General features: G+C 47.8%; 1 protein-coding gene across 1 annotated transcript; it reads right to left on the bottom strand.

The window, feature by feature from the left end:
* Nucleotides 1-20,187: 20,187 nt before the first annotated feature.
* FAM174B (family with sequence similarity 174 member B) lies at nt 20,188-55,903 on the bottom strand. Its single transcript, XM_047796794.1, has 3 exons — nt 55,434-55,903; nt 35,731-35,862; nt 20,188-22,038 (listed from the first exon to the last, which is right to left on the bottom strand). Exons 1-3 carry the CDS (start codon nt 55,772-55,774, stop codon nt 22,035-22,037), a joined length of 477 nt encoding a protein of 158 aa, XP_047652750.1. The 5' UTR covers nt 55,775-55,903; the 3' UTR covers nt 20,188-22,034.
* Nucleotides 55,904-72,089: the final 16,186 nt, after the last annotated feature.

Genomic DNA, 72,089 nt, shown 5'->3' with positions numbered 1-72,089 from the left:
ATCACTGCCCAAGACCTACTAAATGATTTCACAACTCACCATTGGGTGGCAGCTGGCAGTTTTAAGAAGCACTGCCCTAAGCGACAGGTGTTATCCCTTGGGTAGCCACGCACCCTAGCAGCCTCATCCTAGGTGCTAGAAATGACCAGAATTAGCGGGGATGGGTGATGGGCCTCCCCTCCTTCCCTGTTGCATCAGAGGGAACACCTGGGGCCCTGGCAGAGCTGCCAGGGAAGGGTGACAAGACATTAGAAATCCCACTACTGGAATCTAGACCATAGAAAAGGCACATGAGGAGTTGTCGCAGCAGAGAGTCTGTCTAATGGATGTCACTCCAGAATCTAGTGTTTCTCCAACACTCACCCCAGCATACTTTCTGTCACTTTTTAGGTTGAGGACGCAAGTTCTCATGCCCCCCACCCCGAGGTGGGGATCGGGGGGAGACATGGAGGGCCAGGGCCTGTGGGAAGGACCCTGGGAGGAGAGGGAATTTCCCATTTCCCAGGGAGGTAGGGCTCTCATCCAGGCCACAGGCCAGTTTACACATAGAATTTTGTCTTCCTGGCTGAAGAAACACTATTCACCCCACGAGGCAATTGCTCCGGGAATCCTTGGCTTCCAGATCCCGGGTCTCAAATAGAGCTGAGCTTGTTCCCACTTCCTAAATGACTGGAATTTGGGGCCACCTGGGACTCTATTACATTCCAGCTTGAAGAGTGCAAGACTGAACTCATCTGACACCCTTCCAGTTTACAGACACAAAAAAATAAATGATTACCCACCTTTTGCTCTCTCTGGGCAAGAAGTACTGTCTGAAAAGTCCCTGGAGCAATGAAGCAGGAAAGGTGGGTGAAGCCCCCTCTCCACAAGCCCAGATTTTCTGGCTCCAGCCCATTCTCATCACCTTGCTTTTGTCTCACCTCCCCATTTCTGGGAAGCTGTTGTCTTATCCATTGAGCTGAGTGTTTTCAGTAATATCCCTCAGACTGCAAGGGTGCTGCACACTAGGGTCTGATTCTGCCAGAGCTGAGTTCGCCTAGTGAAGTGGGGGCCCTTCCTTTTTGTCCTCTCTCTTGCTGACCCTCCTTTTTGGCTCCTGGCCACCAGGAGCCAGCCCCATAGAAGGATTTTATCAATCTCTGCCATCCAAGAACTGAGCTCATTTAAGTCTCCAACTCAAGTCACCACAGACTCTTCCCAAGTGCTTGCAGACCACCATCAACGACAAGGGTTTGCAGAATGCTCACTACACCATGCTCAAGCCCAAGGAAGCCACAAAAGACAAACTCCAAACAATCAAGGACCTTACAATATCACTTGGAAGACACGATTAACATTGAAAAAATATTCAAGCAACGTATAACTGCCCACAAGCAGCCAAGACAGGAGTCGAGGGTGTGAACGTTGAGCAGGACGACCAGGATGTTCTGCACAGGGAGCTGCAACGTGAGCTCAAGGACAGCGGTAGGAAAGTGCAAGTTCAAGAACGATCAAAGACATCCCAAGGCCAGAACTGGAGGATTTGTATAAGAAAGTCAATGGGATGACAGGAGTAGAGGGTGTGGAGAGAAGGAACATGAGGAAGTGAGGGCAGCCATGCTAAAAAAAAAAAAAAAAAAAAGGGCTATTCATGAAGTAGGAAATCAGAATGCAAGAAAGCTTTCTAAAGTCATCTAGGGTTGGTGTGGCCTTTCCACCAAAATGACACACACACACACACAAAGTTATCCTTCTAAAAGTGGCAATCACAGCCATCCAGAAGCAGCAATTACAATACAAGTCACTACAGTTTCCAGGGATCCTGTGACATCATCATCAACATGGAGCCTCATGGAGTCCTGAGATAACTAAAGCCTGTGGTCTCAGTCTCCTGGGACCACAAAAAATGGGCTCTGCCATACAAGTGGCTTCTGTGGATTTATTTTCTCCCTCGTCCATGTCATTATGTTTGCGGAGTGACAAAGAATGTGTTTGAAAGAAGAGAACCCTTCTGTTTTCTTACCATGGTCTGATGCTTGTGGTCTACAGAGCCCAAGATCAGATTAGGCAAGATGAGGGAATAGAGCACTCCCAGTACTGGGCTGGCCTTTGGACAGGGAGCCACCCAAGATCTCTTCCAAATCCAAAAATCTGTATGTGTCTCTACTTCCACCCAAATTCACCCCATTTCCAAGGTTACTGCCTATATGGCTGCCCAGCTCTTATACCCCATTTCCCAGTCATGATGTACGGTAAGGCCAGGTGGCTCTGTTCTCTCCAAAGTGAGCAGAAGGGGTGTGTGTCCCTCGTGTGCAGCCCGTGAAACTTCCCAGGTGTCATCATCCATGTTTTCCCACATCACATACCTGGAATGATACTGACAGTGATGGCAACTTCGGAAGCCACTTATCAAGAATGGCAGAGCCACTATATACCTGGGTCCCACAGGGAAACTATACAGCAGAACTCCCCCCCACCCCCAATGCCTATAATGTGGAACACCTGCCTTGGACTGTTATGTGAGAAAGAAATAAACCTCTAGAGTGTTTGAGCCATTATATTTTGGGTCTATTTGTTATAGCAGTTTGGCCTACCCTAACACAATCTCCAAGGCCTTGATCATTGACAAGATACCCGATTACTTAAATATACATATGGGTGTTGACACCCTAAGGAAAGAGGCAACTAAGTGGTGATTTAAATAAAACAGTTACACATTCATAAACTTCTTAGCATTTTTGGGGGGTGGGGGTATCAACTTTGAATTTGAAGGCAGGTTTGGAAATTCGGAGGCATAGTACTGGGGATAGTTTTCAATTCCACGAGCCTATCCTGAGAGCCTCCCAGGTAGATCAGCTCCCAGAAGGGAACTGGACACAGAATGGAGGAAGCAGCCAGTCCTCACCCCAGCGCAGTTGCCATGTAATGGATAAGTATCAACAGTCTATTGTAGGACTCTGCCCTTTCTTCCTGCCTGACCAGCTCAGGGCACACCTTGTTTGATTCTGAATGAAGCCGTTAACAGGAATCTGCTGAGTCTGGGACACAGAGCTAAGGTTCAAGATGCGCAGCCTCATTCTGGTCTTGACTTTGTGGTTACCAGGGAGCCATAGGTGTATTCCAAGTGTCCTCCTAGAAGCAATGTTACCCTTCAGTGGCCTCCAAAAAAGCAACCAGATACAGTTACCCAACTAATTGCTGCCTACCAAACTACTTCTCCAGGCCCTGGAGAATACTGACATGGCACTAATGCACCATATAAAAGAGAAAAACCAAGAAGTTTCTGGAAGGATACCATTGGGAGGAGGGAATGGTGCTTTTCCTCCTCCCTTAGAATTCCCCTTTGGAGAAGAATTGTGTCTTAGGAAGAAAACTACTATTGTCAGCGCAGCACCATCCATCGCCAGTAGGAATACAAGGGGCCCCTGGGCTAGGGAGAAACACTTTCCCTCGGCCAGCTGCTATGACGCGCCCATGACCCACTAGGATGCTTCTAGAGCTGCCATTTTTAAGACACACATTAAGCATATGTTAGCATGTTGCTCACTATAGAACCTGAGATATACCCTGTCCCGGGACCCAGAAAAATATCCCCAAATATACCCACACCCGAGGGGGAGGACTCCCTAACTGCTTTATTAATCCTGGTGGCAGATGGAGAAAATGTACCAGCTGCCCTCTTGTCAAGGAAGGCACAAAATCACCCTCTCCTCACCCTAACTCTGGGACACAGGAGCTTCACCAGACCTGAGATGGCACCCCTGCCCCATCCTCCCAGAAGAACCTTCTTCTGAGGGGGGAGAGGATGGAGGCCCAGCCCTGCCCCCATCAGAGTCATGTCTCCATGTCTAGTCAGAAGGGCCGCTAGAGGGCTCCCAGCCAGATTTAGCAGGTCAGGCATAGGTGGGTTGCATCCTCCAAAAGATATTCTGGTGTGAACACCCTGGCTGTCTTCTCCCTTCCCACAGCCCAGAGTTCTCATCATCACCTCCGTGACCTCCTGATGGGGCGCAGCTCAGTGAATGGACAGCCCTTTACCTCGCTGAGCCCATCAGGGGTTTAAACATGCAAGCTTAGCACTACAGAGAAGGACTTCCCCTCCTCACAGGACAGGACTGGGGGAGGACAAGTAGTAATGGGGCGGGGGGGGGGGTCCCTGGTGACCTTTCTGAGGACCGTATATAGCTCAGCCCCCCTCCCCACCCCTACCCCACTTGTTGAAGCAGCCAAGTCTACAGAAGAGACCAAGAAATGTCTGGTGGGATTGGTTTGTCTGGGGAAAACAGTGAAGGGGCTGTGCTTCACATTTGCTACCTCAAGCAGAAGCCTGAAGTTAGGGAACAATGAGAAGCCCCATTCCGCAAAGTAGCGGGAAAACACAGGTGTGCTTTGGCCTTCTGTTGACCTACGGCCTGGAGCACTGATGCATGGGATCCCACAGGCTGCAGATGATACAGCCACCCCCTCCCAGGGCCCATCCAGCAGACCACCCTATTCTGCACGGCAGCCCTACTGGTGACAGGCAGGTCTCCATGGAGCTCAGTCACTTTTTGTGCTAAATTGCAATCATGCAAATACATGTTACATCCCATTTCTTAACCCAGGTAATGGAAAGAAAATGCAAATGAATGCATCCAGAAAAAAATAGTATGACTGGTTCAAGTCTTTTTTTTTTTTTTTCCAATCACCACAGCCTTCTGAAAATAGACATCTAAACCCCAGCAATGTCACAACCCCAGGTCCTAACATTTGGCTGTATGAACTTCTGCTAAAGCTCTTAGCAGACATCTCGGCGGCCTGGGCAATATGCCATATGCTGCGTCTTACCGGCCCCCAGCCAACCTCCTCACCCCCCAGTCCCACACTCTTCTTGGATGAAAGGCAGCTGGTGTCAACACTGAGCTCTGGCTTCCCTGCATCTTACCCCACCCAGAGGGTATAAACTTGACAAAGGGATCTGCTCAGCCCCCAAAGGTTAGTGAAACTCCAGGCACCCTAGGCTGCTGGCAAATAGAGGCCCTGGAGGCAACCCCCTCGTTCAGGAGCAAGTAACCTTAGGGAGAGAGGGAAATCCTACTCTGAGAGCTTAAAAGAGTGAAAGATTCCTAACTTCCTCCTCATGCAGGAAAACACTCCTGAGAATGCTTGTCTAGATGGGCAGGGCTTTTTTTTTGGGGGGGGGGTCCTGTTTTCCTGTTTTATAGGCTGGTGTGTCCCCAGTGCTCAAAATAGAGCTTGACACATTGTAGGTGATCAGTAAATATTTGTGAAATGAATGAATGTATGAAGATCTGTGCAACTATGAAGATGAGGAGGGTCCCTTGCCAGCCAAGGTGCCGATGGTCGTTACCGGAAAGGCCAACTGGCTCACTACCAAAAGGCATTCTTCTCCCTAGAGGCAATGGGAAGACTGGAGAAGACATAAGGACCTCCACCCTGGCTTTGCAAGCTCAGAAGACTGGTCTTCCTTGGTATCCTAACCCGATTACCTCCAAGTCCAAAATAATTGGTAAAAAAAAAAAAAGAGGGAGAGAGAGAGAAAGAAAGACTCTATCCCAGAGGCCATCAGCATGAGCTGCAGGCATACCTGCCTGGTTTCTGCACCCTCCTCTCTGATCCTCTGAGGTCTGCAGACCTCTCCCCATCAACAACCCTGACTCCTCTCTCCTCGTGGGCTGTCTCCAGGACACATCCGAAGCTGACAGTAGGGTTAGGAATATGGAATCAGGACAAGGCATGTTAATGGGAGTACATGGGTGAGACTCCCATTATCATCTATAGCTTCTTGGATGACAAGCTGATACCAACTCTGCAGAAAAAAAACAAAAGCAATGACTTTAGAAACCAAAAATGTTTGCCCTGAGATCCCATTTGCAGGAGTCTAGCCTTCGAAACAAGTGAAGGCAATCATAAAAAAAATAAATAAATAAAAAGAAGACAATCATAAGATGCTCATAAAAGGATGTTTTTCAAAGCATTAATTATAACAAGGAAAACTTGGAAGCCACATAAAGGTCTCAGGAGAGGAGACTGGTCAGAGATATGATCATAAGTTCCTTGGGAAACCCATCCATGACCTCAGCCATGCGGTAGGACTAAAGGATGGAAGGAACCTCAAATTCAACCCAACGGAGCCTACAAAGAACTTTGTAAATTTGCAGGAGGTGTAGGGTTTTGTGGCAATGACTTAATGCTGCAGAATGTGTAGCATTTGACTCAACCCAGGAAAAAAAAATGTGGTACTTGGCTTTTGTGCCAGTGTCTCCCCGGACTCACATCCAGCCTACTTGGAGTCTAGGTTTTCATCTACTCCCCCTGGACTCAGCATCTTACTCCTTGTTAGATATTGACAAAAAGAGACCTAAATACAAAGGTATCTGTGCTAAATAAGGGATCCCATGAGACATGTGACAGGTGCCCATGAGACATGGCAGAGGAGTGTCTCAGGTCAAGAGGAAAAGTTGGCCGCAGTAACATAGATAGATAGATAGATAGATAGATAGATAGATAGATAGATAGATAGATAGATATGGAAATATGTGAGAAAATAATTAGAGTGCATATGAAGAAATGTAATTCGATTTCTACTTGGGCCTCTCTTTTTATGACTTTGCCCAAGTTCAGGAAAAAAACAAAAAACAAGGAGTTCCTGTCGTGGCGCAGTGGTTAACAAATCCGACTAGGAACCATGAGGTTTCGGGTTCGGTCCCTGCCCTTGCTCAGTGGGTTAACGATCCGGCGTTGCCGTGAGCTGTGGTGTAGGTTGCAGATGCAGCTCGGATCCCGCGTTGCTGTGGCTCTGGTGTAGGCCGGTGGCTACAGCTCTGACTCGACCCCTAGCCTGGGAACCTCCATATGCCGTGGGAGTGGCCCAAGAAATAGCAAAAAGCCAAAACAAAAAAACAAAAAACAAAAACAAAAACAAAAAAAACAAGAATACCTTTCCTAAAGGCTTAGGTGAGAGTCCCCCTAGAAATATGTGGGGTTTTTATATCTGCAGGCAATCTGATCCCTCCTCTCTGACCCTCTGAGATCCGCAGCCCCCCTCCAGCACTCCTGACTCCTCTTCTTTCCTTCTGGGCTGTTCCCATCCCCAAAGCCCCTGAGAGAAATATGGACTCAACAGCTAATGATGAAGATATCAATTCTGAAGGCCACCTTGGGCAGCCCAGATGCCGGACCCTCCAACCCCCACCCCTGGGAAACTAGGTGGGTCTGACTTGAGGCTGTCTGAGCTCTTCCTGCCCCAAAGGCCCAGCAGTGCCAGCCTCCACACCCCCAACCCCAGGTTCCCAGCCTGCCTCCCTCTGCCCTCACCCGCCCCTGCCCCCAAACTCTGCTGGATGCTGTCTTCCCAGGGTGGGCAACTCCAAAGCTGGTACGAAGCCCCATGGCAAGCAGGTACCAAGAGAAGTAATGGAGATTTCCCCTCCTGCAAATGGCCCACTAGACCATGGAAACCATCCCCTGAAGACAGTTATATTTTTTTAAGGTAGAATATTATAAATGAAAAAACCTTCTTAAAGTCATCAAAGAGACAACAAGATGGTGTGAAATTACTGGGGCAGAGTCATAGAGAAGAGAACCCAGAACCGTAAACCTGGCTCTCAAGGCTGCTTTGCCTTGAGGGTACTGGTACATCCAGATACAAATCTCCTTAGAAACCCCAAGCTGTGTTTCCATCGGGCCACGGCTCAGGACCCACCAAAGTTGGGAACCCCAGGGAGCCTCCTTCATCCTGACCTTGAAGGGTTACGCTCTCAGAGTAAAGGTGAACCAGAATTGAGCCAGCCCTCCATGGACTTGCAGCTCAGCTTTATGTCATCAGATTGATTTGGGGGACCTCAAGCAGTGAAGCTGCATTACAACGTCCCTGTCTGGAACTGCCAGCAGGCATGTGTCAGAGGCAGAGAAAATCTTCTCGGAGAGAAGAGAACATCATCCTAGACCTCTTAACTATTCTTACAAAGAAAGAGCCATCTTGTCTTTCCTCACCAGGAACTACTGGCGGATCACCTTCCCTAAAAAGATTTCTGGGAATCATCTGGCAAGGATGCCGCAATGCCTGAGCCCAAACCTGACCCCCCCACACACACTGCAACGAGCCCTCACTGTGCCCTTTTCTGGGATGAACCTGGATCCAGATGTAGGTTCTCTACAAAAGCAATGATGTTATTACTGGAGGCCACTTCTTGCTAAGTGAAATCTAAAACTCCTGCTTAGAATCACTAAAACCCATCACCCTCTTTTTCCCACACCATTCTTTGCAAGGGGCCATGAGGCTCTCTTCTCTTAGGGATCAGATAGCCCTGCCCCAGAGAGGGTGTCTGATGCTGGGAAATCAGCTCCAGCCTCTTTGATAGAAAAGTAGCCCCTATAATGGTCTCCGGACACACCCCATGTCGTAGCCATTTCTCCTGAGCCTCATTCCAGGTCCCCCCTCATCCATCCCCAGTCCCTTCCTGCCCCTTCAGACTGGATTCAGGGCTGACCACCACCAGCTCTATCATCCCTTAGGGCTCCCGGCAGGATGGCAGGGTTTTTATTTGCTTGATGTACTTCTTTTGCTTAGTATAAATTCCATGTGCTTCGGGGCACACACAGCGTCCACAGACAAAAAAAAGAAAAAGAAAAAGAAAAGAAAAAAAAATTTCCAGACACCAAAGCTAAGTCTGTTTTGGCCACTAGGGTGTTCCCAGTTCCTAGAACAGCACCTGACACAGAGTAGGGTTCAGCTGCTTTTTTGTTTGTTTGTTTGTTTTTTGTTTTTTTTTTTGTTGTTGTTGTTGTTGTTTTGTTTTGTTTCCTGAGTGAACCAATGAAATCACAGCCTATCCTATGAAGCCCAGAGGCTCAGCACCGACAGCTTTGCAGCTTTGGGGATTCACCCCTGCTTTTGCTGTAGTGATGGACTCCTCCTTCCTTTACAAATACTGGGAGCCCCTCTGCTCTTCTCCCCTCATTTTCCTCTTCTTGTGTCTCCTCCTTTTGTACGAGACTTTTCAGGTGTCTGGATCAGCAGCTGCCTTCAAATCATGCGAAATGGTAAAATCGACTCATTTTCACTCTAAAAACACTTCCAAAGTCACTTACCACCAGGCCCTCATACTACCGTCATTGTCACTATCAAAAGTGATCGCTGCCCCTCTGCCCAAGTTCAAGACCCCATACCTGGCTTTAGAAGGATGAAGAACCCAGGAAGCTGGAGCATCACGGGGAAGGCTGGACCAGTGAGTGCTCTGATGACCTTGCAGTGACGTAAGCAAGGGCCGATTAGACCAATGGCACCTTCTGAGAGAAAGAGTTCTGTTTGCGTGGGGAGGCAGGGCAGGGTAGGAGAGTGATGCTCACGGCAGGAGGTGAGGTGCCAGAGCCTTGGAACAGATCATTCCAAGGCTCAGAGAAGACGAACTAACTGCAAGCAAGGAGCAGGGGGGTTGGGGGATTTTTATGGCTGGGGAGAAGGGATGGGAGGAGTACACAGAGGCAAGAGAGGGCAGGCAAAGAGTAGGGGTCAGCAAGATTAAGAGGCTGAACACTGACCTGGGGGCCAAGGGAATGTTCTAGTGGGAAGGGGGTGAAAGAATGTTAAAAGCAGGACCACCCAGAGCCTCCCTGTCAAAGTGTGTGCCACTGTGTCTGTGCACATAGCCCTCCTCAGAACACCCCTGGCTGCTCCAAAGAGTCAAAACCTTCAAACAGGTGATTTTACACGACTGAGTTTGGATCGCATCTTACACTCAGGGTGCCCCAGGAAACAGAGAGCAGAGGTACAGAAGGCAGAAACCAGAGGAAGCCATAATGACCCCATGGTCCCAGCCCTCAGGCCTCTGAAGGAAGCAGGCAAAGGGGGCTTGCACTTGAGCTCCCTAGATCTTAAATCTCAACGGGGCCCCAGCCACCTCGGAGAACAAATACCTCTGGAGTGCATCACCACGGCCCTGGTGGGCGATGTCCCCACATAAACGTGGCGCTTGAACTGCATCTGGACTGGAAAGGGAGGGTGTGTGGTGTGTCCAGGAACAATTGAGGAGGCTGGCAGGGCACAAGGAAAACAGCTGTGCAGGCAACTGGAGGGAAAGGCAGGAGGAGCCAGGAGCAGGCTGCGGAGAGCCTCCTAAGCTAAGTTAAAGAGTTTGGACTTTTAATCTGTTGGCAATGGGAAGCCACTGAAGGTTTATTGACTAAAGGAGCAGCTGTGTCAAACCATGCTTGAGACAACCCCCTCCGCCCCCCAAAGGTGGGCAGAGCAGAGGGTGCCTGGGGACCAAGAGACCGGTTAGGAAACTAGGCCAGAGTTCAGGCTCCGGACAGGAGATCAGGGACAGGGGCAGGGGCAGGGGCTGTGGCGGGTGGGAGGAGGGACCAGGACTTGCAATGGCCGGAGGAGAAGTGACAAGGACTGGTGAGTAACTGGTTGGGGGCAAGGAGGGAGGAGGAGGACAGATATTGAATCGAAGATGACCTGGATGATGTGGGTGCCTGGGACGAGAGTGGGGAAGCCCAAGGGACCTGGGCGCGAGATGGGGGTGGGCTTGGGGCAACTGGGAGATGCGGCAGATGAGCTCACTTGCGGGGGCGGGGGGAGAGATCCTGAACATTCACGCTGATTTTCTCGTGTGCGAACTTGCTGTCAGCCTCCACCTCTGCCTTCTCAAGTGCATAGAGGCGGTGTGCCACCTTGCCCTTCGCAAAGAGAGCTACCTGTTCTCACTGGATGGAGACCCCAGCCACCCCAAAGTGCCCACTTAGTCTCATTCAGCCCCCTGGTTCACAGCACTCACACGGAGCCTGAGCCAGGCAGCTCCCCCCTGCCGCGGCTCCTCCCTGCCCACTTCTCCTGGGAGGCAAGCTAAGGGATCAGCACCCTGCTGTCCGCCTGACGCCACTCAGAATCTACACAGCCACCCATGTACAGTTCATTTTTTTTTCTCTTACACCATTTAACCCCCCACATACTATAATTACATCGGGAGTATCCCATGGGCAAATGTCTTAAGTTCTCCAAGGCATTTAAATTGCTCCGCCCACGTGCTTAGCATCCTCTTGGTCTAGGTTCTTGATTCTTCACCCTTACTTGCAAAATTTGAACCTGTAGCCTTTTATATATAATGTCACTGAGGGTTCCGGAGCACTTTCTGTTTGTTCTCTGTGTCTATTTCTTCCTTCAGCTAATTGGCATCACTGCTTGGCTGGTTTCCAAATACTTTCCTGTATTCATCCTCTCCGTGGTCATCATTCCCCTGGACAGCCAGTGATCACATTGGGCCTAAATCCCTAGAATTACACCATATCCCATCTTTCTCTCATCCAAAGCCGTACTCTCTCACTGGGAATCCTGGAGACTTGCAACATCTTCTTTTATTTTAACTCTCAGCACCAGCACCCCAAGCTCTGGCCCGTCCATGCCACACCAATTATCGGCGACCCCACCCGTGGTTCCTGATGCCTGGCACCAGACCTCGTCTTACTTGAAGGGTATTTGGGCTCCTGCTAGGACAGATGGCACTGCAGGATTCCCTCTTCGACAACCTGGCCTGCAGTACCAGGAGGGTCCCGCAGGGGGCGTCGGGTTTCCTCCTGGGCTAGACCCTCCCTGAATTGCAGGTTGCTGAGGGGGAAAGGGAACTCTGTAGTACTTTTTGCAGTTTTTTCTTTCTGCTCACCAGGAAGAGCCAAATATCCATGTGGGCTGACAACCAACCCTCCTCTCAGGCCAGATGACCCTTCCTCAGACATCAGGGCCATCTTCCCAGTACCCACCATCCTAGAAACCCTCATCCTCCAAACAGGGGGGTTCTCCTGGGCACGAGGAGGAAACGGCCATGGCATCAAATCCCCGCTCTCCTCCAGGGCACAAGCGATGTCCTCATCTGGGCTTTCTGGCCTCCAGTATCTGGGATGCATCAGCACACATGACCCTCAGGCCAGGACATCCAGAGGCATCATGGTAACTGAGGGCTGTTGAAGAAGAGAGGGCAGGTCCGGGCGATGGCAGGCCTGTGACCTAAACCTCCACAGCCAGGATTCAGAAAGCCACAGGGTGGTGGCAAAGCACGGTGCAGGGGAAAGGCGGGCCAAACTCTTGTTCTTCAAAAGGTGGCCTCTCCTGGGAGCTTGTTAGAAATGCAGAGTCTCAGGCCACCAGCCAGCTGAGTCTTTCTGGGCTCCTGTGGTGAGCTCTCATGCGTGTTCCCATGGTCTTGACCTCTCTACATCTCACAGTGGGACCTGCCGGGCTGGGCAGCTGCCTCCTGGCATCTCCTCCCGCCCCTGCCTCACGTGCCCTAACAGGGCCTTCAGACTAAGAAACGTGCAGCTGAAGCCTTAGCAACAGACGTCGCAGTTGGCCATGGCCAGCCTGCTGGAGTCACCACTCTCCACGGTGCTCTCTGGTCCCCCCTTGGTGAAGTTCAAGTCTTTCAGATTCCTGGGCACTTCAGTCACTGAGCCTCCTGCTTTGGGAAACATCTGGCAGCCACCACCCTCACTGGCACTGCGTTGTGAATCCAAGGGGTTTTTTAAGTGGGTCCAAATCCACTCCCTGCCCCACATGCAGTCGCCTTGCCCACTGCAGTCTGGAGGCGAGTGGGGGGTGCCCCAACACACCCTCTCCCCTAGGCGGGCAGGAAAGCCATGAGGCACAGGTGCAAAAGGAAGAAATGGAGGAAGAGGAAGCCCGCAGCCTCCAGCTGAGTCTTGCTTAGGGTTCTGAGTACAGATGCTCCAGGCTCAAAAGGAATTTACCCTCCTGTGCAGGACTAGCTGGCGTTCCCGTAAACTCCAGGAGCCTGAACTTCCTCAAGTGTAGAATGACGATGCTGGACTCCATGCTCCCCAAGCCCCCCCCCCCCCCCCGCCAGCACCAGCACCCACACTACAAATCCCAACGTGCCCCCTGCTTGGCAGTGCTCAGTCCTGCTTGATACTGCAGAGACGAGACCCAGGAGCTCCCAACATAAAACTCTGATACAGAACTTAGTGTGCGTCCGAGACGGCACACCCCCCACACACCCCCCGCCCCGACCCCTGGCAGTGGTGCTGGACAATTGGATAGACATCTGAGAACAAGTAAACCTGAACCTGCATCTCACATGATGGCCACTTCAGGGCCAGGGCTCAGGGAGCCTAGTGCTTCTGAACGCTCTCCCCATGTGAGGAATACTGGGGGCCCCTGGTGGGGTGATGCATGCAGAGGCTGGAGGAAGGCTGCTGAGGCTCTGACGGGTCTGCCGAGGGTGGGAGGCTGAGCTCGCTCTGCCCACGGAGCCCTCCCTAGATGGGCTCCACGTAGGAAGGAGCTGCCTTTATGAGCTCCACTCAGTGACACGAGGACGGTCACTGAGCCGCTTGGCCAGGGTGGGGACAGCTGAGGGTCAGAACTGCACACAGCTGGGTGGTAACAGCTGGGCCTGACCACCTGCAGAGGTGATGGATTGTGGCAAGCCCAGTTCTGCGCTCAGGCAGACCTCAGCCTTCATCCTTCCCAGGTTTGTTTTCTGGTGGGTTTTTTGTTGTTGTTTTTTTTTTCTTCACTTTTTTAGGGCCACACCTGAGGCATTTGGAAGTTCCCAGGCTAGGGGTCAAATTAGAGCTAAAGCTGCCAGTCTACACCACAGCCACAGCAATGCGGGATCCAAGCCACATCTGCGACCTACACTACAGCTCACGGCAACGCCAGATCCTTAACCCACTGAGCGAGGCCAGAGATCGAACCCCAAACTTCATGGTTCCTACTCAGATTCGTTTCCGCTGTGCCACAACAGGAACTCCCTTCCCCAGGTTTCAGGGTGAAATAGCAAAAGGGGCAAAGGAGAGCAAAGAGAAGGAGGAAAGAAAACTAGCCATTCTGAGCTCTTCTTGGGGGCCATTCCATGCCTTGCACTTGGCCATGGGGCCCCTCCTGTCCTCCGCTTTGACCAGCGTATGTCAGAGACAAGGCCACTCAGTGGTGCAAGCCTAAAAAGCACAATGCTAAGGCTCTTTTTAAAGCCTGTTTTAAATATTCATGGACACAAGGGAATGCTCTAACAGTAAGTGGAAAAAAATCAGGTTATATGACCCAAATGTGTAGAGAAGAACCTGGAAAGGCACCCATGCCGAAGTCCGGGGGTCACCCGTTGTGCAGGCAGAGGTGGCCCCTCCTTCATCAGGGTTTCTGAGGCCCCTGCATCCCTGTCTTCACAGCCCTCTGTCCTCTGTAATCCCTCTAGGTCATGTGTCTAGTCTTCCCCTAGACTCAACTTCTTGAGCTGTCTGGGTGATACAGAGCCCAGCTTAAGTGGGCATTCAATACAGGTGTGCAAGTGATAGGCAGATAAATGATGGAAAGAAGGGAGGGAGGGAGAAAGGAAGGAAGAGAGGAAGGTAGGGAGTGAGTTTGAGTTAAAGGGAAAACACACCAAAATGCTGTGAAGGGTTATTATCTGGCTGACTTGTTTTATCTTCTTTATAATTATCTGTCTTTCAAAATGTCACCCATGAAAACATTGTTTTGATAATAAACCCACTTTTAATCAAAATTCTACTTCAACCAGTCTGAAATGTTTTCTCCTCACTCTAGTCCTGCCTTTCAGTGGCTCCAGAAGACACGGGACCAGATCATCTCTCTAGAGGTCACAGCTGCTTGAGCCGATACTGGACAGGTGAGCTGACAAGTCCCCAACTGCTCGTAGAAGAGTGGGCCATTTGGAGTCTGGGTGCCCCCAGTTGAGGAACATCTAATCCTCCACTTGGGGAGGAAAGCAGTAATGCTTGGGATGTGGGATCCCCAACGTTGGCCCCTGAAGTGTCCAGAATACGAACAAAAAGAGGGGGGCATCAGAGGAGGAAGATGTCAACTCAGTTCCATATTCTTTCCAGCCCAGCTTTGCTTCCCCAAGACCCAACCCACTCTGTAAGAAATGGGTCTTCCTGGAGGAAGAACTGGAATATCCAGGTAAGAGGGGGGCCTCTGCAGCCTCCTTTCCCACCCCTCCCCTCTCCTCCCTCTGCCCAGGGCCCCACTCTCCCCAGCACCGGTTACCACAAACGCCTTGCCCCAAGGCAAGAACCACAGCAGGAGACCCCTGTTCTCCCCCCACCTCAGCACTCTCCACACCCCTAGAATCCCACAGAACTTTGCACTCTGGGCTCCTGAGCTTGATCCCAGCCCCAGCACTGGGTGGCAACAGCACCCAGGGCTTCAGACCTGGAGAGAAGCCCTTGACCAAAGCCTCGGTCTCCTCGCTGGAAAAGCAGAAGAGGTAACAGAAGCTAAAGAACTGCCATCCGCATTCACATGTCAGTGCTGAGTGGTGGTGGCACAAGCACGTAAAGATACTAAGGCATTTAGGATCTCTGTTGCCTTATTGATTTTCTGGCAGGTTGCTGAGATAGGGAGGGAGAGGTGGACTGGGAGTTCGGGGTTAATAGATGCAAAGTGTTACATTTAGAATGGATAGGCAATGAGGTCCTGCTGTATAGCACGGGGCACTATGTCCAATCACTTGTGATGAAACATGATAGAAGGAAATATGAGAAAGAGAGTCTGTACAGATGTATGACTGGGTCACTTGGCTGCACAGCAGAAGTTGACAGAACAAGATAAATCAACTCTAATAAAAATTTTTTTAAAAAAAGATACTAGCGCATTCACTTCACAATGCCCAGATGGAGGTGGGTGCTATTACAGGTAAGTGGCGGCGGCGGGGGGAGTGCCGCGTAGAGGTTAAGGGCCGGGTCCAAGGTCCCATGGAGGCAAATAGTAGAAACCAGGACTCCAATCGAGCTTCAGAGCCTGAGCTTGTAAGACGGCACCTGGAACCTATCAAAAGCACAACCACAGCAGCGGATGCTGTGCAGTCGCAGACACTGTAGTCAGACAGAGGCCGCCCAAGATGGGGTTCTGCCTGCAAGCCTCTGTCCCTCGTACTCACACAGCCTTAGAAGACAGAAGCGTGCCTGGCCCATTCACCTCTACAACCCCACAGGCCCCACATCATGCCTTGTGGCTCCCTGAACTCCAGCTGGAAGTGCCATACAGCACCCACCATGGTCACACACACACACACACACACACACACACACACACACACACCTCACCTTGTGGACAGCTAGGAATTTCAGTGTCTCGGCCAAAAGGGCTCAGCCAGGAGGTGGCCCAGCTGGAAGACTCCAGGCTGGCCTGCCAGCCACACCTGGCCACCTCTCCACCGGCAAGGGGTGAGCAGTGGACAAGGGGGACTGATTGATGAGGCAGTGTGCCATGCCCCTGGGGGAGCTGGCAAGTGAAAAGCAGATTATTCCATTTCATTACCTTATGTGATACTTCTACTACTCTGCCATTCTTCACTTGGTCTTCCAGAACACTTCCAGCCCTTATTTTCCATGGAGAGCGATGCCAAGTACAGTTGAGAGAGAGAAGAGGGCACTGGTGCCCATCCAATCTCTAGGGAATTGGGAAGGAGCTCGAGAGGGTCGGGAAATGGGGGTGGATGCCAAGCCTGGTGGAATCAACCATGGTCTCAAAATCTTATCATGTGAAGGACAGAATCACCACGGAGAAAACTGACGTGCTCTCAGAACAGCAGCAATCTCAAAGTGCATCCCTACCGTCTCTTGGATAAGAAAAAAAAAAGAAACATGGAAAAATCAACTTGGGGAACAGTCTGGGCTAACCTCATAGGCCACCAGACAGGCTCTTCACTGAGGGTATGTGTCTGCTTCAGCCCCCCGCCCCGGGTTCTAACGTTGTACAATGATGCAGATGCCGTCAGAGCTGACACGCAGACCGTGTGCCTCCTTTTCCCCAGTGCGCGGCCAGAGCCCAGTCCCCACGGAGCCCACCTGCCCTCGATGTGTGCTGGGCCCAGGGCAGCATCTCAGCCTACAGCCCGTTCCCCTTCTCCTGTCATTCCTTGTGGCCTCCCCCTTGCCTGTGCACACCCCCGCCTGCACATCTCCATCCTGGTCACAGCTGGCCACTCTTTGACTGAGGTGTAGGCGCACAAACGGCCCCAGGCAGGATGGCCTGAAAGCCAGCTCAGGGATCTTCAGGCAGAAAATTCTAGGGCAAGCTCTGGAAAAGGGGGTGGGGGGGAGCGTGGGCCCCAGACGGCATCTCCCCTCTACCAGCTGATTGTTTTCCCCATCAAGAGGCCACAGTCACAGGGGGGCCTTCTAGAGCATGGGGTGCCGGTTGGGACATGGGACCTCAGGGTCCTGGGCCCAGAACTCAGACATCTTATGAGGGAGCTGCTGTGGTCTCAGAAGGGGAGCCCCCCGCGGGGCAGGAGACTCATGGTCCATGTCCACGGCAACCAGTTGACCCAACACAGCGACAAGACCTTCCCAGTCCAGTCCCGACGTACAAAATGAAGACAGTCACTAGCCTCACCGCATTGGTGGCTGGACTCGGAGGGTGTTGAAGGGCTGGGCCAACGTGAGATATATGGGTCTTATGGGAGTGAGGTTCTCACAGCCTGAGGCCCCTGGAAATGATGGCAGAAAACTCCAGGTCGGCTCCAGAAATGACACCCACCTAAAGGGACTCTCCCAAGGCCTGAATAAGAAAGGGGAGGCAGAAAAGTACCTGTCCCACAGGAGGGACTCTGACAGTGCTCACAGTGGAAGCAACCATTTCCTAAGTGGCCCAGTGCCAGGCGCACGCAGCTGCACTTGGCTGGACTATTCCTGTTAATGATCCTAATAAGGAAAGAAGGAAGCCTGCTCCCATATTACAGATGAGAAAGAAAAGTGAGGCCAAGCTCGCACGGCGCATGAGCAGCCAGGCCAGGGACGGGCTGTCTGCATCCAGATTCTCAGCATAGCCAGGCTGGCTTTCCTGCCAAGAGTAACCCACAACATTACCTGCTTGCAGCACCCCACGTGAGTAGGCTAATTCAACGTATAAGCCAGAGACTGTGGGCCTCCTGCTTTGCCGACAGACACACACAGCTCACCAGGCTCCACATCAACCTGACTCATCACAAACCCATCCCCCAGGGAAACAGAGTTGAGAAGCCAGCCAGCCTGGCAAAGGTCCAGCCTGAAATCACAGCCCAAGGATTTGCAAGGAGGGTCACACCAGGTGCTTCGTGGACCAAAGGCTCAGGTGGCTCAGGTGCGTAGTGACAACCACTAGGATTGTTTGCTTCTATTGGGCTCCCCAGGAGTCATGCAAAATAAACCCTGGTTTCACAAACTGCGTGCTGGGCACACTGGGTCCACATCAAGTGTTCTCAAAGCCTCTGATTGATATAAACCACTAGTGTTTCCAAACACAAAGCACTGGATCCCACCTGTCTCAGAGGGAGCAGCCTGGGGGTCTTGTGGGGCAGACCCTGTCTGCATGGTGGGCTGGTGGAGACACCTCCCAGCCCCTAGAGATCACTTGCTCCTTGCCCTCAAAGGAAGTCACCATTTAATTAAGACCTAACCCCAATGTCTTCAGAAGTCCCAGGAAGGTGTCAGTGGTGAGAAATGTCAGCAGTATTGGGACCTGCAAATTCATGATGCTGCTCTGGGAAGAGGGGTGAGGGGAAGGGTGAGATGCTGAGGAAGGTGCCCCTCCCCTCCCCTCCCCCCTTCCTTCTCCAGGAAATGACAATACAAACACCTCAACCTCTTGAAATGATCCAGTCACCCACTTCCCACTGGCAAGTTTAGGGCACTGGGGCACCCCACCCCCCGATCCTGTTCTTCTAGATCATTTCCCTGACTCCACTGAAATGGTACCCAAACCTAGGAATGCCACTACAGGGGACAGGCAGGGGACACAAATACAAGACTTCATAGGGGCCTTTTGGGGATAATGTGCCAAGGTTCACCCAGTCTCTCCCCAACCCCACACAGTATGAGAAGAGCCATATTGTGACTACTTTGTGAAAGAAAACACAGGCAACAGCCATGCCAGCTCCGAGCCACGTCTGCAACCTACACCACAGCTCGAGGCAACACTGAATCCTTAACCCACTGAGCGAGGCCAGGGATCGAACCCACAACCTCATGGTTCCTAGTCGGATTCATTTCCACTGCGCCACGACGGGAACTCCTAGATTATCTTTAATTACAGGCTTTCTGTAGGTCCTACAGGGCACACTGGGGAAGACTGGTTTTTGTGTGCAGAAGGCCCCATGGTGGGGTTGATCCCCAACTGAATCCTCAAAAACAAAAGGCAAGAAAAGGCAAGGTGCACCATCAGCCAACGGGGGTAGAGGGGGAGCGTTGACCCCAGACCACACAGGCTCTCCCTCAGGCCAACCCCTCCTCCCCTGGGAGCCTTCAAAGGAACCCACCCACCTGACAGGACCAACCCTCACCTGGGGGGTTCGCAGCCTGGCAGCACCCCCCCCGCCCCACCCCGGGAGAAAAAGCCACACGAGACACCTCAGGCTGCAGCTCCGGCTGAAGGGAAGACAGAGCCCAGGAGTAGCCCCTCTGGGAAGAGTCAGGCAGACCATCAACAGCATCTCCATAACTCCCAAGGAGTCCGCATTAGAACGGGAGCAAACAGGAGCTCCCACTGTGGCTCAGTAGATTATGAACCCAACTAGTATCCATGAGGATGCAGGTTCGATCCCCGGCCTCTCTCAGCGGGTTAAGGATCCAGCATTGCCGTGAGCTGTGGTGTAGGTCACAGACGTGGCTTGAATCCCACATTGTTGTGGCTGTGGCATAGGCTGGCAGCTGCAGCTCCAATTTGACCCCTAGCCTGGGAACTTCCATATGCCACTGGTGCAGCCCTAAAAAGCAAAAAAACAAACAAAACGGGAGCAAACAGGCTTTTTTTTCCTGCATTTTCTCGCCTGTGCGCTAAGCCAGCCTGGACTTCTCTGCCTGTTCCTTGGCCCCTAAGCCAAGCCAGGGCAGAGGCAAGAGTCAGCAAGCAGCTTCTGACACAGGTGGTTCTCTACTCTTTGGAGATACCCCAAGATTCTCCAAAAACAATGAGGGTTCAATATGTCCTCACCAGAGAGGCAGCCTCCAGGAAATGATGTGCTGTACCCATAAGTGCATATGGAAAAACAGGACGGCCCTCTCCGCACCCCCCACCCTACACCATTTCATTTCTAAGCTTTCCTTCCAAAGCCCCAGGACCAGGGAATGGCCCAAGGGCCCCACTTCTCCTCCAAGCCTCGGGCCCACAGCCCTGATCACAAAAAGGCACCTCGCTGGCTTCCATCTCAAAAAACATCCAAAAAAACAACCAAACCGATGCATAGAGGGTTCATGCCAGAAGGGTGCTTTATTGAAGAGTCTGTAGTGCTGAAGCTCTGCCATCTGGAAGGTCATCTCAGAGGCTGCCTCTACCAGGCCAGGTGGTGAGCACATGGCAGATAGAAGCCAGCGCTTACGCATAAGGCAGTAGAATCCAGCTTTTCCACTGATGGTTTGGCCGCAGTTGTCGGAAAGGCAAGTGTGAGCCGCAGTTCCAGTTCAAAGGTTCCAAGGGCGCACAGCTGCTAGGTGGCCCATCCTGTTTAGTCACCACCCTGGCCCACGAGGACATGGTGGAGGGAGGAGATAGAGCAGTCCCACCCCTCTGGCAAACAAGGTGGAGAAAAGGAGAAAGTCAACATAAGAGTGAAATCACAGGAGCTGAAGGGCAGCAGGCCACTCTTTTCATGATCGCCCCCAAGCATCCCCTCTTTCCCGCAGAGGCCGAAGTGCCAGCCTAAACTGCCAGGGCCATAGAGCATGCATGCCCAGCCAGCTTCAGGAACCAGGGGACCCCAAAGTACTAGCAGCCCTGTCTCAGGAAACTGAAAATAGGGACGAGTGGGAGAAAGGCCAGAGTTTTCATCCCAAGCAGTGGAACAGACAACCAACCGGGAGATACGCAGACCTGCACCACACCAGAAAAGAAAAGAAACTTAAGGCTACAAAACACCTTCCAGAAGGAACAAAGTCCCCAGGCCCCAAAGGCACTGCTAGGAGACATTAGCAGAAGCACATTCATTGCAGCGAATACCCCTGGGGAAACAGTGAACCAAGAGGCCTCACCATCCTGAGAAGTCAGCCAAGGCCCTGCTCCCAGAAGCCAAAAAAAGGTCAGGCACTTGAGCTCTGAGATAAGCCACTACCTGAAGCCCTGCCCGCCCCCCCACAGAAGGGGCCTTCCCGGGCCTTCCTGGGTCCAAGTGGGTTCTTAGGCCAACCCAACCCAGACCAACTGCAAACAGCATCCCTGGCAGTGGGCTTTTTTCAGCCAACCAGACCATCACTCGTTTAAATTACCACAGTGATTTTTTTTAAAAAAATTCCATTTCTGAGACCAACAACATAGACTCATGATAGGGCAGACATACACACAAGGGATATTACTAACTGAAGGTTGCCAAAGCGCTTTCTTTTCTCTTCAGAGAGAGAAAAATTATTTCACCTGTACATACACACACATACACACAATACCCACACATGCACACACATACACAGGTAGAGGTTTTTCCCTGATACTCAGAATTCTTTGTGAGCTAGGCATGCCTAATTCTGCTGAACCCTTTGAAAAAGGAAGGAAAAGGAGCCAGAAGGACGTGTTTGCATCTGCTGGGAGCTGGGGCAGCTCTGAGACCTTTCACTTTGAACTTTCACGCAGCCATCACCAGCGTAAGGCCAGAACTTCACCAAGCCCAGGAAAGACCGTGAAGGGGCAGATACCTAGGAGGTCACAGATCCAGGGCAGCAGACAGTCAGAAACCCTGCTATAGAGATAGATATCCTTTAGGCTTTTTTTAGGTTCTTGATAACTTCTGATCTCTTTTGCTTTTGTTGGCGATCGCTTTAAAATGATTATTTTTAAAACCAGCATGTTTCTGTGCCTTGCCCCTTAGCAAGGCAAAAGCCCCGCTGAGGAGGGAACAACGGGTGACATTTTAAAGGGGCATCCGGAGGGTGGTGTCTCCTGCAGTGACGTTCAGAGTTGACATTCCACACACACACAACTGTGCCAGAGTTTCATAAATAATGTTTCTTTTGGTTTCAACACCTCAGATGGGACAGCTTCCAGATTCTTCACGCCCCGGGCTTTGGCTGACCAACCTTCCACAGGATGCCAACCTACTGGAGAACAGGTTTTACCTAAAAGAAAAGGAAGGACAGGGGTCAGTGGCCTCTGCCAGAGCTGTGCACCTATCGTGACCCTTCCTTCACCATGTCCACCCTCCAAGATGCACTGCTGTCCTGTCAAGGCAGCTGACATCCCTCTCCACGCCTCTCCAGAAGCGCCACCCCCCCATCCATTGCTCCCTCACCCCCATCTCTATTCCTGCCATAAAAGCCATCTTTTCAGTCCTTGAAAACCCACCCTCCTCAACCTCAGGGCCTTTGAACATGCTGTCTGGAAGGTCTCATTCCTCCAGGGACCCCCTTCCCTTCCCTCCTCTCCCAGCAAGGGACTGTTTCCCAGCTCCTCACACAGATCCCCTAGTACACAACCTCCTTCCTCCTTGTGACCCCCTCCCTAGCACATCTAAGGCTGTTCATGCCAGGGCTCAGCACACTTTCCCTGCAGAAGTACTTTTGACTTTGCAGGTCCTATCGTTTTTGTGGCAACCACTCAGCCCTGCTGCTAGAAATGTTTGGCATGGCTGTGTTCCAATAAAACATTATCTGTGGACACTGAGGTTTGAATCGCATTTAATTTTTACAGGTCATGAAATGCTATTCTTCTTTTGATTCTTTCGTCAAACATCAAAAATTGTTTAAAAAAATCATTCTTGGCTCGAGAGCCATATAAAAACATGCAGTGGGTCAAATCTGGCCCACAGGCCGTAGCCTGCTGGCCCCTGGTTTATGTTTTATGACCCCTGGCTTATATTATTATCTGATTCGTGTCTGTCTCTTGCTTAGCCTGGGAGCTCCTTGCAGGCAAGACCGTCGTCTGACGTTGCTCACCTTTAAACCCCAGTGTCAGACAATGCAAAGGGTGTGAGAAATATTTGTGTAGTGAGTGAAAGAAAGTTGAAAGACTAAATCTACTCAAGACACCATCCAAAGGGACTTAGAAAAGGAGGAAAAATATAAGAGATTAATCATCTATAAACATTTGAACATGAGTATCATAAATCACACGTGGAAAGACAAGGGGAACTTAATAAAATTTACAAAATAATAAACTGCATTTCATGATGTTACACGATCCCAAATATAAATATCGGTCTGTGATGATCTATGTGGGAAAAGAATCAGAGAGCGTGGATAGGTGTATATGTGTGACCGGGTCACTTTGCTGCACAGCAGAAATTATCACAGCCTTGTCAATTAACTATACTTCAAGAAAACTTAAAAAAATAAATAAATATCAGGTACCTATTTACTTAAAGATATCGATATCCTATTCTTAAAAAATGTACACTTAAGCAGGAAAGGGACATAAGATATGTAACTTACCCTCAAATCGCTCAGAAAAAAAAAAAAAAATAAGTACACACTCACAGCCATCAGAAGGCAAATGAGGCAAAATAATAAAAGAGGAAAATCTGGGAGTTCCCATCATGGCAAAGCAGAAACAAATCTGACTAGTATCCATGAGGAGGCAGGTTCAATCCCTGGCCTCGTTCATTATGTTAAGGATCCAGTGTTGCCGTGAGCTGTGGTGTAGGCTGCAGACTCGGCTCAGACCTGGCCTTGCTGTGGCTGTGGTGTAGGCTGGCAGCTGTAGCTCTGATTTGACCCCCTAGCCTAGGAACTTTCATATGCCACAGGTATGGCCCTAAAAAGCAAAATAATAATAATAATAATAATAATAAATTTTAAAAATAAAAATAAAGTAGGAAAATCTGGGTAAAAAGTATACGAGTGTTCCCTGTACTGTTTTTCCTTTACAACCCTTTTTAAGTTAGAAAAAATTTCCAAATTAAAAAAAAAAATCGATACGGGTACCCTCGTATCAACCATTAGGGTCCCCTACTCAACAGATCAGAGGGAGAAAAAAAATAAATCCCCATGGCTGTGCCCACACTGGGAAGGCTGGCTTGTGTAGAGCTCTCACATGCCCCCTACTCTCTGCTGGGTGTGGGGGGGCTCACCCACTGACTGACACCCTCAGACCCCACTCCACAGATGCAGCCTGAGGACCCCTCAAACATTAAGACCCCCAGCAGCCTTGACCCCACAGTCGGGCCTTCCACTACATCTTACTACAAGTTCAACCTTGAGAATGAGGTGTAGGTGCCAGGCAAGGCTTCCAAAAACCAAGAATATATTACTCAGCCATAAAAAAGGAATGAAATAATGCCCTTTGCAGCAACATGGAGGGACCTAGAAACTGTCATACTAAGCGAAGTTAGTCAGACAGTAAAAGACAAACATCATATGATATCACTTATATGTGGAATCTTTAAAAAAAAAAAAGGATATAAGTAAACTTACTCGAAGAACAGAACAGACTCTGAAAAACTTACAGTTACCAAAGGGGACAGAGAAGGAGGAGGGAGGGATGGATTGGGGGTTTGGGACTGGCATACGCACACTGAGGTATACGGAATGCTTGGCCAACAGAGACCTGCTGTATAGCACAGGAAACTCTACCCAGTATTCTGCGATAATCTATGTGGGAAAAGGGTCTGAGAGAGAATGGATATGTGTGCACATATGCCTGGGTCACGTTGTTGTATAGAAGAAACGATCACAAGCTTGTAAATTAACTAACTTCAATGAACCAACAACAACCAAAAAAACACAAGAATCAGACCAGTGTAGAGACCTGATTCCCCAAAGCTAGCCCAGAGCCGGCATGCATGTGAACAAAAGCAGACCACAGGGGGCCTTATGGATGTAGAAAGTGTGGACGGTCAGGATGCAGAGACGTGAATTTGACATTCCTCCAACACACTGAGAATTCACCTTCACGGGTGTCCCGGGATTGCCACTCCGCTGAACTGCATCTTCTGGATGCCCCAAGGGCACACCCTGGGATGCTCTGCTAGGTTCCCTGCCTGCGCCCCAACCCCCACAGGCAGCTGTTGACATCCTTTGTGCTTAGAGGAATAAACACCCACACGTACACAAACACATGGAGAGAAGCAGAGCCCATCACAAATCATCAAGCACATGGCGATTCCTCAGGCTCCCTCCTCAGCAGCACTAAACCTCGGGGGCTGCTCCTGGAAAAAGGAAACAGATCCCCTTGCACATCCCATGGGGAGCTGGTGACCTCTGCGGTGCTGGCTGCTCTGGGCACATGCTGGCACCGCAGAGGTCACCAGCTCTGAATCTTAGGTCTGAGCAGTGTGGCTGCCTGCCCTTCAGACTCTGGTGAGACTGTGACTCAGGAAGCTCTTGGGGAAAATCAATCTGGGGACCAGGGTGAGGAGGTTGGCTGTAAAGTCCCGACTGTCTTCATTTCATCCTGTTGTTTCCCTGAGGCCATGAAGCTTTGGGGTTCACCCTTGAGGAGGGCTGGAGGGCAGGGGGTCGGGGGAGACAGGCTGACAGCTGCAGCTGACCTGGCTAGCCCAACACTCACTCGAACTTGCACCTGTCAGCGGCATGCTATTACTTCTTCCTCGAGTGCCCTCACTGCTCCCTGCCCATCAATCCACTCTTGGCTCTCTCCCTGGTCCTTCCAGACCCACTGTAAGCTTCATCTCCTCCGGGAAGAGATGCCAGGGAGAGGTGCCCATCCCAGCTGCCCACAGCACTCTGCTCGCCTCCCTGGGGTGCTTCCCAGGTCATCTTCTAAGAGTCCACACTCTTGGCTGTCTCCCCATCTCAGCAAGAGCTCCTGAAGGAAAGGGCCAGGCTTACCCATCGGGCACTCACAGGGAATGGAATTAGGGGGCTCATGAGCTGAGTTCACATAGCCGGTGACAAGCAGAGATTTCTAGGACTCTCTAGGCCCTTTCCCTCCTCCAGAGCAGCCAAAATGCTACTGACATCCCTGCTTCATCCTTAAGATCAACCAGAAAGGGGGTCCATGCAGAGGCCAGCCTTGCCCTCCCTGGAAACTCCCGGCATAGTGAAGGCACGTTTAAATGCCATGATCCATGCTTATTCCTTTCAGATTTTGAACTGTCCTGTATGAAGACACTGGGTTACAGCCATCCTAGAGAAGGAGAGTGACATGCCCCAGCCCGTCCCTGTCCCACGTTTTACAAGAAGCTTGTCGGTGGGCACAAAGAACCCTCCACACAGAGCTCCTGTCTCGGCACCTGTCCAGCACCCTGACCGCTGACCCCTCGGTGCAACAGACAAGGACGCTTTGGGAAGACGGCCCAGCAGCATGGGGATAAAGGATGGAGAAGTCAAAGGAAGAAGCTGGGCACCGAATGTGAGTGTTTCTGAGATGGACAGCTACGAAGACCACACACCATGTGCTGAGGGGCCCTTGGCAGTACTACTGCTTTCATCCCAGGACACAGAACACGGAAAAGAACAACTGAATTATGGTACTAGCTTTTACAAAAGCATTGCTAGTCAGGTTTATTTGTGCTGTTTTCCTTTCCCCCCCACCCCCTTTCTTTGCTTAATCCTTACACAGCACTATAAATGCGTGTGCATATAGGCAGGAAACTAAGTTAGATTCACTTAGCAGTAAATTTTCATTGCCCCACAAATTCCTGTTCGTATAGGCTCCCTCCTCATAGACATAAAACTCAAATAGTTTCTTAGCTGAGAACTACCCCCAGAATGCCAATATTGCTTTTCAAAGAAACCAAAACGCCTCATGAGATGCCCATTTATATGTAACACCTAAGCTCGGCATTCTGCAAGCAAGCAGGCTGGCACAGTGTTATTCAGACTGCTTTGGAGATAGCCTATGATGCTGTTTCAAGTCCAGGTAGAATGCTCCGGCACCCTTGGGGAGGCTGTGTAGGTCGCTAGATCCCCTCTGATTCCCTACAGGCCCCAGAAGCTCAGGGTACCCATTGCCTGCGCAGCTGTCCCCAAGCTAACACTCCTAACAGTTTCACCCCTTGCCCTCAGGAGATGAGGATGCGTGGGGCAGGCAGAAATGCCTTCCAAGCCCGATGGTTCTAGAAGCCACCACCCTAAGTGTTGCCCTGCAGAGACTTAGCTTTGTCACTGCCGCAGGGTGTCCATGGGGACCCTGACACAAGACTTCAGTCCAGGATAAGCAAGTTGTCTGTTTTCTCCCACTCCCAGTCTAGCCTCCAGGAGCCTCTGGCTGCAAACATCCACCAAATGTCTTTTACTCCAAAGACAAGATGTCAGGCACAGCCCCCAGAGGTGCAGCACCCATTACATCTGTTTCTAATAATATTCCCTTGGAAAGCTCTCTCCACAAGAGGGTGGGAGGCAGGCATTTCTAGAAGGCACATCTGCCTCATGGGCCACATCTTTTCCAAACCTAAGAAGCAAGAGAACAGAGCCCTCCCTCAGGGTGGGGACCAGGGTTGGCAGGAGCAGCGTGTTCTCCCAGCAATGCGTCTTTGGACTAAGCTGGTCACAGCTTCCGGTGCAACCTACCAGACCAAACTGGGAGAAGCACAGCATCCGCTGCTCAGGAGTGGGGGTGGGGGGAGGGGGGATGCCTAGAGGGTGTCACGAAAGTCTCCAGTAATGAACAGGGGAGGCACAGAGGCCCATAACATCAGGCACGACCTCATGCTAAGCACACCAAGCTCAAAACACATGCAACCAGGAAGCAAATGCCTTTTGAAATACGGAATCATTTCAAAACCCCAGGGTTCTCTGCACTCCATTTAGCCATCATTTCTCTCTTCTAATTAGCCCTTTTAAGTACAGAGTTAGAAACTCATTTCCACAGACTCTTCTCTCCCCACATCTGGCCCTAAACATCGGAGGCCTTACCTCCCACTAACATAGCACATCCCAGTGGCATGGGAGCCAGAGAGGAGTGTTGGCCACAGAAGCTTTGTCCTGCCTTTCTTCCCTCCACCCCACTTCACGCCTGGCTGATGCACAGGGCTCTAAGTCAGGAGATATTATCAGAGATCTGCCTCTGTAATGTGAGACAGGTTACTGCCTTATTGTCCAGGCGCCCAAAATGTGATCCTCCCCTTCGCAGTCACTCGTAAAACCACCCAAGGTCATGATTCAGCCACATCCGATTTAAATGTAGTCTATTTCCCTGGGGGAACCAAAAAATTTAGTTGAGCTATGTCTAAACAGGAAAGACAGGACCTGTGAACAGATTATCATGTGCAGAAAGTCAAGTTCTCAAAAACACTAAACCCAACATAAATTGGCCTTGAAATTCTTGTTCTTTCAAATGTATTGACGTAAAGAGTTGTCCATGATGTGCCATTCCAGTGGGAAAATGTTCCAAAGCAGCATGTATAACGTGGTCCTGTTTCTATAAAAAAGAAAATTCCACGTGTATGTACTCACACACACTCTAGTGGTTATCGTTAAGTAGTGAGATTGAAGGTAACTTTATTTTCTCTTCTTCTTATCTGTAATTTCCATACCATACATCACATCGTAATAAGGAAAGCTATGACTCGGTCTTTCTAAATGGCCCATGGTCCTTGGGCCTGAGGACTGGAGGGTTCTTGTACCTAGTGACTCCCTCCCGAGTCCATGCATATCCTCCCCAAAAGCACCAACTTCTCACATGAACTATTTGAAGTCTGTGCTTCACAACAAACAGGGAGGCGGGATAGTGCCTGGCAGTGATGAGGAAAGCCTGTGGGAGGCAGCTAAATTAGATAAGGTTACAGAATAAATGCTTACACCAGAAAAGGCAGCTGAAAATGAACAAGCTAAACTTCCAATGGAAGAAGTTAGAAAAAAAGAACAGAAGGTATCCAAAGAAAGAGCGCTTAAGGAAGAGAAGCAGAAATCAGCTGAAATGGGAAATGATAGCATAATGGAGAAGATCAAAGAAACCAGAAGCTGGTTCTCTGCGCCAATGAATAAAATTAAACATCCAGCAAGACTGATCAAGAAAAAGAAGAAAAGGCAAACATAATCAATATGAAGAGTGAAATGGGGAGTTCCCTGGTAGCCTAGTGGTCAAGGATCTGGTGCTGTCACTGCTGTGGCTCCAGTCACTGTTATGGCGCAGGTTGCACATGCCACAACCAAAAAAAAAAAAAAATTAAAAATAAAAGGGGACCATGACTAAACATGGAACAAAGATAAAAAAGATGATAATAAGAGAATGTTGTAAACAACTTTAGGACAATACATTCGAAAAACTAGATGAAATGAACAAAATCCCAGAAAAATACAACCCATCAACACTGACTCAAGAAGAAATAGACAAGGACTAAACAGTCCTATGACTGTTCAAAGAACTGGACATCCATAGTTTTTTCAAATCTTCAAACAAATAAAGTACCAGGGCCCAGCCAGTTTTAGCACACTCTACTAAACATTTAAGAAACAAGTATTTCTAGGAGTTCCCATTGTGGTGCAGCGGAAATGAATCCAACTAGGAACCATGAGGTTGTGGATTCAATCCCTGGCCTCGCTCAGTGGGTTAAGGATCTGGCATTGCCGTGAGCTGCAGTATAGTTTGCAGATGAGGCTGGGATTCTGCATTGCTATGGCTGTGGTGTAGGCCAGCAGCTGTAGCTCCAATTCGACCTCCAGCCTGGGAATCTCCATAAGCCAGCCCTAAAAAGCAAAAAAAAAAAAAAAAAAAAGAGGGGGGAGAAAGACAAGAAACAAATATTTCTAATCTGGTACTAACTATTCCAGAGAAAAGGAAAATAAGAAACATGCCCCCAACTTGTTTTATGAAGCTAGTAAAACTTCTACCAAAGCCTGACACGGATATTACAAAATAGGAAAATGACAAACCAATCTCAATCACTAAAAGAAACAAGAAAGTTCTAAGGAAAATATCAGCAAACCAAATGCAGCAATGCAAATAAAGAGATAACACAACTGAAGTTCCCAGGTGGCGCAGCAGGCTAAGGATCTGGCGTTGTTACTGCTGAGACTCTGGTCACTGCTGTGGCATGGGTTCGATCCCTGGCCTAGGAACTTCCATATGCCTTGGGCAAGGCAGACAAAAAAAATAACATAATCATGACCAGGCTTGCTTTATCTCAGGAATGCAAAGTTGGCCTAATATTAGAAAAAAAATCAATGAATATGATTTCACCACTTTAACAAATTAAAGGAAAAAGTAAAATTCTCAATAGAGCTAGAAAAAAGCATTTAATAAAATTCGACATTAGCAAATTAGGAATAGAGGGAAGCCGCCTCAGGGGAAAAAAAATCTATAAAACCCTTGTACTTGGAATGGATAAGCAATGAGATTCTGCTGTATAGCATAGGAAACTATATCCAATCACTTGTGATGGAACATGATGGAGGATAATGGGAGAAAAAGAATATATATATATTTATGTATGACTGGGTCACTTTTCTATACAGCAGAAATTGACAGAACATTGTAAATCAACTGTAACAAAAAAAATTTTAATCTACAAAATCCTATAGCAAACTCTACTCTTTGTATTAATATTAAAAGCACATCCTTTTAGATCAAGAACAAGACAGGATGCCTATTATCATCACTTCTATTTAACAATGACTTTAGACCCAAAAGTGAGTCTAAAAATGCCTTAAAAAGAGAGAGAGATAAAATGTGAAAAGACCCAGGGGAATGAGAGGCCCTCTTATTAGTTTCATATGATACATCTACATGGAAAATCCAAAAGAATCCACATTTACACCCTAGAATTCATAAGAATTTAATGAGGTTGCTGGATTTTTTAATCCGTGTTTTTAAAAATCAACTGCATTTCTTGACACCATGAATGAAAAAAAGTGAGAAAATGATATTTGACAAAAGGTATTGGATTGAGGTCATGAATTGTGTGGCAGCGGCTTGCAGAGGAGCCTGTCTCTGAAGCTGTCCCTAAAGTGACAGCAGAGAGAAGCCCGCAGCCCCAGGAGCAGAAACCCAAGTGTAGAGACTGATTCAGCGGGACACAGGGGTTCATTACGGTGGATGATCTGGGATGAAAGACTAATACGAATGGACTCGCTGGGTCCTGAGTTTCTGCCCAGAATGGGGGTGGAGGAAAGGCACAGAGGTGCCTGAGGGACTTTAAGCGATTCCTGTGCTAAAAATCACCGTGTGTGAAAGGGCCCCGTGCCATTGCTATGTCAGATAGAGATGGAGGGCCCATGACTACAGCGGCCAAGGAAAATGTTCTAGAGCATCGTTAACAGGCCAGGGAGCAAACTGGGACTTTCAAAAAGCAAAAAGTATCATCTGCCACCTTAACACCTACAAGGTGGTTCAATGTAATCATTTGCTTTTGGAAACAAAATCACTATGTTGAAGACATAGTTCACAGCAGCATTATTTACAACAGCCAAGACATGGAAACAGCCTAAATGTCCCTTGACAGATGAATAAATAAAGAAAATGTGGTGTGTGTGTGTGTGTGTGTGTGTATACATATTTATACTTATATATATAAACATGGTATGTATACACACACATACACACACACTCACACACATACAAAGGAATGCTACTCAGCATAAAACAGAAAGGAATTCTGCCATAGACAACACCATGGCTGGACCTGGAGGGCATGATGATAAGGGAAATGAGTTAGACTGAGAAAGACGAACACTGTATGACTGCACTTATATGTGGAATCAGAAAAATCAAACTCTTAGCAAAAGAGATCAGATTTGCAGTTATCCAAGGCCAGGGGTTGGGGATGGGAGAATGGGGTAAAGTGGTAAAAAGGTACAGACTGCTAGTTATGAGATGAAAAGCGTCCCTGGGATGTAAGGGACAAGATGATGACTCCAGCTAACACTGCCGTATGGTAGATTTGAAAGTTGCTAAGAGAGTAGGTCCTGTAAAGGAAAAAAAAAAAATGTCTTTGTAACGATGTGAGGTGATAGATATTAACTTATTGTGGTGATCATGTCACAATATATGTATGTTATACTGTATGCCGTAAAGTTATACAGTGCTATGTGTCAATTATATCTCAATAAAACTGAAAAAAAATAATTTTTAAATTGTTTGCCTTTGACAGTGAGTTTCACAGCCAGAATCAAGGCCAACACAGCACTGTCAGGCTAGGAAAAGAATCTGCTCCATTATTTGAAGAACTGAGATACCCTGCAGAATTTTTTTTTTTTTTTGTCTTTTTGCCATTTCTTGGGCTACTCCTGCAGCATATGGAGGTTCCCAGGCTAGGGGTCTAATTGGAGCTACTGCTGCCAGCCTATGCCAGAGCCACAGCAATGCGGGATCTGAGCCGTGTCTGCGACCTACACCACAGCTCATGGCAACGCCGGATCATTAACCCACTGAGCCAGGGCAGGGATCAAACCCACAACCTCATGGTTCCTAGTTGGATTCGTCAACCACTGTGCCACAACGGGAACTCCCAGAAATTTTTTTTTAATTAAAGTAGAATTGATTTACAATGTGGTCTTAGTTTCAAGTGTACAACACAGCAATTCACTTATATATGTGTGTGTGTGTGTGTGTGTGTGTGTATCTGTTTATATTATTTATATATATGCCTATTCATATTTTTTTTTCAGATTATTTTCCCTTATAGGTTAATACAAAACATTGAGTATAATTCTCTGTGCTATACAGCTGGTCCTCGCTGGTTACTTACTTTATGTATAATAGTGTGTATATACTAATTCCAACCTTCTAATTTATCCCTCCCCTACACCCCCCCTTTTTCCTTGAGTAATCTTAAATTTGTTTTCTTTGTCTGTGAGTCTCTTTCTATTTTGTAAATAAGTTCATTGGTATCTTTTTTTTTTTTTAGATTCCATATATAGGCAATATCATATATTTGTCTTTCACTATCTGGTTTACTCCACTTAGTATGACAATCTCTAGGTCCATCTCAAGCTTCTTAATCTGACAGAGGTTTCAATACATGCCTCTACATGACACCAGACCCGATATCCACCCAGCAGTCTTTAGACCCCAGTAATGCTTGTAGCCAGCTACTCCCAAGGGGGGCTCCTTTTCCACCTTATACTCAAGAAAGAGCCTACAGAGAGACGTTCTGAACAGAATAACTGTTATATTTCTTTGCTTAGAGTCTTTTCTGATGCAGTCAGATCTGAGGCCACCACAAAAAATGGCTCCGTCTATCACAGCCCCCATGGAGTTAGCGCAGTCACCAAATATGGATGAGATTCCATTCGGAAGCTTAGAATCAAAACAATGCGTGGATCCACTTAAGCCATCAAGGGCTCCCTATTGTACAATAACCCCAGGCCTGCAGGACAAAGCGAGCCTTTCCACTGTGACTCATAATGAAGACGCTGTTGCCTTCACATTTTGTTTTACTTCTGTGCCTGAATGTGAGACAGATAAAATGGCTTAGCAATAAAAATCAGTATAATCACTTTCTTATGTGTACAGTATTTTGCAGTGTGAATGCATATTACTAATTGTTTTGATTCCTCTCAAAGGGGGCTGCTCTTTATTGAAAATGCAAATTACAGCTAAAGATTTGTCCCTCCACTCTTTCTACACTCAATCCATGTCTTCACACTGTATGTTCATAAAATTTAGGTGTGATTTGTTAACAAACTCTATTTCCAATATCAGTATGCATGTGAACATGATAATTCAGCCATTTTTTCAGACATAGACTAAACAGTATTATAAAAATTTACAATGCATTTATGGAGAAATTTCTGAAAGACATTTTTAAAAATGCCTAAATCAACACAGTCATTCCATGTTCATGGATGGGAACAGTCAACATTAAGGGGCTAATTCACTGTAAATCAGTCTACAGAATCAATGTCATTCTAATTGGAACCCCAAACACTATTTTCTCTGTTTTTCTCCTTTTTTTTTTTTTTCTCCTTTTTACAGCCTCACCTACAGCCTATGGAAGTTCCTAGGCTAGGGGTTGAATGGATGCTACAGCTGCCAGCCTAGGCCACAGCCATAGCAATGCCAGAGGAGAGCTGCATCGGGGCAACACCAGGTCCTTAACCCATTGTGGGAGGCCAGGGATCCAACGGCATCCTCACGGACACTATGTCAGGTTCTTAACCCACTGAGTCACAACAGGAACTCCCAAACATTTTTTCTTGAATCCGATGACTCATTTACAGCCAAGAATGCCCAAGGCCATACTGGAACAGGACAAATTAGGAGACACATGGCAGACCTGCTTTCTCAGGAAAGGAAAAGCTGCGTGTGATGGTAATCTGATGGTCAACTTGACTGGATGACACTGTGCCCAGATATTTGGTCAAACATCAGTCTGGGTGTGTCAGGGAGGGTAATGGGGCTGAGATTACCAATGTCTGGGTAAACTGGGTAAAGCAGACTGTTCTCTGCAGAAGGGTGGGCTGCATCCAGTGAGTTCGCTGGGGACCTGAATAGCACAAGAGGCAGGAGAAGCAAGGATACATTCTCCCTGCCAGACCATTTTTGAGCTGGGATGTTGGTCTTCTCCAGCATGTGCCCTGGAACTTACACTATCAGCTTTCTCGGTTCTCAGGCCTTCAGAGTTGGACTTTTATAATAAATCTCTTGCTGTATGTAGATAACTATTCTATTGATTCTGCTTCTCTGGAGAACCCTAGTGGGGAAAAATCTGAAGATTGGGTCCTTATGTCTTACCTTTGCTACTAATTAACCAGGATCTTGGGCAATGACCCCAATCTGGGCCTCCAAGCCCTCCTCTCTAAACTACGCTCAACCCCTATGTTCACTGCAGCACCATTCACAACAGCCAAAACATGGAAATAGCCTAAATGTCCATCAACAGATGAATGGATTAAGAAGATGTGCTACATATACACAATGGAATACTACTCAGCCATAAAAAAAGAAAAAATAATGCCATTTGCAGCAACGTGGATGGAACTAGAGACTCTCATATTAAGTGACGTAAGTCAGAAAAAGAAAGACAAATACCATATGATAATACTTGTATCTGGAATCTAATTTACAGCACAAATGAACCTATCAGAAAAGAAATAGACTCATGGACATGGAGAACAGATTTGCGGTTACCAGGGGGGAGGGGGAAGGAGTGGGATGGACTGGGAGTTTGGGGTTAACAGATGCAAACTGTAACATTCGGAGTAGATAAGCAGTAAGATCCTGCTGTATAGCACAGGGAACTACATCTAATCACTTGTGATGGAACATGATGGAGGATAATGTGAGAAAAAGAATGCATATATAACTGGGTCACTTTACTGTACAGCACAAATTGACAAAACACTGTAAATCAACTATATTTAAAAAATTAATAACAAAATAAAAAATAAACTACACTCACCCTCAGCTCTTACACTGAGAATCTCACATATGCAAGTCATACGTCCCCAAAGGAGCCAAAAATTAAACTACAATCTTGAACTCACAAAGTCATTCTGACTTTCCTAGAGGCTACCTCACAGAAACACACCTATCTTTGGAGCTCAGTGGTAAATTCCATCCAAGGAGTAATCCCCTGCCCTCAGCTACCAACTAAGCAAGACTACAAGAAGTTTCCATTTGTGGGCACGCTGCTGCTGGGACCAGATTCCCCACAGCCAGGGCATGACCAGCTCGTTGTCTGAAATTCAGCCCTCTTCGTGCTCACATAAAGCTGACTTCTCAAACCTTCAAATCTGGAAAGAGCTGAGAAGAAGCATTTCTCTGCAAGCATTTCCCTGCCAGCTTTCTGGATGCTGTGCCTTCCAGGAAGGGATCAGAGTGGTTCTCCCAATAGCAGAATGCCCCGAGGTCAAAGACTTAGCCAAAGAACAAGAATACATGCCTGGCCACTGGCTGGTTTCAAAGGTGAACTGCCCACCTCCCCAAGCCGGCAAGCTCAGGAAGAAGCCACCGTCCCCACCCCATACCTGTATTTGATGTCAAATACTGTGGAGTCCTCGTCCTCGTCATCCTCTTCGTTCAGTGGGGCCATTTCTACTCGCTCCGCCGGAGTGGTGATGATGTCATATTTGCGGGTCTTCTTCAGCCTCTTCCCTGACCTGGAAGAGGGGAAGCACATTCCTGAGAACTCGGCAATACCCACTGACATAAGCCACGCTGCTGCCCCCAGCCCAGCTCCCGGGAGATCTGGCAAATACTCCCGCTCCTCCACGATGGCACGTGGGGCAGGTTCCTGATGTCACCAGCCCTCGTGGTCCTCACCCACAAAGCAAACATGATACTCGGAGTTCCCGTCATGGCTCAGCGGTGACGAATCCGACTAGTATCCATGAGGACATGGGTTCAATCCCTGGCCTCGCTCAGTGGGTTAAGGATCCAGCACTGCCGTGAGCTATGATGTAGGTCGCAGACATGGTTCAGATCCCATGTTGCTGTGGTTGTGGTGTAGGTCAGCAGCTGTGGCGCCAATTCAACCCCTAGCCTGGGAACCTTCATATGTTGTGGGTGCAGCTCTAAATAGACAAAAAAAAAAAAAAGCAAAGATGATACACCTGCCCCAAGTACCATAAAACCCAGTAATCAAGATCTACAATACCCAAATGCAACATTGTTAGAAGTCAAAATTAATGCAAAGAAAATCCACGATGAGCAAAAGACCAAAATGTTCAGTGAGAATGGGATGCAGCCCTGCCCCTGTGCAGGTACAATGCACCTCACCCCAGTGCACACTGCCCCGTGGGCCAGGTAGGTGGTTAGAACCCAGGCTTGGCCACTCTCTACCTGTGCAATCATATGCAAGTCCATCTCCCTAGGCCTCAGTTTCCTCCCAAATAAAATGGGATAAGAATAATACTTGTCCTTCACCGGCGAGGGAGGATTCAATGAGATGATGCATTTAACCAGCCTGCACACAGCAGACTCTCGGCAAAAATGATCAACAAACAGGAGTGCTACAGCCTCTCTTGGATGACAAGGACTCGTAAAAATGAATCAGTATTGTTTCCATCATGAGGATTTAGGAGCACAGAGAGTTAGAACACTATGCCTTTACCTCTGGGATGGCAGACCATCACTGGGGGCCTCAGGAAAAGTGCTGAGAAAGCCTCCAGCCTCCAGAGTCAGACCTCATGCATGAAGGATGCAGTCTTGATCAGGGCATGGCTGAAAGTTTATGATGCGAAGGGGAACAACACTTTTATTGTGACTCCTGATGTTCTGCGCATTTATTTCTCTATGATCTTGAACTTCTGCCCGAATGCCTTGTATTCTCTGATGTGCCTCCTTTTTTTTTTTTTTTTTCTGGTCTTTTTTGCCTTTTTCTAGGGCCACTCCTGTGGCACATGGAGGTTCCCAGGCTAGGGGTCTAATTTGAGCTATAGCCTCTGGCCTACACCAGAGCCACAGCAACTCGGGATCCGAGCCGTGTCTGCGACCTACACCACAGCTCACGGCAACGCCGGATCCTTAACCCATGAGCAAGTCCAGGGATCGAACCCGCAACCTCATGGTTCTTAGTCAGATTAGTTAACCGCTGAGCCACAACGGGAACTCCCTGATGTGCCTTTTTAAAAATCTTTGAAACGGTCTATAAGAAAACAGCCAATCCCCCACCCCACCCCACCCCCGCTTAAAAAACCATAAATGGGACATTGAAGAATCATTCTCTAAACATGCTTCCTGTAGCAGTACCCAGATGAAGACCCCATCAAAGGCATGTGCGGGATTCCTTTGTCCTCGGCACACAAAAACTTCTCAATTAGTTTGCAAAATTAGAAAAACAGAATTTCACCTTCAAGTGTCCTCAGAATTTCTATGAATAGCAACTCACTCTTTTCTTACCTAGTATGATTTACCAAAAAGATGACTTATGAAAGGATCATTTACATAGAAAATACATAATATTTATATCGTTGGCTTAAAGGAAGCTATACAACTTAGGATGCCTGCTCCTCATGGTTCTTTGGGTAAAGATTTTGGAAAATCAGCTCTAAGGAGAGAAACCAGCTATAAAGCCTGATGATCCTCTAACCTCATTGCAAAGCACTTTGCCCGGCTTTCATCACAGGCACACACAAACACACACACATAGAAGTGTAGATGAAAAACTTCGTGAATTTCAAACACAACGCAAGAGAGTGCAAACGCCAAGCCAGGTGTCTAAAAAGATAAGAGGGGCACAGCTGGTTGCCCCCCCAGGGGCCATGGGACAATGGTACTTTGGAAGCAGGCTTTGTGCAAGAGTGTAAATGCTAACCTCATAAACATCATTGGTCCCAGATTCTCGCCATCAACAGATTCCTATTTTCTCTCCACCTCCCCACGAAGAAGTACAATAGATCTTTGTGTTCTGCCCCAGATGGCTTATAATCCCTGACCATTCAATCTCCAATACTGGATGGGGAAAAGTGAAGCCCAGAAATGGCTCCATATGCTGCAAGCAACCCAAGACCAAGCCACTCGGAAAACTACCCGCTCCCAAGCCTCAGAGACTTGGGTCAAGCTCCAATCTCCATGGATGCACACACCACACCTCTCTCAGGAAGTCCCCCATCTCTGCCCTGATGGTTCACAGCTGTTTGGAGGAAGCACCTGGCTTTACAGGGCAGCCTGACTTGCCCTTCTGTCCACTGTGCCCAGTGCCAGGGCTGCCCATCCCCAACACACATGCGAACAAGCAACTGAAATGCTAGCACGGGAGACATCCTGTGAGCCAGAGTCTTGAGAAAGCTCCTGTAGATGCCTGAAGAGACAGGCAGCCAGATGGTTTCTGGTTGAAGAGTCACAGTTGTTTGTAAATGTTTTTCAAATATCATGAGGCTTAAAACATGCAAAATCTGACTTGTCCTGCACTTGGAACTTGAAACCTTGCTCAGTCACTGGCCCTGGAGCAGGGTTGACTGATGATCTTGGGAGAAGGTTCTGGAGACTCTGACTTCAGCTCAGCTTCATGCGAGTGGATTCCAATCACCCAAAGAATCACCTTCTTTCTTCCCAGCGTCTTGTGATGAGAAAATTAACCTACTAAGCTTAAAATAAGACCCTTGGACACATACCCATGAGAGAAGGTGGAACACGACCTGGCGTCTAGAACATCATGACCTATTTGCTTTAGTGCCAGCCATTCCAACCATTTCACCTTAGGAAATAATTTTAAACCTCAAGATTACACCAAAGGTGTGATAATTAATTTTATGTGTCTGCTTGACTGGGCCACAGAGTACCCAGACATTTGCTCAAGCATTATTTCTGCATGTGTCTGAGCGGGTGTTTCAGGTAGAGATTAACATCTGAATCAGTAGACTGAGTAAAGCAGATTGCCCTCCCCTAAGTGGGTGGGTCTCGCCCAATCAGTTGAAGGTCTGAAAAGAACAGAATGACTGACCCCTCCCAAGTAAAAGAGAATTCCTCCTGCCTGTCTGCCTTTGAGCTGGGATATTGTCCTTCCCTTCCCCCCCCACCCTCCCGCCTTCAGACTCAAACTAAAATCTTAGCTCTTCTTGGATTTCAAGCCTGTATGTGTGCCACACACACACACACACACAGAGTCACACTCACACATATGCTCTTGGTTCCATTTCTCTGGAGAAACCTGCCTAATCCAAAAGGCCATTAGCAAGACACAATGTTTTGACACAATGAGCTGAAGAAATTACATTTCAAACAATCAACTCTCTGAAACACAACACCCTTCACAAAAGAAGAGTCATTTCTATTTCACTACTGGGCGTGTTCATATGGGAAAATCAGGACTTGTGAGAAGCCAAAAGAGGCTTAGGCTCATCCATGGCAAAAGTTGACTGGCCACACCAATTGGTGCCCAAGGAGTTGGTGGGCAGGATGGAAACCACAAAGTATGATTGAGTCAGGTGGGGTGGGAGGGGGGCATCTCAGATTAAAAGGTGAGCCTTTGCTTTACTAGTTGTGTGCAAGTCAGAAGCATGGAAACGCATGACCAGAGTCAATCACCATTTCCCACAGACCCTCAATTTCCAGCCTCACTGTCCTGGAGTTAGAGAATGGAGCCAGCCTGCCTCAGGGAGGGAGATGCCAGATAAGAGGAAAACAGACTCACTCAAAGCCTAAATATCCTTATGGTGTCCTGCTGTCTCTTCTGAGTGTAGATGCTCTAACGCATCTTTTCTGATCATAAAATTTGAGCTCCTTCTGGGTGCTCACTAAGCATTTTACATGTATGGTCACATACAAAATGTATAAGTCACCCTATAAGGCAGTACTGTTATCCCTGTATTACAGCCAAGGAAACTGAGGCTCAGAGAGTTCGATGTCCCCACAGCCAAGGACCGGGGTGAAGGGGGGGGGGCGCCGCCCCAGCACGAACCTCCCTGGCAGGTTACCTTGAACCATCTCGTGCTGGCCAAGAGGCATGGCACCAGCTCCCCCACTCACTCCCACTGCAAGCCCACTCCATGCCCCCACCAGACTCCACCCCCACTTAAATTTAATGCCAAGACATTCTTTGCCCTCATTATAAGTGTTCTGGAACATGTCACTTTAGCTATACTATACATACTATAGCTCACACATTACTAGTTCAAACTGATCTGGGCAGACTTCTTAAAACTCTTGCTGGGAGTTCCCGTTGTGGTGCAGTGGAAATGAATCCAACTAGCATCCATGAGGAGTCAGGTTCAGTCCCTGGCCTCACTCAGTGGGTCAGGGATTCAGTGTTGCTATGAGCTGTGGTGTCGGCCAGCGGCTGTAGCTCCAATTCGACCCCTAGCCTGGGAACTTCCATATGCTGCGGGTGCAGCCCTAAAAAGAAAATAAAAAATTCTAATGGTGACTCTCTTAGTATATGTGTTGGGTTGGGGCAGGCCAACATCCATCTCCTCCCTCATTTGGGCATCTGTATCCTCAGTAAATCCCCCTCCCCCGTGGTCCCTGTGGGTAAGAGGCCTGACCAGTGACCACACCCCCAGCTGAAGGCGTGAACCTGGGATGTCAGCCTGAGTCAACCTGTGAATTGCAACCCCCCAGGCCATGGTGGGGTTACAGAGAGGAGTAAGCGACTAATCAGAGCCAGTGACCTTTGCTAGGACAGCAGGAAGGTGGTACAGTAAATCACACAGGTGAAAGCCACCTTGCCATCTTCTGGAAATGGAAAATAAAGCCAATATGGTTGGTACAGGACAGGGAGGGAGAGAGAACAAATCCTAAGTCTACCATGAAGCCAGCTCTCCTTTACACCAGCAACACTACTCTCTGGCACCAAAGCCAGTCTGGGCAGGGCTTCCTGTCCCCAGAACCAAGGAACTGTAACGGTCACAGGATCTCGAAGGAACAGAGGCATCGCTGTAACAATAAACACCATCTTGGGATTTGCCTACATTTTAATAGCAAACCTCCCACATGTAAGTGTAATTTTCCAATTTTGTCCCTTTAAAGCCCTAGGACTCTTCCCCATTTCTGGTTCTAGAAACAAAGAACCATACAGATGAAGTGCCTCCGTGACAATATCATGAAAGTTTTCGGTCAGGGCTACCTGTGAACAGGTATTCCAAGAACACAAACATCCGTGTCATCGTCCCACAGGGCTGTTTACCAGCACCTGGGCCAGAGGAAAAACAAAGGCTACATGGCCACAGAGAATCTGAAGTCACCCAAGTATCCCCAGGGGACAGTGAGTCAGCCTCAAAGACACAGCTTGAGAAAGAAGCCCGTGGTTCTAGACAGAGCCCTGGTTTAGAGTCAGACTTGGGTTCCTATCCCGGTGTTTCTCCATATAGACCTGCTCCCTCACCTCCCCACGGGGTGGGGGCTGGGGGGAGCAAGCAGGAGGACAGCTTCCGCAGCATTCCCAGCCCAAGAAGGAGAAGGTTCAGGAACAAGGAAGGGAAAAGATACTGCTGGCCAATCCTCAACAGCATGGCCCCCTCGCTGCAACTTTTCTTTTCTGCTACAAGGTCCCGTTAAACCAGGTGGCCTCAACAAAGAGATGATCAATGGTGGTTTTAAGTAAATGCCTACATTGTGCATCACAGGACCCAGCAAGGCCACAGAAGTTCTACAAGAGACAAAGGATCCTTCCACTGGAGCCAAAACACACATTTTTAACAAGACAGAGGAGCGGTTCAAATTCTTGTACTCTGAAATGTAATCCTAAAGCCAGAGGGTTTGTTTACTCAAAGGTCCTCTCAACAGCTGGGCTGAAGTGGGTTTCCCAATTGGTGCACGGCTCAGGCAGACGCAAAGGCTGAGGAGGGGAGTAGGAGCCCAGAGGACCCACTTGAAGGGGGGCCTGCCCTCCCCACCCTCCCCTGCAAAGAGACACAAGCAATGCAACCCCAGATGGTTAGTTTGCTGTCAAAAGTTCAATCTGGGGGTGCAATGGTCAGATCATAGACTGCGTCCAGAGGTGACACTCCATGTCAGCCCTGCAACGCCCCTGCCTGTGAGCCTCCGGGCAGTCGTTCACCCTCCACCTGAAGGCTGCACCCTCATCTACTGCTTGCCACTGGGGTGCAGCTGGGGTTCTGGTGGCAGATCTCGTGGTGGGGGGGGGTTGGGAGGGAGATGGGGAGTGGTTGATAATGGGCTCACATTTCTTTCTGGAATGATAAAAATCACTGATTGGAGGGTGGTGTACAACTTGGTGAATATACCAAGTTGGTGAAAAGCCGTGAGTTGGACATTTTATTACCTGATGATTTCTTTTTTTTTTTGGCTTTGTAGGGCTTCACCTTCAGCATATGAAAGTTCCCAGGCTAGTGGTTGAATCGGAGCTACAACTGCCAGCTTAGACCACAGCCACACCAGATCCAAGCCACATCTGCAACTTATACCACAGCTCACGGCAATGCCGGATCCTTAACCCACTGAGCAAGCCCAGGGATCAAACCCACGTCCTCGTGGATACTAGTTCGTAACCTGCTAAGCCACGACAGAAATTCTGAGTTGGACATTTTAAATGCCTGGTATGTGAATTATATCTTATAAAGTTATCATTAAAAACAGGGAAAGGTAGATATATACATGTATGTGTATGTATCACACTCATTCATTTCTATACTTATAAAATCTCTCTGGAAGAGTCACAAGAAATTGATTGCATCCAGAGAAGGAAGTGGGGTGGCCGTGGAACGGGATGAAGAAGAAGATGGTTCACTAAACACGAATTTATTTCAAACCATGGGAATAGATCAGCTATTTTTTAAAACAAATAAACCAGTACACAAGTAAATACAATTCAAGAAGGTAATGGGAGTCCCCATTGTGGTGCTGCAGAAACAAATCCAATTAATATCCCTGAGGATGCAGGTTCAATTCCTGGCTTCACTCAGTGGGGCAGGACTCTGGTGTTGCCATGAGCTATGGTGTAAAAAATTGTACTTGGCTGTGGCACAGGCTGGCAGCTACAGCTCTGATTCGACCCCTAGTCTGGGAACATCCACATGCCACGGGTTCACCCCTAAAAAGCCAAGAAAAAAAAAAGTAGGTAATGAAGATAAACATTTGAACAAATGCAGTGTGCATCGGGCCTGCCCCCCTGGGGGGAGACCCTTCTCCTGGCAAGGCCAAGGGCACACCCCACACCTCCCATCCAGAGGCTGCCCGTCACCTCCTGCTCACCTGGCGACTTCAGGAGCCAAACCCAGCACCTCCAGCCCATTCTCCAGCTGAGCTGCCCTCCCTGTAAAGCCCACTAACATAGTGCTGTGGCTCAAGACCAGCCTTCTGCAGAAACCACACTACTCGTCCCAGCAAGCACGTTGCTCTTGACAATCAGAACATTAGTAAAGAAGATGAAAATGGAAAGTGGAAACAAGAGACCAACCGAATGCAGCAGCTGCTGTGAGTGGTATGACTGTCTTCAGGCCCCTTGGAAGCTCCCACTGCTCTGAGGACAGAGGCCTTTCCTGTTTTTAACCTCTGATCTCTCCTCAGAACATGAAACAACCGAACCGTCCCTAAAAAATCAAGCAAACTTGGAGAAAGAACATGACCCCCAAACCCACTTTCCATCCCCACTCTGTAGGGAGGCAGGTGCCCAAGAGGCAGTGACAACAGTGCTATGTCCCCCGGGAAGGGGCGATGACATGGGATTGGCCCAGGGCTGAGCGGCAAACCCAAGAGGGGGCGATCAGAATACAGTCCCCGAGCACCAGCTTCCGCACTACTGCCCTGGGCTCGGCCCCTGAGCTCCACCCATCACCTTCCTCCGAAAGCCGTTTCAACAAGCCCAGCACCAGTGTGATGGGAATCTCATCTGGCTCCACTCCACATGGGCAACCTGAGCACTCTTGGGGACACGAGACAAAAGCCTTTTCCTCTAGTGCAGCACGAGCTTCAAGATCTTAGACAGGAGTTCCCGTTGTGGCTCAGTGGGCTGAAAGCCTGACTAGTATCTGTGAGGACACAGGTTTGATCCCTGACCTTGCTCAGTGGGTTAAGGATCTGGCATTGCCAAAAGCTGCAGCATAGGTCGTAGAGGCAGCTTGGATCAGGTGTTGCTGTTGCTGGGGCATGGGTCACAGGTGTAGCTCCAATTTGACCCCTAGCCCAGGAATTTCCATGCCAAGCACAATGACTCAAATGCCCTGGAACCCGCAGGCACAGAAAACCAGTGAGGCGAGCCTGGTGTGATGCAAACATTAGAACAAACATGGTGACAAACAGCAGCCACTGCTCTATCTCAGAGTCAAGGAGACACCAAGACTGGCACTTCCAAATCCAGGCAAGATGGGATGGCAGCTACCCAGCTTCCCCCTGCCCCCCGAACCCCGCACATTACTCCCACTCATTACAGAGATCCTGTGTTTCCAGTATTCTTATCTGCTGAGAAAATGCAAATCTGAATTGTGATCTGAAGACTCTCAATGTTAAGTGCCCTCAACTATCTCAGCTGTCAAAAACACTGTGCATATATGTGGAATGTAAAAGAATGCTACAAATGAACTCATTTACAAAATAGAATGAGACTCACAGACTCAAATTTATGGCTACCCAAGCATAAAGGGGAGAGGGATAAATTGGAAATTTGGGATTAACAGATATACACTAATAATAAGGACCTACTGTATAGCACAGAGAATTATATCAATATCTTGTAATAGCCTATAATGGGAAAGAATCTGAAAAAATATATGTGTACAGAAATTGGCACAACACTGTAAATCAACTATACTTTTTTTTTTATTTATTTTTTCCCCACTGTACAGCAAGGGGATCAAGTTATCCTTACATGTATACATTTTTCCCCCACCCTTTGTTCTGTTGCAATATGAGTATCTAGACATAGTTCTCAATGCTATTCAGCAGGATCTCCTTGTAAATCTATTCTAAGTTGTGTCTGATAAGCCCAAGCTCCCGATCCCTCCCACTCCCTCCCCCTCCCATCAGGCAGCCACAAGTCTCTTCTCCAAGTCCATGATTTTCTTTTCTGAGGAGATGTTCACTTGTGCTGGATATTAGATTCCAGTTACGAGTGATATCATATGGTATTTGTCTTTGTCTTTCTGGCTCATTTCACTCAGTATGAGATTCTCTAGTTCCATCCATGTTGCTGCAAATGGCATTATGTCATTCTTTTTATGGCTGAGTAGTATTCCATTGTGTATATGTATAACACATCTTCGGAATCCAATCCTCTGTCGATGGACATTTGGGTTGTTCCATGTCCTGGCTATTGTGAATAGTGCTGCAATGAACATGCGGGTGCATGTGTCTCTTTTAAGTAGAGTTTTGTCCAGATACATGCCCAAGAGTGGGATTGTGGGGTCATACAGAAGTTCTATGTATAGATTTCTAAGGTATCTCCAAACTGTTCTCCATAGTGGCTGTACCAGTTTACATTCCCACCAACAGTGCAGGAGGGTTCCCTCGACTGTACGTTAAAACTTGTAAAAGGCAAAAAAGAATATATATATACACACACACATATAACTGAATCACTTCGCTGTGCACATGAAACATTGTAAATCAACTACACTTCAGTAAAAACAAAAGCACTACCTAGTTCAAAACAAAACAAAAACATATCCGTGGGCCATTGTCCTGCAACCTCTGACTCAGTTTTCTGGCCATGGTTTATTTGGTTCTGGCTGCCAAGCCTGAGTGACACTGAAGAATCCAGCTAAAATCATGGGCCCAGAGAGATGGCACGACAAGCATGGTCAACCAAGGTCTTCCTTATATCTGCTCACCAGCAGTTCAGTCATGATTAAGGGGTACCAGTTGTTACCTACACAACCTCGCCACTCCCCTACCCTCTTGGGCACCGTACCCTCAGGACTAACAAAGTGACACCATTGATGGAGCCCAAGGCCCGCATCCAGCACCCAACACACAGTGTGCCCCGGGCTTACACTGCACACAGGAGCACACCACATGGGCCAGATAACCCCAAGCAGCTCAGATGACAAGTCTTGGGGTTCTTCCTAACACTACAGGGTTACACCTCCATCTGCTTCTCTTTCCTGCCCTCAGTCCCCAAGGGACAGATCCAACCCTCATTCTTCCAAGAAAAAATAAGCACGCCCCAGGTCTGACCTGTTGAGGAGCCACGAGAACTATGGCAAGAGCAAATGCACGAGACCTGTTCCTCCAGCTCCCAAGCATGTTTGCAAAGGGCTGGGTCCATTTGGCTCACATGTGAGGTGCCAGGCAGAGGAAGGGAGGCTTAAAGCGAGGAAGGAAGCCTCTAGGGGCCGCCGCACTGGTTCCAGGGCAGCGGTAAGATGACCAAGAGGGACTCTCTGGTGGACCCAGGGGACCCAACCACAGCCTGGAAATTCTGGGGTCATTGTGCTTTGGGACACACGTCATAAGTGACCCTTTCAGCATCCACTTGTCCCTGCCACGTGGTAGGGGAGGCGTGGGAATGTCAGTCCTTGCCACCACTACCCCCACTGCAGAGACAGGCACTTCTCGACAGAACGCCCAACCGCTCCACCTCGAGCCAAGATGTCCAGCTGCATGGCTGGCGTTTCTGAAGGAGCAAGTTTCACCTTCTTTCTCACCAAGCCTTCTCCCCTGCCTCGCATTCCCTTCTCCATGCCCACCCCCCAGACCTTTCTGCTCATCCTGACACTTTCCTCTTCCTCCCCCTCTCCATATACTTGAGACTCCAGCCCTACCAGACCTTCCAGCATCTTTCACACGTCTCCCCCAGGCATCCTGCTCCCTCAAGGCAGCCACGTCACCATTCATCCCTTCACTCAGCAAATACTGAGTAAGCACCTGAAACAAATAGGTCAGCATCACTAAAGCAGCTCTTTCAATTACGTGCTCCTCTGACCTACTACAAATCTCAAAATCCTCTGGCTAGGATTTTTGTCATTGGAGATCTGGCTACAACAGGAAAAGGGGGTGGGGGTGGGGACAGGGAATGCTGGTTCAGAAATCAGATTCCTGCCCTTCACCAGCTGCATGGCCTTGAGCAAGACCCTTCATCACGTTGCACCTTGATTTACCCACCTGTAAAATGGGATTCTGATATGCACCTGTCATAGGAATGAGGAAATACATATGAAGTGTTCAGCACAGAGCTTAGCATACAGTAAGGGCTTAATAAACATTAGTTATTATTATTGTTGCCACCATAATTTCCAAGTGATAGCTTTCACAAACCCTACCCACAGCAACACCTGCTTGGCTAGATGGTCCTGGAAGAACCTCTTCTTCCGAAACCCCCCACCCCTATCATGTCCTAATCCTCCTCCTCCCCATGTGCCTCCCCTGACCATTCCACCCCTTCCCCAAAAGTTCCTGGGGAACTTTTTTCAGCTCATCAAGTGTTGCTTTGGGGGGGGGTGCATACCTGTGGCATATGGAAGTTCCCAGGTTGAATTGGAGCTGCAGCTGCAGGCCTGTGCCACAGCCACAGCAACAAGGGATCTGAGGCATGTCTGCGTGCGACCTACACCACAGCTCATGGCAACACCAGATCCTTAACCCACTGAGCAAAGCCTAGGATTGAACCCATGTCCTCATGGACGCTAGTTGGGTTCGTTACCGCTGAGCCACAACATAAGCTCCTCAAGTGTTGCTTTTGATACATGACCTCCCTACAGAATTGGATCGCTTTTTACCTGCCAAGGAGAATCACCTCAAGGCATTATCCTGTCTCCCAGACTGAACTGGAAACTCTCTCACCTCAGCCATGTTCCCCACAGCACCCTCTAGGCTCCCAGTGGGTCTGACTAAATGCACTGGGAAGACCATGCCACCCATTCAGCCATGCCTTCTCCTGGGATCCAGGCTGACCTGGGAGACCCAGCTGACCAGGTGAAAACCCAGTCCACCACATCTCGGAGGCCTAGAAAGGGCTAGGCTGAGCATTTGAACATTTGGGCTACAGCCCTGCTTTTCCTACAAACCCACAGTCTGAGACGTCTTTCTGTTTCTGGGCCTCAGTTTCTTCATCTGAACAATGGGTAGAAGGAGGGAGGTCAGTGGAGCTCCGAGTGCAAAGAAACTCCACACTCCACACCCTGTGGCCCTCCCAGGGCTGGAGAGCTCTTCCCATGCTCTTTGCCACAACCCCCCTGCTCTGCTCCACACCTGCCAAGGGACTGCCTCTTCCCTGTACCCCCAGGAAAATAAATATCAAGTCTGGATTTCTGGCAGATCGCCTTAGATTAAGGATAGATTTTTAAATTGAAACCATGACAACATGATTCTAAATTCATGGTCCCAGAATTTCTCTTTGCAAATAGCTAGAACCAAAACATCAACCATAAAATTAAAATTAAAGACATAACCCGTGAAGCTTTCTCTGCTTAAATCTGGGAGGGTTTCTCTTCCTGTGACACTCTCTCTACAGGATGCCATGCAGACACTGATACTTCAGACCCCCACCCCACCCTTTGATGTGCCCCTATTTCAGGAAGGGCCTGTGTTTGCAAAGCCCCCAGACCCAATGAGCACGTGGACATGAGAGTTTACAGGCAAAGCCAGACAAGTCAGAGCGCTCATGTTTAAACTAAAGAGGGGTCTCCCCCTTTCCAACTTGATAGAAGGAATCGGTGGCAGGTCCCAAATCCTTATAGGCCTGTTAATAAGGGCAGTAAGGGGTTCACCTCCTTCCTGGGGGGAGGGGGTAGTGCATGAGGATTGAGTAGTGGGAGGGGGGGCCTACATGGGGTGCTACATGTTCAGAGAAGCTCATGCAGGCCAAGAGTCACCAATTTCATTTTTTAAAGGCTCAGAAACAGATGCACCTGCCTGATTATCTCGGCCATATGGCTGTCTCCTCATTTACAAGCAGAAGCAAGACCAAAAGGTTGGGTGTGGATTACATCTGTTTCCTGAATCGCTTTTTTATAAGACAATAGGACACTTGGCTGCTTAAAGGGGAGCCAGGGATTTGATGGACCTGAGCTCATTCCAAGCATCTCGGTAGCCCATGGAAGCAGGTACTTTAATTAGTGCTGTGAAGCAGATGCCCCAAAAGGTTCAGTAAACTGCTCACATCAGACAACCAGCAGGCTCCCACCTGCGCTACTGACATCCTGGGCTGGATTCTTCGTTGAGGGGTCTGTCCTGGACACTGTAGGATGTCCAGCAGCATCTCTAGCCCCCAGCCACCAGATGCCAGTAGCATTCTCCTCCCCAAGTCATGACAGTCCAAAACATCTCCAGACATTGTCAAATGACCCCAGAACAGGCAGAATCCACCCAGGAAAGGACCACTTTAGGGACCCTATTCCTCCCACAGACTGTGACTTCTTTTTTACCTTGATGGAGAACTGAATCAAAGGCACATTCTTTTTTTTATTTTATTTATTTATTTTTTTTTTTTTGCGCTATTTCTTGGGCCGCTCCCGCGGCATATGGAGGTTCCCAGGCTAGAGGTCGAATCGGAGCTGTAGCCACCGGCCTACGCCAGAACCACAGCAACGCGGGATCCGAGCCGCGTCTGCAACCTACACCACAGCTCACGGCAACGCCGGATCGTTAGCCCACTGAGCAAGGGCAGGGACCGAACCCGCAACCTCATGGTTCCTAGTCGGATTCATTAACCACTGTGCCACGATGGGAACTCCTAAAGGCACACTCTTTACCCCACTCCACCCCCTTTTTTCTTTAATGCCTTCACCTGCGACATATGGAAGTTCCCGGACTAGGGGTGGATCAGAGCTGCAGCCGGGGCCTATGCCACAGCCACAGCCACAGCCATAGCAAGGCCAGTCCAAGCCGCATCTGTGACCTACACTACATCTTGCAGCAACACAGGATCCTAAACCTACTGATTGAGGCCAGGAATCGAACACACCTTGTCACAGAGACAACGTGGGGTCCTTAACCTGCTGAGCCACTAGGGAACTGCACTCTTTACCATCTTTTTTTTTTTTTAATCTGGATTTTTGCTGGACTCGATTTATTTAACACTCTTTCTTCACTGTGGTACATCAAATTAAACATCCGTGGGAAGTGGGTGAAAGTACAGACTTCCAATAAGACCAATAAGTCCTGGGGGTGGAATGGGAACATGGCTTCAGTGAACATTGCTGTGTGACGTATAGGAGAGTTGCTGAAAGAGTAGACTCCAAAGGTTCTCATCCCAGGAAAAAAACCATTTTTCCTTTTTTTTTGGTATCTATATGAGATGATGTCAACTATACTTATTGTGGTAATCATTTCACAATATACGTAGGTCAAGTTGTTATCCTATCCAGGTTAACTTATACAGTGCTGTATGTCAATTTTATCTCAGTGAAACTGGAAAACAGAGAAAGATGAAAATCCACTTGAAAAGCAAAAATTAAATTAAGATAATTTTTCACTTCTATAACTTTTCCCCCAATTCAAAATCTTGGTCAGGAGTTCCTGTCGTGGCTCAGTGGGTTAAGGACCTGAAATAGTGTCTGTAAGAATGCAGGTTCAATTGCTGGCTTTGCTCAGTGGGTCAAGGATCTGGTGTTGCCACAAGTTGCAGCGTGGTTGCAAGTGCAGCTTAGATCTGGCATTGCTGTGGCTGTGACATAGGCTAGCAGCTGCAGCTGTGATTCGACCCTGGGCCCAGGAACTTCCGTATACCATAGGTGCAGCCACAAAAAGAAAAACAAAAACAAAAAACCTTATTCAAACAATCAAAAGTGACCTCCTGGTACTAAACAAGTGCCACTCTCTCTCTTAAAGTCAGGAAAAAAAGGGGCTTAATTTTCTAATCAGAACTCGGCCACAAACCCCTATTTATTAAAATAATATTGATATTGAGCAATAACTGAAAGCATTTCAGAATAGTCGCTTTTTCCCCAAATCCTGAAAAATTGTTTTGTCTTTTTTTTTTTTTTGTCTTTTCTGAGGCCTCACCCATGGCTTTGGAGGTTCTCCGGCTAGGGGTCAAATTGGAGCTATAGCCACCAGCCTACGCCAGAGCCACAGCAACATGGGATCCGAGCCTCGTCTGCGACCCACACCACCGCTCATGGCAACACCTGATCCTTAACCCACTGAGTGAGGCCAGGGATTGAACCCACAACCTCATGGTTCCTAGTCGGATTCATTAACCATCGAGCCATGATGGGAATTCCTGAAAATATTTTACATATATATATATATATTTTTTTTTTTTTTTTTTTTTTTGCTTTTTAGGGCCGCAGCTGCAGCATATGGAAGTTCCTAGGCTAGGGGCCACATTGGAGCTACAGCTGCTGACCTATGCCACAGCCACAGCAACGCCAAATCCAAGCCACCTCTGTGACCTACATCACAGCTCACTGAAACACCGGATCCTTAACCCCCTGAGCAAGGCCAGAGATCAAACCCACATCCTCATGGATACTAGTCAGATTCGTTTCCACTGTGCCACAACAGGAACTCCCTGAAAATATTAAGCTTCTAGCTTCTATATTCTCTTAAATAATATTTATTTTTATTTCAAATGTAAATAAAGACATTTGTAAAGACCATGGGAGATCTAGGAAGTCCAGGAGAAACAGAAGCATTTTTGTTCCTTTTCAAAGACCAGGCTTAGTAATCAACTAAGCTCCCATGGTGCCAAGGTCTTCAGGACATGACAGTGTGCACCTGTGCCACTGATCCAAGTGCAACAGCTGGGCAATGTGAGATCGCCGAGAATTCTTCTTCCTCCTCATCCCCCAGGAAGCACCAAAACAAACCCTCCTTTCAGATAAGAGGATTTTACAAAGCTTTTGAAATAAGTGGCTAGGCATGCAGCCAACAGAGATCTGGGAGAAATGCAGCCTGGGCTGTGGAGCTGGGGGAGGGAGGGCTGTGGCCAGGATGGGGACAGGATCTCCAGGAGGAAGGGAAAGTCATGGTTTCAGGTGGCAGTTTCTGACTTGTCTCCTCCTTGTTCGTAAGACAGCAGAGAGTGAAGTCAGATTCCCCCCAGATCTCTAAGGGTAAAGTCAGAGTGAGCACATGGGGCAAAAGGTCCTGAGAACAGCAGCCACTGGCTTACAGGTATTATCCCTGAATCCATGCAGCCCCATGAGATGCTTCCCAACATCGAAAAGTGGAGGAATCGCAGTTTCCTACTTCCTAAACGCAGCTTCTTTGTTGATTTCCTTCCAGATCTCACAAAACGCATCAAGGAACAGACCCAGGTGGGCAGACCCTACCAAGAGCTGGACAGAACTTCCATCCAAATAAATGATGAAGGGTCAGTCCTGCTCTTGGGAGCCCTCAGCCTGGTGACCTCAACCACACTCTTGACTCCTAGGTAGAAAGTTCAAAACTTAAGTGTGTTCTGGGAGCACTGAGGGGCCATGTCTGGGCAAAGGGTTGTATGGGGGGTGATTCTCAGAGAAGGTGACACAGGCTGGCAAACAGCAAGGAACTGGCCATATAGTCTTGGTGGTGGAGGGGACTCTGGACAGAGGATCAGAGCGACATGCAGTGCTAAGGCCACAGGATGCATCTGGAGAATGCCTGGGGGTTGGGCAGGGCTGGAGCAGTGGGCAGAGCTGAGACGGGGGCTGAAGACAGAAGCGGGACCCTGGTCATGAGCATCTGGCCTGCCCATGTGCCCATGTAGTAAGGTGCCTGTGCATTGGGGGGGGGGGGGGGGCGCAGAAGAAGGATGAGACCAGAAGAGGGAGGATGGAAGGGAGCGGGACCAGGCTGGTGGCAGGAATATCAACCTGAAGGATACTGCTCTGACTCTGGAGACAGGGACAGAGGCAAGCCAGGCAGTAGTGCTGGCAGGTGGGGAAGCTCCTGTGGGGGAAGGGGGTGTGGCCTAGATGCGACAGTCTCAGGGAGACTTGGGGGACAGAATAGCCAGGGTGCAGTGACCGCATGCTAAGAAGCTAGGAGGGAAAGCAGGTAAGGAGGACACCCAGCCAGGGCAGCAGGCCTTCCAGAAGCCTGCAGAGGACCGAAGAAAGGTCACAGTACAGGGCAGTGAGGTGGGGTGCTGGCCCTTCCTCGGCCACAGAATTGCATTGTTCTAGAATCTACTGGATGATTTACTCCACTCCCTGGAACTTTCTCCTCTGCAAAGGAGCACATAGGGACTGTGTACCACCATCAAGGCCCTTCCCAGCTGTAAAATGTAAGACCCTGGCCACATCAGAAACCAGGGTGGCCGCCGTCCCCCTGTAAAGCCACCCTGGGACGAGAAGGCAGACCACATCCATGACCAGCTTCTCCTATGAAGTCAGAACCTTCCTCCAACCCTCATTTCACAGGCCAGCCCTGAGTGCAGGCTCTCCTGCTCAAATCCAAAGCTCAGGGCCCTCACATCTGGCCACATGCTGCTTGCTTTTCTCCCCCACTCCTGGGTAATAAGGAGCAGACTGGCAAAATAGTTCAAATACCTCCTTAAAAAGTACACCGCCTTGTGGGCTTGGCGGCCTATTTTGAGCTAAAAGTTTCAAACCTCCAGGCTCAGAGCTGCTGTACGCATCAACGTTCATTGCAACTGAACAATCAGGAAGTCAGTAAAGGACTACAGCATGTCTGCTGAATGCCAGGCTGTCCTTGGGCATGGGGACTGGACACCCCCACCCTCCAGCACAGGTCTTCTGAGTGCAGGAGCTGAACACTATACCCAGCCACCCAGAATGGAGTGAAAAGGGCTGTATGGTAGATGTAGGAGGCTAAGCCTGGGGGAGACCAGGAAAGGAAGTGACAGCCTTGCTCAGATGTCCAGGAAAACTACCCAGGAGAAGGAGCATGAGAGCTGGGCCTGGCAGATGTGTGCAGTCATGGCAAGTGTGCAGTGGGAAGTGGCCCACCAGAAAAGCACAAGCCAGCAGCCCAAAGTGTAAGGAGGAAAGTGACAGAGAGGAGGCTGGGGAGGGCTGGCTAATGGCCTCAAGGTGCCTGGGGCTAGTTTGTAAGGGTCCCCAATGCCTCACCCAGGGAGCCACTGAAGTTTTTAAGCAGAGGATGGGGGCAGTGGGAAGGATGAGGTGCAGAGAGGGGCAATCCACACATCAGGGGATCAACACAAGGAAGAACAATGGGGCCAGAGCCAAGGCAGGGGATGGTGGGGGGGCGGGGGGCAGGGCACAGTTCCCCCTTCTCCATTTTCTCAGGACCACTGGCATTTAATCCTGTGGAACCACAAAGAAACACCTTGACTCAAAGTCACACTGCAACCAATAGCAAACCTCAAGGGAGAGCTCCCAACCCTGCTTTTCCAGATCTGGTTTCTGCTCCTCCTCTGAAAATGCTCACAAGCCCCTGGCCCCAAACCTCCAACAGCTGATCAAACACACAAGCACACTGTGTACACTCAGAAGGGGAGGGAACAAGCTGTGAATAACTCTCTCTCTCTCTCTCTCTCTCTCTCTCTCACACACACACACACACACACACACACACACACGCACACACACCAGATTTCCCGGTGACCTGCCTGAGTAACAGGACACATTTGGTTCACTTCCTGCGAAACTATTATTTCCCAGGCATTTAGGGGAAATGTCCTCCATGCATCCCCTGTAGCCCTCTCCAACTCACGACTCCAGGAACCCCAGCCATCCTTCCTAATTTCCCCCTTTCTCCTTGAACTTGAGCAACCTACAAAAGCATCTCCAAGACCCTTCATGCCAGCTGTGAATCTTCCTCCTGGCAATTCATTCGGATAGGGGTATAGGCAGAAAGTCACTGAGGCCACCAAGGGTCGCCAAACATTCTGGAGCCGGATTCCAATCCCAGGCGCAAAGCGCACTCCAGCAGGTATCCTAGGGGCTTCCCCACATGCTAGATATTGCCTCTTCTGGTAGCAGAACCAAGGAAAAGAAAAGAAACAGGTGGTACATGAGGGGCCCTCAGAGGCAACAAAGAGACAGGTAGCAAGGTGGGTAAGGTTAAAGTCAAACGGGTCAGGGTTCGAATCCTACTTCCGCCATTGAATTACTTGGATAAGTCACCTCGCCTCGTGGGAAAAATTTTCCTCATCTGTGAAATGGGTATAAAAATAAATTCTATGTAAGGTTTCAGAATTTGGGGCGCTATTGTTAGTGCTAATCATTAGAGGAGAGTTAAAAGGAATTCAGTATTTATGATACATATATATCGGCCAAAGGGAAGAAAATTCCTAAAGTGTGTAGCAGAGAAAACCAGCCGAGCGCACCCCTGCAGGGCCAGACCAGGAACCCATGGCTGGCTGGAGATCACCCAGGCGCGGAGGCCGGAGCATCTGTGCGCGCAGGTGCAGCCGGCGCTGAGGCCGCAGGTTGGCGGTGCACGTTGGCCCGCGGGCGTTGCAAAGGAGCTGCGGACCCACCTGAAGACGCGCAGCAGCAGGCAGGCGATGAGGAGGGCGGTGAAGGCGCACGCCACGATCACAGCCGCCTTCAGGGTGGGCAGGTCGCGGAGAAGGCTGGAGATGCGGGTCACCAGGGCGTCACCGCTGCTGTTATAGCTGCCGCCGCCGCCCGCTGCCTCCCCAGACCCGGTCCGGGTGGCGTTCCCCGGCTCCGGGCCAGGCGGCGGCCGCGGCTGACTCTCGGGTCCCGGCTGCGGTGCGGCGACGGAGTCGGCTCTGCTGGCGCGGACGGCGGGCGCGGCCAGGAGCGCGAGGAGCAGCAGCGGCAGAAGCAGCGCGGCAAGCGGCGCGGCGCGCATGGTGCGGTCGGGCGGCACTGGGCCGGGCCGGCGCGCGCGGCGGAGACCCGGGTCCCGCACGCGCGCGGAGGCCTGCACCGGGACTCCCGCGGCGAAGCCAGGCGGCTGCGCGGCGTTTGGCAGGAAGCTGCGGCGCCCGGAAGAGTCCGCGCCGCCCGCCGCCGCCGCCGCCGCCGCCGCCACCGCCACCAACACGTTGCACCGAGTCATTCGATGGGCTGCGGCCCCACGTGGGCGGGGCAGGCTACCAGGCCTGATGCGGGCTTCGCTCTGCTCCCGGGCGGGCCCAATTCCTCCAAGACCTGGGACCCCTTAGAGAAGTAATAAAGAACAGGCGCCGTGCTGCGTATTTCATATTGTATCTATTTCATTTCATCTTACAACATCCTTAGGAGACAGGTATTTCTGTTACTCTTCTTTAAGAGTTGATTTAGGACCCAGAGAGCTAGCTCACAGCAACCCAGATCGTATCAGACTAAGAATCAAAAACCTGGGATAAACCTCCATTTTACAGATGCAGAAACTGAAGCCTCCAGAGTGAATGAAGTACGTTGCCGGATGCCCTGTACAGTGCGTATAGTTCAGTATTGCCCTCATGTCCTTGTTTTCCTCAAAAAGAATGTATTCTATGGCTTCGATTTTTCAGACAATTTGCACCCCTACTTATGAAATGGATTAGGATGTGCAGTCGTACCATTGCTGTGGAACAACAGCTGGGGGGAATAACAGTCTCCCTCTAAGGCTGAAGTTTCACGCCCTGGGGAGTAACTGGCTCGCTCTCTCTGGTTTGTAAGTTAAACATGTTTAAGTGGAGAAAGACAATTATGGAGATTCTAATGTGATGCCCAAAAGTGGGAATTGCTGGAGGGCACACAGGGCTTTCCTGGAGCACTAGGAACTACACTAGGGACCTCAGGTTTCGCCTTTCAATGTGAGGATGGATCCTGGCAGGAGAAGGTGTCCAGTGGCAGGTAAACAAGTAACACATGACAAGTACTCAGGAACCTTAAACAGCTCACTCCTGGTCTTACTAGAGAAAGCAAAAGGTAAATGAAGAGAGTACAGTGTTTTAGTTAGCTATAAACTATCCCAAAACTTCACAGCTTAAAACATACATATATCACATCGTCAGTGGTTTAGGAATCTGCGCATAGCACAGCAGCCCTCTCTGCTTCAGGGTCTCTCACAAAGGTATGATCAAGGTGTCAGCTGGAGCCGGGGTCTCATCTGAGGGTTCAACTGGGGAAGGATCTGCTGTCAAGCTCTATCACTGGTTGTTGGCCAGATTCATCTCTTAATAGTCTGTTGGACTGAGAGCCTCAGTTCCCCACTGGCCATTGGCCAGAGGCTGCTCTCCATTCCCTACCACATGGGCCCTTCCAACATGGCAGCTTGCCTCATCAAAATGTCCTATCTTGAAGGCCAGAGAGAGACTGTTAGCAAGACAGAAGTCACTATCTTAGGAAACCTGATCACAGAAGTGACATCCCAACACCTTTGCTATATTCTGTTGGTCAGAAACACATCACAGGAGTTCCTGTTGTAGCACAGCAGAACCAAATCCAACGACTATCCATGAGGATGAGGGTTCCATCCCTGCCCTCACTCAGTGGGTTAAGGATCTGGTGTTGCCGTGAGCTATGGTGCAGGTAACAGATTCGGCTTGGATCCCGAGATTCTGTGGCTGGGGCGTAGGCCCTCAGCTGCAGCTCCGATTCAACCCCTAGCCTGGGAACTTCCATATCCCTTGGGTGCGGCCCTAAAAAGCAGGAAAAAAAAAAAAAGAAGAAGAAGAAGAAGCAAGTCACAGCTCTCATCCACACAAAAGGGTGTGACTATCAGGAAGCAGGGCTTATTGGGACATCTGAGAAGCTGTCTGCCATATACAGTGTGATACATTTTACAATTTAGGGATGAATAGTAATCAGGTTATCAAAAATCACCACCCACTGGGTACTATTTGAAATGCACACTGAATAGCCCAGTTGCTCAGTGGTGAGAAATTTGGATGGATCACATGATTTAGATCTCTTCCAACTCTAAAATACCACTTTAGGGTATGTCAAAAATGTCGCATTGGTAGAGAGCCAGCATTATCATATCATCATGATAGAATTTAGACAAGAAATTTCTTAAAGAACCACTGCTGACGTCCATGATTTTGCAGCACTGCCCTCTAAGGCATAAACCTCAGACATCACAGGCTTATATTTTTGTCCTTATCAGAAATTGCTGCGTGGTAGAGTGAAGAGGTCCTGGGCTTTGGAGCCTCTCAGCTACAGTGAGAGGTTTGACCCCTGAGAGGCCTTGGCCAAAAACTTAAGTACAGAACACAGGTCTTTCTAATGTCTAAAGTGAGGGCAACAATACTTAGCAAGGTCTCTGGAAGGATACCTAAGAAGGGAGAAAATATTAATACCCTTATCCTTCTTTTGCCACAACTCATGGACTGAGGTAGACTTGCTTGATTGTTTGACATTGACTTAATGACAAGAATGTACATAAATGTTACATTATTTTAATAAAGTGAAACTTTAGAATCTTTTATTCTTCCTGATTCTTTTCTACAAAAACCATCACAACAGGACTTATAAATTGTCCTGAAGTAGTGTTCCTTAAACATTTCTAATCAACCAACCATAAGCAGTACCACTTTTAACACAGAACACTGGTGACGGGCAACAGAAACCAACTTGGGCTGGTATCAGAGAAAGGGAGTTTATTGGAAATGTCTTGGGTTGCTTCTAGAATAAACTGTAAGCTAAAGAAGAAGTTTTAAAACTGTGGTCTGGGGACTCCTGGGACCCATGAGCCCCTTTCAGGGAAACTGCAAAGTCAAAATTAATTCCATACTAATACTAAGTTGTTATTTGACTTTTTCACTGATGCTGCAAAAGCAATGATGATGAAAACTAATGGTGCCTTGGCATGAATCAAGACAAACTATACTCATAGTAATTGTATTCTTCACAACCATGCATGACAGAAAGAAGGGGAAAAAATGAGCCAGTTTCACTTTATAGTGTCCTTGATAGGGCCATGAAATTATTAAATCTTAACTACTGAGAACAGAACATTTTACTATTAGATGTGATGAAATGAGAAGTAGGCATAAATTACTCCTGCTGCACACAGAGCCATGACGACTGTCTCCAGAAAAAGCATGTGTGCTATTCTTAGAGTTGCAAACTGAATGAGCCATTTTTTTTCATGGAACACCACAGTTAATCAAAAGAATGCCCAGTGAACTTCAGACCTGGTCTTTGGCAGGCATCTTCTCAAAAATGAACAAGAATGAGCCTGTCACTTCAAGAATAGCAAGCAACAGGATTGTAGCCAATGATAAAATTCAGACCTTCAGAAGTTCCCATTGTGGCACAGCCGAAGCGAATCTGACTAGTATCCATGAGGATTCAGGTTCCATCCCTAGCCTCACTCAGTGGGTCGGGGATCTGGCGTTGCCGTGAGCTGTGGTGTAGGTTGCAGACACGGCTTGAATCCCACATAGTTTGTGGCTGTGGCGTAGGCCAGCAGTTGTAGCTCTGATTTGACCCCTTGCCATATGCCCTGAGTGCAGTCTTAAAAAGCAAAAAAAAAAAAAAAAAGATTCAAACCTTCAAGCTAAAATCTGGATTTTTAGAAAACTTGTCTATTAGGATGCTCTTTGCTATGAGCTGGATGGCTTCCCTATACTTTTCTGATGAGCTTGGAACTGATACTAAAAAGTGTGGGAATTTCGATATTACATAATGAAATATGTAAAAATTTGGAAGATCAACATAAATCAGCAAACCAGTTTTTCCCCATGGCCAATGCACACTGTTACAAAACCATGTGTAGGTAAAAGAGCCATTCAAAGTGCAGGACAGACCAATGGATTTTGATGAAAAAGAATACAAAAGGTGTCATTGAAATGGTTCCATATTTCACACCTCAACTAATCTTTGAGAAACCACTACTTGCACGTTTGAGTGTGGAATCAAAGAAGCAGATCTATATTATGAAAAAACTATTAAAATTCTCCTCCCTTTTCCAACTGCATATCTGGATGAGGCTGGATTTTCTTCCCATTTTTCAACCCAAACAACAAATTGCAGCAGATTGACTGCAATAGCAGATATAAAAATCCAGCTATTTTCTACTGAGTTAGACATTAAAGAGGTTTACCAAAAAAGTTCAAATAATGCCACTCTTCTATTTTTTTGAGAAAATAGTTATTTTCATAACCATGTATTGATGTTAACATGTTCATGTATTTATTGCTTTGTATCTAATTGTTCTAGTTGATATTTTAAGGTTTTTCCATTTTTAATTTCTAATGCAGTAAATATCAATAGGTATAACACACATGACAAAAACTCTGAGTTCCTTTGTCTTTCTTGAGGCTGGAAATCAGAGTTTCCTGGTCACCTAACAGTTAAAGATTCAGCATTGTCACTGCCACGGCTCAGGTTTGATCCTTGGCCTTGGGAAATCTGCATGCCATGGGTACAGCCAAAAAATAAGTAAATAAAAAATAAATTGCTTTCTATATTAAAAAAAAAAAAGACTGGAAGACTGGGAGTTCCCATTGTGGCTCAGCAGGTTAAGAACCTGATGTAGTGTCTGTGAGGATGAGGTTTTGGCCTCTGGGCTTATTCAGTGGGTTAGGGATCTGGCGTTGCCACAAGCTGCAGCAGATGCAGCTTGGATCCGGTGTCACTATGGCTATGGCATAGGTCGCCAGTTGCCACTCTGATTCAACTCCTAGCTCTGGACTGGGAACTTCCATATGCTGCAGGTACAGCCTTTAAATATTTTTTAATTAAAAATTTAGAAATTTCTAAAAATTTTAAAAAGACTGGAAATCAAAAAGAGACCAAGAGTTCCTGAGATCAAAAGGTCATTTGAGAGATGCTGAGCTTTGAGAATCAGGCTTGGGGAAAAAAGAAGCAAATCAACTAGGATATTTTCTGCTATGAGAAACAGAAAACTCAACTTGAACTGACTTAAACAAAAAGGAAATCTCAGACAAAAAAAAAAAAAAAAAGGAGTTACCGTCGTGGCGCAGTGGTTAACGAATCCGACTAGGAACCATGAGGTTGTGGGTTTGATCCCTGCCCTTGCTCAGTGGGTTAAGGATCCGGCGTTGCCGTGAGCTGTGGTGTAGGTTGCAGATGCAGCTCAGATCCCTCGTTGCTGTGGCTCTGGCGTAGGCCGGTGGCTACAGCTCCGATTCGACCCCTAGCATGGGAACCTCCATATGCCGTGGGAGCAGCCCAAGAAATGGCAAAAAGACAAAAAAAAAAAAAGGAAATCTCTTACATAAAGGGAGCCTCAAGTGGGGAGGCTCCAGGTGTGGCTGATTCAGCAGCTGCCTGACATCTACGACCCTGGATTTTTCCATCTCTGCTCTGTTGCCCATAGCATCGGCTTCTTCCTTAGGAGGGCTGCAGTGATCACAAGATCCCTGCAGTGGCAACTGGGGTAGCAAAGCTTCTTGTTCACGAACAGCAGATGTGGTAAGAAAGAAACACTCTTCTTCCAATTACAGAATAGAAACCTCTTCTCAGTCTGGTCTGCCTGCCCACGAGGGGCATGGCATGCACTTATTGGACCAGACCTGCCTTAGCACTAGGATTAGGACAGCCTCTCGACAAAATAAAAGGAGAAAGACAGTTGTTAGGAGGAGGAAGGGACAAAACAGATGCAGCATAGTCTACCAATCCCATTCCAACAGGCAAGAAGCAGGGAACTGAGTCTGGCTGGATTTCTAGAACCAAAGCCAAAATCAGACCCCAGGAAGGATACTGTTAGGAAGCTACCAACCAGCAGCACTGCCCAGCAGATGTTCTGCAGGCTCCAACACCACCACCTCCTCCTTTGCAACTGGACCATAGACACCACTGCCATCACCACTGCTCCAAGAGTGAACTTCTAAGCTGCCCTTGAATTGCATCACTCATTTGAATTTCAAAGTCCTGGCCTGGAATGCCTGACTGACTGCCCTAAGTCACATATCACTGTCCCAGATGTTCACAGAGGGAGAGAGGGCATATCTCACTCCCTTCATCTTTGTGTGAGAGATGAGGTCCTCCTCCACCAAGGCTCACACTACTGAGGGAGCCCACCAAAGCAAGAAGGGTATCTGGATGCAGGGTAGCCAAAAATGACAAATGGTCACTTCAAATTCAGATGAAAATTCTTCAGATATGATTCAGATTGAATGAGGATAGATAGGTAGATAGATAGATAGATAGATAGACAGACAGACAGACAGATAGCTGAAAGAAAGAGGAAGGAAGGGAGGAAGGAAGGAAGGGAGGGAGGGAGGAGAGTTACTTATATATACACACATATGTGTCTATATATACACAGTAAAGACACAGAAGTAATTTAATCCCAGTACACCATTTACTACCTGTGTGACCTTCCTTAAACCTCCGTTTCCTCATCAATAAAATACAGATTATAAGAGAACCTCCTCATCAATAAAATACAGATTATAAGAGAACCTATCTCATGAGAATATTTCCAGGACTAAATGAGTTAATACTCGTAACATGCTTAACACAACATGTAAGAAAGAAATGGTGTGTGCTCAGCAAATGTTAATTATTAAGATAGCAGAGCAATGAAGAAAGAACACTGAGGAGTTCCCATTGTGACGCAGCAGAAACAAATCTGACTAGGAGCCATGAGATTTCAGGTTTGATCCCTGGCCTAGCTCAGTGGTTTAGGGATCCAGCATTGCTGTGAGCTGTGGTGTAGGTCGAAGACATGGCTCGGATCTGACATTGCTGTGGCTCTGGCATAGGCCAGCAGCAACAGGTCTGATTAGACCCCTAGCCTGGGAGAGATATGCTGTGGTTGCAGCCCTAAAAAGACCAAAAAAAAAAAAACCAACATTGAAATAGCCAAACATATTTAACTGTAAATTGCTTTTCCAGCCCTCAAGGCTCACCAATACCCAAGGGAGAAGGTTTCCAACATCCTGCTTGGGAAGCCTCCAGGGGCAGTATCTGAGGAGCAAAACTAGTTACCTTAGTAACCTAGACCCCTTTGAATTCAGAGCAGGAACAAACAAGAGCCAGCTCTCACCTATTCTCCAGTTTTACACGTCAGCCCTGTGGAAACGGGTTCTTGGGCCTTTGGAAATCAACATTCCCCATTCTCTGGGACTACCAGCTGACTCAAAATGGAAAGACCCCCAAGACAAAAGATTGGAAGGAAACATACCAACATGTTAACAGCCATTACCCCTAAGTGTGGGGTCGTGGGGCATTTGTATTTTCTTCTTTGCCTTACCAGAATTTTCTAGTCTCTACAGTAAACATGTATTAATTTTATACTTTTTTAACCTGCAGTATATATTTTAATCTGAACGATTCTGTTGCCTAAAATGGATAATGACGTGAATTCCCTTCTTCTTAATATAACTTTGGGGAAAAGGTTTACAAAAATGACCAGAGGTCATCAGCCTTCAGAGTGTGTATAAGGAAAATGTGAAGGGTGGGCTTGGGAACTCAGAGCAGAGCCCCTCCCTCCCTGCTCCTCTCCACACACCCTACACTCTACAGTGGAAATAATTTTTGAGGACTGACTTAATGGAGGTAAAGATGTTCTAGATAATAGTAGCCCCTCTTCTCTGAGCTTTACATGCATAATCGCACTTAACTTTCCAACCCAATTTTACAGATGAGGAAACCGAGGCTCACTGTACTCTCTCAAGTTAGGGATCTGAGAAGGACACGCTGCTTGGGCAGTGGGAGAAATGGCCTGCAGAGGGGTCCCTAGAGGCCTTGGGGAGGTATTGCTACTGCAGTTTGGAAAAGCAGGTGACAACCATCTTCCTGAAGGGAACCCATGGCAAAGAAGTGGACACAACTCAGCCAGAAGCCCAAGGGGGCAACCCCACAGTGACTCGGCCAGTCCTTCCTTTTTCCCTATTGTGTCAGCAGAGCGCATGTCCTCTGGAGGGCATCTTACCACAGCAGCAGATATTTTATGAGCTGGGCACCGTAGGGAGTGAAGAAGCATGTGACATGTGGCTCCTGGTCTTAACGAAAGCCACTGCGATTTGCCAACAAGACCTATTGGTCAGTAATCTAATCACTAGAAATAGAGTTTCCAGACCCAAGAGAAAAGCGTCAGGGAGAGTAGGTAATAGGTTTTGAGTGTACTCCACAATCATAACTGGAGAAGTTTGGACAGGGAACTAACATTTCTTGAGTGCCTGCCGCGTCCCAGTCTCTACCTCACTTGTGGCTTTCTTTAGTCCTCATAGCAACCCTCTGTCATCTGTTTCCCTTCTCCCACTTCCAGGGAAACTTTATAGTCATTCTGTCACAATACTCTATGACCAAGTGGCCAGGCAGGGCAGGAGGAGCCACACAGAATAGTTTCCAAGCAGGTAAGGTGGCTCTCTCCTCCCTCTTCTGTGTGCCAGGTAAACTAGTGTCTCATAATCCAGAGGACTGGTAACCACACACCTGCTGGAGCTCTGGCCCCGTAGCAGTTTCCGGCTGACAAGAGAAGTAGAATAAAAGAGGGCAAATTCAACCCAGCCTGACTCAGGAGGGTGACCAATCTGGGGCATGGCTGGTCTGAGGCTTCTCAGGATGCAGGACTTTCCATTTTAAAACCACGCAACTGGAGTTCCCCTATGGCTCAGTGGTAACGAACCCGCCTAGTATCCATGAGGATGAAGGTTTGATCCCTGGCCTTGCTCAGAGGGTTAAGGATCCAGCATTGCCGTGAGCGGTGGGGTAGGTCACAGACACAGCTCAGATCCCACATTGCTGTGGCTGCGGTGCAGCCCAGCAGCTACAGCTATTATTTGACCCCTAGCCTGGGAACTTCTATATGCTGTGGGTACTGCTCTAAAAAGACAAAACAAACAAACAAACAAACCAGGAGTCCCCTTCGTGGCGCAGTGGTTAACGAATCTGACTAGGAACCATGAGGTTGCGGGTTCGGTCCCTGCCCTCACTCAGTGGGTTAAGGATCTGGCGTTGCCGTGAGCTGCGGTGTAGGTTGCAGACGCGGCTCGGATCCTGAGTTGCTGTGGCTCTGGCGTAGGCCAGTGGCTACAGCTCCAATTCAACCCCTAGCCTGGGAACCTCCATATGCCGCAGGAGCGGCCCAAAGAAATAGCAAAAAGACAAAACAAAAAACAAAAAAAAAACAAGCAACTGTGGGAGTTTTCTTATGCCACAGCAGGTTAAGGATCCAGGCTTGTCACTGGTATAGCTTGGGCGGCTGCTGTGGTGCAGGTTTGATCCCTGGCCTAGGAACTTCCACATGCTGCAGACAGGGCAAAAAACAAAAAACAAAAAACGAAAACAAAGAAACAGACAACTATATAGCGAAGGCTGGAAACCAAATGGTGTTGAGTACACTGCAAGGTATAGAGAAGTAGAAATAAATAAAATGTTGTACACTTCAAACATGTTATAAACCAATGTTACCTCAATTAAAAAGAACCCTAAAATCAAATTAAAATTTAAAAATAAGCCAGGTTAGTCCTGGACAAATCAGGAAGAGTTGGTCACCTCTCCATGCTCAAGTAAGGTGACCTCTGCCCACACACACACCCCACCCTGTGTGTGCTCCAGTGGGCAGGCTCTACTAACAGTTAATATCTATTGCTTACTCAGCCGCAGGCACTTTACATATTTGTCTCATTTATTCCTCAATACAGGCCTAGGGAGAAAATACAATTATCACCTCTTTTCACAAATAGAGAAACTGAGGCTTAAAGAAGTTAAATAGCCTGTATACAGGAGTTCCCATTGTGGCTCAGTGGTTAACGAACCTGACTAATATCCATGAGGATGCAGGTTCGATCCCTGGCCTCGCTCAGTGGGCTAAGGATCCGGCGTTGCTGTGAGCTGAGGTGTGGGTCACAGACGGGGCTCGGATCCTAAGTTGCTGTGGCTGTGGTGTAGGCCGGCAGCTGTGGCTCCGATTCGACCCCTAGCCTGGGAACCTCCATATGTCGTGGGTGTGGCCCTAAAAAGACAAAAAAAAAACAAATAAATAAATAAATAACTTGTATACAAATAGCTCCATAAAACCAGATTCTGCCCACACCTGAGTTTAGAAAGGGTCTTTGTACTCTGCTTTCTGAAGTTTGCCAGAGGGGGATGGGAGGAGGGAAGGAAGGAAAGAAGAGAAGGAGGGAGGGAGGATGGAGGGAAGGAAGGAAGGAGAGAGGGAGGGAAGGAAAGAGAGCGAGCACAAGTGAGAGGGGGATTTCTTGACCATCGTCCCTGGAGAAGGTGCTGCATCTCAGCCATCAGCCCCTTTCGAAGGCTGCAGCCCCCTCCTGAACTTGCTTCGGCTCAGCTCTCCTGGGGAGCAGACAGAGCACCAGCTGCAGCTCATTTTACTCCCTGCTAGAAATGAAGGTATTATCATATGATATTCATGCCTATTTTTATAAATAATTCATTCTTTTTTTTTTTTTGCACGAATGTAAAATAGCCTAAAGCTAGAGCATTTAAAAGGAACGTTGGTGCCTTATTCATAAAATAATAATGTGCTGGTTTGCCAGACAGTTTGTAAAAATCCTGAAGCTAAAATATACCAAGTTCTAGGTCTATTTTTAGCCTGGAAAAGGCCTCTCCATGTCTTTCTCAGTTCACACTTGATAAGGGCAGTGTTATGCTTTCTCTGAAACTGGGCTTTCCCAAATCAGTTGCATTCGCACAGGGAAATCGAAAAAAATAACTTGGCAAATAAGCATATTTATGAAATCCAAACCTCAAGTACACAAATGCTTTTTTTAACCGCACAAAAATAAATCATAAACAAAAGGATAATGGAGTCTCTGGTCAACGCCAGCTATGGGAAATGAGGCCACAGACTGTTACCGTTTGCATAATTCTTTTCCAAGCCTGACAGGGAGGTTTCTTTTGCAGAGGAAGAGCAGTTCCAAAGATGGAAATACTTAAAAACAATTCTTAGACAATAAGATTTGCGCCTTCGCGTTATTATGGTTTCCTCCTTCACCACTAGTCTATTACAACATCTTTATTTCGTCACCTGGAATAGGATTTTTTTTTTTTTGGAGAGGGGGTGCTTTTTAGGGCTGCACCCACAGCATATGAAGGTTTCCACACGAAAAATCAAATCACAGCTGTAGCCACTGGCCTACACCACAGCCACAGCAACACCAGATCTCAGCTACATCACAGCTCACAGCAATGCTGGATCCTTAACTCACTGGGCGAGACTAGGGATTGAATCCACGTGTTCATGGATACTAGTCAGATTCGTTACTGCTGAGCCATTATAGGAAATCATGGGATAATTTTTTAAATACTAAGATTTCTCTTGTTAAATTACCTCCAGAAGGACACACAACAGATTCAGATTGTTGGTGCTATGATGCTGAGTAACCAACCAGTTTGCTAAGGATTTTCAGTCCCAGACAAACCAGGACCAGTGGGTCACCCTATCTTGACAGAGGGAATCTGAGTCACTGAGACAGGGAGGGGGAGAAAATAGTAACTATGTACCCTTTGATATATTTGGAATATTAAACCCTGTGAGTTTATAATCTGTTTTTAAAAGTTAGGTGAAAAATATTGTCAGGTGAATGGATAAAGATGTGGTATACAATAGCCGAGACATGGAAGCAAACTAAATGTCCATCGGGGACATGAATTAAGAGGAATGGATTAAGAAGATGTGGTACATATATACAATAGAATACTACTCAGCCATAAAAGAGAATGAAATAATGCCATTTGCAGCAATGTAGATGCAACTAGAGATTCTCATACTAAGTGAAGTAAGTCAGGAGAAAGACAAATACTATATCACTCATATGTGAAATCTAAAATACGGCACAAATGAACCTCTCTACAAAACAGAAACAGACTCATAGACATAGAGAACAGACTTGTGGTTGCCAAGGGGGAAGGGGAGGGAGTGTGATGGACTGGGAGTTGGAGGTTAGTAGATGCAAACTATTACATTTAGAATGGATAAGCAATGAGGTCCTATTGTACAGCACAGGGAACTATATCCAATCTCTTGGGATAGAACATGATGGAAGACAATATAAGAAAGGGAATGTGTATATATATGGAAGATAACATAAGAAAGAGAATATATACATACATATATGACTGGGTCACTTTGCTGTACAGCAGAAATTAGCACAACATTGTAAATCAACTATACTTTAATAAAAATTTTTTTAATTTTTAAATATTTTTAGAAGTACACAAAACCACAATAAACTTCTTTATAATTAAAAAAGATGTGATACACACACACACACACACACACACACACACACACAGAGAATGGAATATTACTCGGCCATTAAAAATAATGAAATTATGCCATTTGCAGCAACACGGATGGACCTAGGGATCATCATACTAAGTGAACTTAAATCAGACAGAGAAAGACAAATATAGTACAAATCACTTACACGTGGGCTCTAAAAAATTATGCAGATGAACTTATTTAAAAAACAAAAACAGGAGTTCCCATCATGGCTCAGTGGTTAACAAACCCAACTAGTAACCATGAGGTTGTGGGTTCAATCCCTGGCCTTGCTCAGTGGGTTAAGGATCCAGCGTCGCTGTGAGCTGTGGTACAGGTCACAGACATGGCTCGGATCCCACGTTGCTGTAGATATGGTATAGGCAGGTAGCTACAGCTCTGATTCGACCCCCAGCCTGGGAACCTCCATATGCCGTGGGTGTGGCCCTAAAAAGACAAAAAAAAAAAACAAACAGGAACAGACTCACAGGCATAGAATCTTAGGGTTACTGAAGGGCGGCGGGGGTGGGGGGGAGGGATAAATTAGGAGTTGGGTGTAAACAGATACATACTACTACATATAAAATAGATAAGCAGCAAGGTCCTACTGTATAGTCTAAGGAACTATATTCAATATCTTATAATAACCTAAAATAGAAAAGAATTTGAAGAAGAATATATATATTATATGAATCACTTTGCTGTACACCTGAAACTCATGAAACATCATAAATTAACTACATTTCAATTAGAAAAATATTCTGTCACTATCAGATGAGAGGACTATTTACTTAAATTGGTAGATCTCTAAGACTGGCAAACAATAGTTTACTAGACCCATATGAAATTAACACTACATTTTTTTTTAAGTTTTTATTGTTATTCCCCCAACACATTTTTTTTTCTACTGTATGGCATGGTGACCCAGTTACACATACATGTACACATTCTATTTTCTTACATTATCATGCTCCATCATAAGTGACCAGACATAGTTCCCAGTGCTACACAGCAGGATCTCATTGCTAATCCATTCCAAAGGCAATAGTCTGCATCTATTAACCCCAAGCACCCCATCCATCCCACTCCCTCCGCCTCCCCCTTGGCAACCACAAGTCTATTCTCCAAGTCCATGATTTTCTTTTCTGTAACACTACATTTAAATTCTTTGTCTCTTATTTCATGTGTTTCTAAAATATACCCTCCAAAGGACTTTACAATTATTCTCTATAAAAGAGCTCAAAATTTTACGAGGTCAACAATTGTACACACAGCACAAGGTCACCAGGGCTCCTGTTGTTGCTCCATTTCAAAGATGAGGAAAAGAAGGGCTAAGGAAGTTATCTAACTTGCCAGGGCTGGACGAGAGTGTGAGGGCCTTCTGTTCCCCAGGGCAGGCCTCTCCCTGGCTGGCCTGCTTTACATCCGGTTAGCATGGTCAAACCGTGGAAACAGCGGGAAGTTGCCAAAGAGAAATATTTCTATCAAAGTTTCTCAAGTGTCCCCTAGGAAAGCCTGCCAGCAGCCAGTGATGACATAATATTGGCTGATGTAGGCCTTCCAGCCAATCACGCTACGGCAAAAAGTGCCACCCACAGAGAAACTTTTATGGGGTTTGGATAGGACACAAAGCCTTGATGTACACGTGTGGGGAGAGCCCTAGTCTCTGAGCTGAGAGCAAACCGTCCATCCACAGCCCTGTCTGCAGTTGAGTTAATTGTCTTGTATGCATCAAAGTCACGTTCGCTCCTTTTCTTCTCAAAGTGAAGGTCTTGAGAGGTGAGGACCAGCTGGGCAGAACTAAACAGGCTGCAGACATTTTCCCCCCAGAAAAGTTGAGGGGGATGGGGAGGAGGGGTGGTTCACACACACACACACCCATGGCTGTTTATAAGCCCCGTGCAACCCCAGCCCACAGGCTTAATGATAGTCAGCGTGGCCAACTGTCCCACTTCACCCAAGACTGAAGAGTTGCCCAGATTGCAGAAATTTAGTGTTAAATCCAAAGAATCCAGGCAAAGGGGGCATTTGGTCACCCTAATAGCATTGATCACATTGTTTTGGAATTCCCTGTCTTTCTGAAAAGATTGGGGAGCGTAAACTTTGCATTGCTTATCTTAATATCTACCCTAGTGCTGGGCACATATATAGTCCATAGTCGCTAAGTATCTGTTAGGAGTTCCCTGGTGGTCTAGTGGTTAGGATTTGGCACTTTCACCACTGCAGCTCAGGTTCAATCCCTGATCTGGGAACTGAAATCCCACATCAAGCTACTGCATGCCCCACAATAAATAAATAAATAAATGTCAGATGTGTTCATTATGATAGAAATTAATTGAGGCAGCAGAAGAGCTAAAGGCAGGAGTTCAAATCTTGTCCCTCTTCCTGTATGACCTTGGCACATTATTACTTTCATTTATATATTTACATGTCCGTCCTTGAATCACTTAAGGCAAATTCTCACTGAGCCTGGATCTCCATTTCAGAGAAAAATTATGAAGGTTAAATGGATATAAAGTGGTTAACATAACACCTGGCATGTAACAAACTTTCAATAAATACTAGCTGCTATTACTATTCATTAGTATTTAAATAGTGAGCACAGAACATTCAATAAGAGTTGGTTCCCTTCTCCCCATTAAAGAAATTAATATAGGGAGTTCCCACTGTGCTGCAGTAGGTTAAGAATCCTACTGCAGAAGTTCCCGCTGTGGCTCAGCCCAGCAACTAACCTGACCAGAATCCATGAGGATGCAGGTTCAATCCCGGGCCTCACTCAGTGGGTTAAGGATCCAGCATTGGTGTGAGCTGTGGTGCAGGTCAGCAGCTGCAGCTCCAACTCAGCACCTAGCCTGGGAACTTCCATATATTGCAGGTACAGCCCTATAAAGCAAAAAGGCCGAAAAAAAAAAGGGGGGGGGGGACTAGAAGAATCCTACTGCTGCAGCTCAGGTCACTTTGGAGGCGCAGGTTGGGTCCCCGGCCCAACCTGGCATTGCCGCAGCTGTGGTATAGGTCAAAAATCTGGCTCCAGAGAATTTCCTTTGCTGTTTTTTTAATAATGATTTTTATTTTTTCTATTATAGCTGACTTAAAGTGTTCTGTCAATTTTCTACGGCACAGCAAGGTGACCAATCACACATACATGTATACATTCTTTTTTCTCACATTATCATGCTCCATCATAAGTGACAAGACATAGTTCTCAGTGCTATACAGCAGGATCCCATTGCTTATCCATTCCAAAGGTTACAGTTTGCATCTACTACCCCAAATTCCCAGTCCCTCACACTCTCTCCCCCTTCCTCTTGGTAACCACAAATCTGTTCTCCATGTCCATGATTTTCTTTTCTGTAGAAAGGTTCATTTGTGCCATATATTAGACTCCAGATATAAGTGAAATCACCATGTTGCTGCAAATGGCATTATTTTGTTCTTTTTTATGGCTGAGTAGTATTCATTGTGTATATATACCACATCTTCCTAATCCTATCATCTGTCAAAGGACATTTAGGTTGTTTCCAGGTCTTGGCTATTGTGAATAGTGCTGCAATGAACACGCAGGTGCACGGGTCTTTTTTAAGGGAAGTTTTGTCTGGATAAATGCCCAAGAGTGGCATTGCTGTGTCATATAGTAGTTCTATGTATAGTTTTCTAAAGTACCTCCACACTGTTTTCCATAGTGGTTATACCAATTTACATTCCCACCAACATCGCAGTAGGGTTCCCTTTTCTCCACACCCCCTCCAGCATTTGTTATTTGTGGACTTACTAATGCTGGCCATTCTGACTGGTGTGAGGTAGTACCTCATAGTAATTTTGATTTGCATTTCTCTAATAATCAGGGATGTTGAGCATTTTTCATGTGCTTATTGGCCATCTGTATATCTTCTATGGAGAAAAGTCTATTCAGGTCTTTTGCCCATTTTTCAATTGGATTGTTGGTTTTTTTGCTGTTGAGTTGTATAAGTTGTGCGTATATTTTAGAGATTAAGCCCTTGTCAGTTGCATCGTTTGAAACTATTTTCTCCCATTCTGTAAGTTGTCTTTT

Source organism: Phacochoerus africanus, chromosome 9, assembly GCF_016906955.1.
Source record: "Phacochoerus africanus isolate WHEZ1 chromosome 9, ROS_Pafr_v1, whole genome shotgun sequence".
NCBI classification, from domain to species: Eukaryota; Metazoa; Chordata; class Mammalia; order Artiodactyla; family Suidae; genus Phacochoerus; species Phacochoerus africanus.
The sequence above is the reverse complement of the archived record's forward strand: the minus strand, read 5'-3'. Positions and strand labels throughout refer to the sequence as shown.

What these genes read in the sequence shown, in the direction of transcription:
- FAM174B (XM_047796794.1), bottom strand. Translation starts at nt 55,774, where the DNA reads ATGCGCGCCGCGCCGCTTGCCGCGCTGCTTCTGCCGCTGCTGCTCCTC. An exon ending in CTGCTGCTGCGCGTCTTCAG is followed by an intron (nt 35,863 to 55,433) that starts GTGGGTCCGCAG and finishes CCCCTCTTCCAG; the next exon opens with GTCAGGGAAGAGGCTGAAGA.